The 72,089-nt window shown below is 47.1% G+C and overlaps 1 protein-coding gene across 6 annotated transcripts; it reads right to left on the bottom strand.

Moving 5' to 3' along the window:
- Positions 1-17,490: 17,490 nt before the first annotated feature.
- Positions 17,491-22,691, bottom strand: LOC125551386. Of its 6 annotated transcripts, none has more exons than XM_048714597.1 (7): positions 21,959-22,691; positions 21,815-21,867; positions 21,652-21,723; positions 21,058-21,203; positions 19,577-19,633; positions 18,429-18,624; positions 17,491-18,262 (listed from the first exon to the last, which is right to left on the bottom strand). In XM_048714597.1, exons 1-7 carry the CDS (start codon positions 22,068-22,070, stop codon positions 18,155-18,157), a joined length of 744 nt encoding a protein of 247 aa, XP_048570554.1. In that variant the 5' UTR covers positions 22,071-22,691; the 3' UTR covers positions 17,491-18,154. The 6 variants fall into 6 exon arrangements, with proteins under 6 accessions (XP_048570554.1, XP_048570556.1, XP_048570558.1 ...); XM_048714599.1 differs by having other exon boundaries at positions 17,491-17,776; positions 18,507-18,624; positions 21,959-22,690; XM_048714601.1 differs by lacking the exon at positions 19,577-19,633 and having other exon boundaries at positions 17,491-17,776; positions 18,507-18,624; positions 21,959-22,690.
- Between the last annotated feature and the right edge of the window lie 49,398 nt (positions 22,692-72,089).

Raw genomic sequence — 72,089 nt, forward strand, 5'->3', positions numbered from 1 at the left:
TCTGGGCCTTTTCCAAAATGCGACAGCTTCACAGGCATTCGCCTTCTTCACAGGCTCTGGGCCTTTTCCAAAACGCGACAGCTTCACAGGCATTCGCCTTCTTCACAGGCTCTGGGCCTTTTCCAAAACGCGACAGCTTCACAGGCTCTGGGCCTTTTTTTAGGGGTAGAACCTCCGGAGGTGCTGGATGTTCCATGCGTTCTGGACCGGCACCCCCTCCTGAGTCTCCAAGCGCGCGGAGCCGGGCCTGGAAACATGAAAAACTTTGAACGGGCCCTCCCACATGGGAGAGAGCTTGTGCAGCCCCTCCCTGGAGAGAACCCGCCTGAGCACGAGGTCTCCTACCTCGAGAGTTCTGGGCGGATGTTGCGGCAGTGATATCGCCGCAGTGCTTGTTGGTACCTCGCCGCTCGCAGCGCGGCTTCTCGGCGACGTTCCTTCCCTAGCACGAGGTCCATCCCCCGCATGGCGTCCTGCTGCGCCTTGTCGAACGCCAGGACCCGCACGGAGCGACGTCTAACCTCGTGAGGGAGGACCGCTTCGGCTCCGTAGACCAGGAAGAACGGGGTCTCTCCAGTCGGCTTGGTCGCGGTTGTGCGGATGGACCACAACATGGACTGAAGCTCGTCGTACCAACCTCTGCCGCAGGCCTCCAGCTTCTTCTTGAACGTCCTAGTCTTGAGGCCCCTCAGGACCTCTGCGTTGGCTCGCTCGGCCTGGCTGTTGCTTCGGGGGTGCGCCACCGAAGCGTAGCATATCTGCGTTCCAAGGTTAGCACAGTATGTTTTGAAGAGGTTACTGGTGAACGGCGAACCGTTGTCCATGATGATGCGGTTTGGCACCCCGAACCGGCTCACGATGCCCTTGATGAACTTGACCGCGGAACCCGCGGGAATGGTGCGGACAGCCTCTACTTCAGCCCACTTGGTGAACTTGTCCACGGCGATGTAGAGGTAGCGGTAGCCCCCTGGCGGCCGAGGAAATGGGCCCAAGATGTCCAGCCCCCAGACTGCGAATGGCCACGAAAGGGGTACAGTCCGCAGGCCTCCTGCTGGCTGATGGATCTGCTTGGCGTGGAACTGGCAGGCCTCACAAGCTTTCACTAGTTCGACGGCATCATTGAGAGCGGTGGGCCAATAAAACCCACCACGGAACGCCTTGCCGATGAGGGTCCATGATGATGAATGATGTCCACAGTCTCTGCCGTGTATATCTTCCAGCAGTTCCTTCCCTTGCTCCCTGGAGATGCAGCGCAGGGATACATCGTTTGGTCGCTTCCGGTAGAGCTCTCCATCCTTGATGCAGTATGCCGTGGCCTGGCGTGCCACTTGCTCCGCTTCCTCCTCCTTCTCCGGCAGGGTCCCTTGTGTTAAGTAACTCCGGAGCTCCGTGATCCAGCATCCCTCCTGAGGTTCCATCGTTAGAAGCAGGCATGCTCCTGAGGCCGGGCCACAGGCCGGAGCTCCTGAGGCAGGTGGCTGGGGGAGCTTCTCCCGAGGCTGAGCCGTGTTTGACAATGACGGCAGGGCTGAGGGCTTGAAGAGCCGCTCCTCGAAAACGCCAGGCTCCTGAGGTAACCGCCTGGACGCCCGTTTGGCGATGTCGTCAGCCTCCTGATTGGTGCCACGGAGCACATGATGCAACTCCAACCCCCAGGACTGCTTCTCCATCCTGCGGACCTCCGCAAGGTAGGCTTCCATGTGCTCATCTTTCGGCTCGTACACCTTGTTGGGGAAATTGACAAGAAGCTGCGAATCGCCCTTGATGGTGAGGCGTTTCACCCCCAGGGCAGCTGCGGCTTTCAAGCCCGCTATTAAACCTTCATACTCCGCTATGTTGTTGGAGACCTTTTCACCTTGCTGGAAACAGAGCTGCACAGCGTAGTAGAGCTTGTCCTGAGTGGGCGATATAAGCACCGCCCCAGCCCCAGCGCCATGCCTGGAGAACTCCCCATCGAAGTACATGACCCAGCCTTCTGGCGCCTCGCTTCCCGGGGAGAGGGACCGATCCTCGTCGGCCTTGAGGCCTGGTGCCTTCGTCCATTCTGCCACAAAATCCACCAACGCTGCTCCCTTGATGACTCTGGTCGTGCTGAATTCGAGCTGAAACGCTTGCAGTTCTATGTTCCACTCAGTGACCCTTCCAGCTGAGTTAGGGCTCCTGAGCACTCTCTCCAGGGGGTATGACGAGACGACCTTGATGGGGTGACCCTGAAAATAGTGCCACAGCTTGCGCGAGGCCACCAGTAGCGCGAGGAGGAGTTTCTGAGGCATGGGGTACTGTGCCCTCGCATCCCGCAACACCGTGCTGACGAAGTACACCGGGTGCTCGACGAGGTTGGGTGCATCAGTGCTGGCGGCTCCCTTCGAAGACCATGGCGCCTCTTGAGGCGATGAGGCCTCCTGGGGCTGGCCATCTGGGGGAGGGGCCTCTTCCGCCTCTGGTGCACTCCTCTGCGGCGGCTGATCCTCCTCATCCGCGGTGGCGGTTTCTGTGGGCCTTCCTTGTTCCTGTTTTGCCTTGTCCCGGGCTGCTGCTGCGGTTTTGATTCGACGCTCCTCTCTAACCGCCACCAGGGCTGCGCTGGAGGAGTACGGAGTGGCGGCGAGGTAAAGCACCAGGGGCTCTTGAGGGCGCGGAGCCACCATGACCGGCGGGCTGGTCAGGTATCTCTTGAGATCCTGGAATGCCTTGTCGGCCTCTTCAGTCCACTCAAAGGGCCCCTTTTTCTTCATTAGCTGGAAGAAGGGCAGCGCTCGTTCCCCCAACTTGGAGATGAAGTGCCCTAGCGTGGTCACGTGCCCGGTGAGCTTCTGCATTTCTCTGAGGGTCTTTGGCGGGCTCATGTCTTCCACCGCCTTGACCTTTTCCGGGTTAGCCTCGATGCCTCGGTGGGACACGAGGAAACCCAAGAGCTTGCCCGAGGGGACTCCGAACACATACTTCTCTGGGTTGAGCCGTAGGTTCACTGCATTGAGGCTCGCGAAGGTTTCCTCTAGGTCTTGTATCAGGGTCCTGGCCTCCCGAGACTTTACCACAATGTCATCGACGTAAGCTTCAACATTCTTCTCGAGCTACGGGCCCAAGGTGATGTGCATCAGCCGCTGAAAGGTCGCCCCTGCGTTACGCGGCCCGAATGGCATGCATGTGTAGCAGTACACCCCACACGGGGTTAGGAAGGCTGTCTTTTCGACGTCTTCTACCGCCATCTTGATCTGGTGATACCCAGAGAAGGCATCCATGAAGCATAGCAGGTCGCATTCCGCAGTGGAATCGACGATCTGGTCGATGCGTGCGAGCGGGAAGGGATCTTGCGGGCATGCTTTGTTGAGGTTGGTGAAGTCGACACACATGCGCTCCTTCCCTCCCTTCTTTGGCACAACGACAGGGTTGGTCAACCAATCTGGGTATCGGACCTCGCGAATGACCCCAGCGGCTTCTAATTTGCGGGTCTCTTGGACGATGAAGGCCTGCTTTTCTGTGGACTGCCGCCTGGCCTTCTGCTTCACAGGGCGCACGTTGGGGCACACGTTGAGGTGATGCTCGATTACTCTCCTAGGGATCCCTGCCAACTGGTCAGGCTCCCAAGCGAATACCTTCTTGTTTGCACGCAGGAACCCGACCAGGGCCTCCTCCTGCTCGGGTTCGAGGTTGGCGCCTATGGTGAAAGTGGCGTTGGTGGACCCGTCCTCATCGACGGGTATCTGCTTGGTTTCTGCCTTGTCTTGGGTGAACAGTTGTTTCTTCTTGGCGGGTGCAGCCCCCTTGGGCTCGGGGGTCTCCAAGTCGGCGGGTTGTGCCGACGCCGCCGTCTTGAAGGCGAGCTTGAGCACCCGCAGCGCGTCTCCGGTGTCCCCGTGCACGGTGAGGACACCACTGCTCCCGGGCATCTTCATGAGGTTGTACGCCGGGTGCGTCGCGGCCATGAACTGGGCCAGCGCTGGGTAGCCGAGGATGGCGTTGTAGGGGAGGCCGATGGGGGCGATGTTGAAGTCGACCAGCTCCGTGCGGAAGTTGTTGTAGGTGCCGAAGGTTACTGGGAGCCAGATCTGTCCCAAGGAGCTGGATGATCTGCCCCCAATGCCTAAGAAGGGCCGGCTGGGTGGCAGCCGTTCCAGGGGTATGCAGAGGAGGTTGAAGGCCTCGACCGAGAGCACGCTGAGGCCCGCACCGCCATCGATGAGAGTTCTGGTGACGGCCACCTGGCAGATGGTGGGGGTGCACAGCATGGGGAGCGCACCCGAGCAGGCCGAGTTGGAGGGGTGGTCCTCCGAGCTGAAGGTCAGGCCGGCCTTGGGCGCCGCCCGGTCCGGGAGAGCCCCCTGCCGCGTGGAAGCAGCGCTGACCCGGCGGATGAACGACTTGACGTGGTGACTTGTAGGCGGCGCCTGCGAGCCGCCTAGGAGGGTCGCAACGACCGGGGGTGTTGGTGTAGCGCGATGGGCGGGGAAGAGGCTACGGGGCTCTTCCCAAGAGGCCACGGAGGATGCCGGCAGGTGGAGCAGCCATGTGCGCGGAGCGCCGGTGAGGGCCATGGGGAGCCAGATGGCCATGACCCTATCGTCACCTCCAGCTTCGAGGAGGGCCTCCTCGCTCGCCAGCAAGAAGGCCAGCGGATCTGTCGCGCCGCCGTAGCGCGGCGGCGTCGTTGGCTTGAACTTGTCCGGCCACCGTACCCATTGCAGGGCTGGGGCCAGGGCTCGGAGCCCCCTGGCCCCCGTGCTGGCACCGGCGGCCGGAGCGGGCGACGCGCTACTCATCGCGAGGCAGGCCGTGGCGGTGGCGGAAGAGAAAACTCCGGTGCACCTCTACCTGGCGCGCCAAATGTCGGATTTCGGGTTCCGGTAGACCCTTGAGGTTCGAACACTGGGGTGCGCGCGGAGATTTCGCCTCCTACCTACTTGCACCCCTCCGCCTTGCTAAGATCTAAGCTATGGAAAGAACAACACGTGAGACACAGGGTTTATACTGGTTCGGGCCACCGTTGTGGTGTAATACCCTACTCCAGTGTGTGGCGTGGTGGATTGCCTCTTGGGCTAATGATGATGAACAATACAAGGAAGAACAGCCTCGTGAGGGTCTGCTCTTGGCTGGGGCGATGAACTGCTGGGAGGAGTTCAGTCACCCTTCTCTCTCTCTCTCTCTCTCTCTGATTGTTGATGCCCCTCTCCCCTGGGGGTGGCTAGTCCTATTTATAGAGGCCCTGGTCCTCTTCCCAAATATCGAGCGGGAAGGGAGCCAACAATGGCGGGCTAATTTGAAGGGGTCAGCTAGTACCAGCTATCCTGACAAAAGTAGTCTTCGCCTGCACAAAGCTCTGGTGGTGACGCCGTCTTGGGCTCCACAATGACCTCCGTCTTGCAGTCCTCCTGGTCCTGGTCTTGTTGCACCGAAATGGCAACCTTTGCCTGATGCCTCGGTACTCCGCGGTTGCGCTTGCCCCCTTTGCACAAAAGAGGAAAGGAGGACACTGCGCGGGCTGGCACCCGCCTGGCGCCCTTGGTCGTCATGGCTTGCGTCACGGGCACCTCGTGAGGTACCCCGCCTTGATCTCTCCGTCTCCTCGCGAGCCAGCCTGATGAGGCCGTGCCTGAGGAAGCCCCGCGTCGTCCGCCCCGCGAGGCCTGGCCCCTCGCGAGGGTCTTGGGTCTGTGTTGGTGAAGACGGGTTGTGCTGGGCCCCCCTTTGAGCCACGCCGCAGGCCGCAGGCAGGCAAGTCTGGGGACCTCGTTCCCAGAACGCCGACAAGGTGGACTATCGATGTGTAGTTTTGTAGCTTATTTGTAATAATTAAAGAGAACAATAGAGTTTTTTTCAATAATACCATGGTGCCACGTTGAAGGCGAGAAAGGACATGCGAGAGAGCGACGACCGAGCCAGAAGGGAATCAATTGGGGGAGGTGCGAGGGTTGCAACGGTGTTCGGAGTAGTTGTGGGCCGAGTGCTACGAAAATATAATCCAAACCCACCGGAATAAATGCCTACACAAATTAATCCATGGTTGGAGTCCCCCTCACAATGTAAATAGCTCCGGCTTTGCCAGAATGTGTGGAAGATACGGCGTGAGCGAGGTCAATAGAGAGACATATAGATAGAGAGACAAAGTGTGTGTGGTCCGACATTCATTGAAAAGATATATATGCTCTGGAGAGATATTGTCGGATTGAGCTTTTGGGAAGGGTGAGGGTTGTAAGATATATATTTTGTGTGTTGGAGGAAGCAAGGTCAATCGATTACATATATAAAGGGAGAGAGATTGAGCGAGGGTGGGTCATCGTGCGATCGAAAGAGTAAGACGGGTTAGAGAGAGTGACCTAGATAGACAATGTGCATGAGAGAGTATACAATATGAATTGTCGATTTGGGTTCAAACATGGAGATATATCATTTGTGTCTGAGAAAGAGCGAGGTCAACCGAGACATACAAAGAGAGAGAGAGGGAGGGAGAACGAGCGAGAGAGAGAGATTGAGCGAGCATAGCCCGCCATGAGGTCAAAAGAGTGGGGGCGGCTTGGATGGACTGACCTAGATAAACAATCTGTGTGACAGAGTATAGAGTGTGTCGATCGAGGCCCGAATAGGGAGATATATCATTTGTGTGTGAAAGAAAACAAGGTTAATCGAGACTCAGATAAAGACAGCGAGATTGAGCCAGTGTGGCACGCCGTGCGGAAGAAAGAGTGAGACAGTCTCGAGATAGTGACCTAGATAGAAAACGTGCATGCATGCGCACTAGAGGTTGGGGTGCTAGATAGGCAATGCATGTATCTAGCAAGTGAGGATGGGAGGGAGAGAGAGAGAGATAGGGAGAGCTCGGCATGGGGTGCAATGGCGGGTGTGTGAGGTAAATACATCTGGTAACAGAGTGGAAAAAAGGGGGTTGTGTAGTTGAGAGAGTTAGAGATCGAAACATGGAGAGAAAGAATGAACGTGTGTCAGAAACAGATAGCTTCCTAAGGTGGTTAGGAGAGGAAATTGACCTATACAGGAAGTATGTAGCATGTGTGCCGGGGGGGCTAAAAACAACATTTGAATGTAGATAGTACGAGACTTAATATCGATGTTTCAATTCCGTGTACATTGTAAGATTTGAACTAAGGACCATGCATATGGATAATTATTTCGAATTCGTGCCATTTTAGGTTTGGAAAAGTTGACATTGACTTGATTGTTGTGCTATTTTGTAGGTCATATGTTTGAATCCATCCAAAGTTTTTTCACTACCATGGTGTTCATCATATACATATGAATTTGTATTAAAAAAGTAGCATGGATATCGTGAAATGCAAAATCCTCGTTAGAATTGAAGATTGCTATGCGACACACACTCTAATTCAAATAACTAATTATGTGACACACACTCTAATCCACGTTAGCGTGGATACCATTTCGATTTTTTTTCAAATAACTCCTCATTAATTAATTTATAGTATGTCATTTCGAATGACTAACTATTTGCAAGGAAAACACGGGCATGGTAATACATACAAATTCGTTTGCAAATGAAAGAAGATTCGTTTGCATTCTCAAAAGTAGGCACACCAGGCAGACCAGGGTCGTATCGTGGTGGCCGTGTGTGTCGTACTGATGCTTAGCACCCAACCCCCCCCCCCCCCCCCCCCCCCCAAAATAACGACGACAAAATAAGTTCACGCTGCCACGTTTCGGATTGAAATATCTGGCGGCCCCAATTCCATCCCTGCAAAATCTCCCTTCTCCACCGTCCCCTTCCGTGCCCAGATTGCTCAAATCCCTAATTTGCCGCCAACCCAAGCAAAGTTTGAATCACCCCTCGTCTCGTCTCTTTCCCCACCTCTGTGCCGGACAACGATGACGATGACGACGACCGCGCTTCACCACCGCACCGGAGCTACCTCATCTACGCCCTTGTCCACCGCACTGGTTGATCCACTAACAACGTCGGCCGCCGCTACCGACGTGCCTCACAGACACCGAGTTCCACCACATCAGGTGCGCTTCACCGACGCCGTCTCCCACCTCACCGGGGATACTTCACCGAGCACATTGTCGCACCTCCGCCCCCCGAGGCCGTTGGGGCTTCACCAACGGTATCGTCCACCGCATCATAGTGCTCCCCTTCCACTCAAGATCTGCATCCATGTGCGACCAGCCAACGCCAGCGCATCACCCTCAACGGCTCTGAAGTGACCCGCACTCTAGCTAGGCGAGCGTGCCCAAACGCCGACCCGAACTAGGTATCCACACATCACTCCCTTATGCACTATTCCGACGATGTTTGGATATCCTTTCACTGCTCTCTTACCTTACACGCCTATGCAACTCTGACTTTAACTTTTGTTTCTTCTAGAGATATCATCTGAAACAAGAAAACCCATTTTTAGCGAAGCATGACGGTGCTACCGGATCTGGTACACATCCTGCACACCCGTATAACCTTGTAAGTATTTGTCCTCCGGTACAACAGCAAGGTCGATTCCTCTTATTTGATCAACCATTCGCTGTGTCAAAAATGTAGAGGGGGATGCAAGGAGCACAAGGCCTGCACATCCAAGCAAGTGGTAACATGGACTTGTACATGGAACATCCCAAGTGCAAGCAGAGCTATAGTGAGCCTGTACAACGAGCTAGCGTAAGTCCATGCATTTCATTTAATCCGTACTGGCCTACGTGTATTATTTGTGTGCAGTGGTGGATCCACGAATTCAAGTTACCAGGGGCGAACATTTAACATAAAAAATACGAAGGCACTTGCACTCCGGAAATCAACATAACTTGAGAAATGTGAAGCTACATGCACTTTGAAAACCAGCTAATGATCCAAAGTAGTTCAGATTATAAAACACTAAATGATGCAAGCACCAAAAACACAAAATTCAACATGGTGTACAAGGACTACTAACATGGTCTGTACCTACTTGAATTATTCGTTCTCTGGCTGAAAATATCGAAGTATAATTGCACCTATAACGAGTGCGCAAACTGCATATCAATATATCTATCCTGCACAAGTACGCCAATAGTTTCGAACAACAGATTAGAAAAGTATTTATGCTACGTTGTCATGATACGGGGCCTTTCTGGTAGATGGCCTCGACGTTTCCTGAAGCCATGAAAATGTACTATAATTTGCTTGTCATCAATGCCTACAAATCTCTATGTCTCTCTCAACATAGCAGATCATCATTAGACACTAAATCCTTCAATGGGAGCTTGCAAAATGCTTGCATTAGATCCCTCATTAGACACTATATGTTCATCACCAGGAGCATGCAAAATGTTGGCATCAAATCCTTCATTAGCAGTCTATTCATTAGACACTTCAAGCTCAAGAACAACATGAGCTTGTATGTTTGCACCGGAAACTTGATTAGATACATCAGATTCAATCAGTTCAGTATTGATTGGGGGAGTTATAAAATAAGTAGAAATTGGTTTGATTTTCTCATAGATTCAGCAGTTTCACAACACCGTCAGGTTTAACTATTGGCGAGAAATTGAATAGTTGAATTAGATATAATCAGGATGTGATGTACCTGCTCATTGCGCATGTTGCTCTTGAAAGCTGCGACTGTCCATTTGCGAAATCTCGGTGCCATGCCCGTGCTGTCGCCGTTGCCTCCCATGCAGGCTACACCGAGGGCTGGATCTTCATCTTCTTGTCCTTCCATTCGCTTGAAGCCCGGCGACCGCCCTCCAACGAGGGCGCGAGGAAGTGTCGTGCTGGTCTGTCCAGCGGCGACAAGGTTAGGAGCAAACCAGGCTGGAGGCTGGAGGGAACGAATTGGGATTTTTCCTGTTGTCGATCGATATGGGAGGCGCTCATTTGGGCCGCGAGCCTGCTATAGGGCCTGCCTTGCACTTACGTTATAGGCCCATCCAAATTGAAACATTTTTCTTCATTTTTACATTGCCTGCTCATGCGTTGGGACAAACATAACTCGCCTGGGCCAACCTAGACGACTCAAATTAGGTGCACACTTTCCAGCCACCCGAGGCGGCCACCCATACCAGCCCCTACGATGGCGTCGCCCCCTTTTGCATGTTTATTGGGGTAGTGAAAAATATTCAAGTGGCGCTTTTGATTTACCCACAAAATGGTTGAATTGCTTGTTTCTATGAACTGAGTTGGCCAATAATGTGAAGGATGCCAGTCTTTCCATCCTATTTTAGATTGCTTAGATCTCGATATGCAAAATGTAATCGCATGAAATATACAGTAAAAGCCGGTGTGATGTGTGTGGCTAAAACTAGTCTGACTACACGTCCTCATATAACATATCAAGGACGCACCATCTTACTAGATTAACCATTCGACTTACCAATGCAGTGTGGAAAGAAAGAAGTATTGGGACTGTGTATCCAAGCAATTGACGCCATGGACTCCTTCGTAGAAGCTTGTAAGCGAAAAAGAAGTTGCAATGTGCTTGTACAAAGAGCTAGCGTAAGTTCAGTTACTTGCTTCTCGGAATTTTAGTTAGCCACTTATTGCAAAATTGTTCAGTTACGTTGCTTGGCTTAATTTAGTTTGCTACTGACTACATAATGCCATAGCCTATTAATCCTATTATAGGCCGCACCTATCTATGTGTTTGATACTTACTGTTAAGAATTACCTGTTTGCCTGAACTTAAATAGCTACTTAAGCACGTAGATAGATGGTCATATGTACTGCTAGGGTGCAGCAGAATTCACGTGTAATTTACGTTCTGATACCCTGTTTATTTAATTTGCTGTTATCACTTGTAGCACTAGTAATGTTTGCATGTTCATAGATAGACAACGATCAGGTTTATATGAGGGACACCGTCTTTTTAACTTATATATGTGTTGGAATCATTTTTCTTACATCAAAGAAACTTACAGATGTCTATGTTGCTGGTAAACGATACCGACTTGTTACTCTAATACGTTGCCAAGAACTTGTCAGTTTTACTAGTTCATGTGTAATTAAATATGTTGCCAAAACTGGTTAGCTTTACTAGTTTGATGTTAGTTTCTTATGGCTCTTACAAAACTTTATTTATTGATTGCTAACATTCAAGTTTGCAGGATCCAACTGAAACTCAGTTGGCACAAGAGGTATGTTTTTAGAAACTTCCTTGTTTACCTGGTTTGCTGCTGTAACTTGTTGTTGTAATCATCTTACCAACTTCACGTTTTCAGAATCCAATTGGAAGTCCAATTGCACAGCAGGTACATTTTCAAAAATATATTTGTGTAACAGGTTTGCTGTTGTAACTTGTTGCTCTAATCAAGTTACTAACTACTCAAATTTTCAGGATCCAATAGAAACTCCATTGCCACAACAGGTTCCTTTTGCTAAACTTGTTTGTTTAACTGCTTTGCTGCTGCAACCGGTTGCTCTAATCACGTTACTGGCTACTCAACTTTTCAGGATCCAAGAGAAACTTCAATGCCACAACAGGTACATTTTGCAAAACTTGTTTGTTTAACTGCTTTGCTGCTACAACAACTGGTTACAATGATGTTAATAACTACTTTTCAACATCCAATTGAAACTCTTTATTTCCTTGTTTGTTTAACTGGTTTGTTGTTATAACTCCCAATTGAGATGTTTTGCTAACTTCTACTTTTTGGAATCCAATCGGAACTTTAATGGCAAAACAGGTTAGCCCATGATCAAAGAGCGAGGTCCCCATGGACGTTGTATCATCCCACAACAGTGGCACCGGCCCAATCGTGCATCATGAATTGCCAACTACTGATGCTCTATAGGGTAAACTAGTGGTAGAAAGAGATTCTGCTTCTGCACTTAGAGGGCTGCGACTGTCCATTTGCGAAAGCTCGGTGCCATGCCCGTGATGTCGCCGTTGCCTCCCATGCAGGCTACACCGAGGGCTGGATCTTCATCTTCTTGTCCTTCCATTCGCTTGAAGCCTGGCGACCGCCCTCCAACGAGGGCGCGAGGAAGTGTCGTGCCGGTCTGTCCAGCGGCGGCAAGGTTAGGAGCAAACCAGGCTGGAGGCTGGAGGGAACGAATTGGGATTTTTCCTGTTGTCGATCGATATGGGAGGCGCTCATTTGGGCCGCGAGCCTGCTATAGGGCCTGCCTTGCACTGACGTTATAGGCCCATCCAAATTGAAACATTTTTCTTCATTTTTACATTGCCTGCTCGTGCGTTGGGACAAACATAACTCGCCTGGGCCAACCTAGACGACTCAAATTAGGTGCACACTTTCCAGCCACCAGAGGCGGCCACCCATACCAGCCCCTATGATGGCGTCGCCCCTTTTTGCATGTTTATTGGGGTAGTGAAAAATATTCAAGTGGCGCTTTTGATTTACCCACAAAATGGTTGAATTGCTTGTTTCTACGAACTGAGTTGGCCAATAATGTGAAGAATGCCAGTCTTTTCATCCTATTTTAGATTGCTTAGATCTCGATATGCCAAATGTAATCGCATGAAATATACAGTAAAAGCCGGTGTGATGTGTGTGGCTAAAACTAGTCTGACTACACGTCCTCATATAACATATTAAGGACGCACCATCTTACCAGATTAACCATTCGACTTACCAATGCAGTGTGGAAAGAAAGAAGTATTGGGACTGCGTATCCAAGCAATTGATGCCATGGACTCCTTCGTAGAAGCTTGTAAGCGAAAAAGAAGTTGCAATGTGCTTGTACAAAGAGCTAGCGTAAGTTCAGTTACTTGCTTCTCGGAATTTTAGTTAGCCACTTATTGCAAAATTGTTGGCTTAATTTAGTTTGCTACTGATTACATGATGCCATAGCCTATTAATCCTATTATAGGCTGCACCTATCTATGTGTTTGATACTTACTGTTAAGAATTACCTGTTTTCCTGAACTTAAATAGCTACTTAAGCACGTAGATAGCTGGTCATATGTACTTCTAGGGTGCAGCAGAATTCACGTGTAATTTACGTTCTGATACCATGTTTATTTAATTTGTTGTTATCACTTGTAGCACTAGTAATGTTTGCATGTTCATAGATAGACAACGGTCAGGTTTATATGAGGGGCACCGTCTTTTTAACTTATATATGTGTTGGAATCATTTTTCTTACATCAAAGAAACTTACAGATGTCTATGTTGCTGGTAAACGATACCGACTTGTTACTTTAATACGTTGCCAAGAACTTGTTAGTTTTACTAGTTCATGTGTAATTAAATATGTTGCCAAAACTGGTTAGCTTTACTAGTTTGATGTTAGTTTCTTATGGCTGTTGCAAAACTTTATTTATTGATTGCTAACATTCAAGTTTGCAGGATCCAACTGAAACTCAGTTGGCACAAGAGGTATGTTTTCAGAAACTTCCTTGTTTACCTGGTTTGCTGCTGTAACTTGTTGTTGTAATCATCTTACCAACTTCACGTTTTCAGAATCCAATTGGAAGTCCAATTGCACAGCAGGTACATTTTCAAAAATATATTTATGTAACAGGTTTGCTGTTGTAACTTGTTGCTCTAATCAAGTTACTGACTACTCAAATTTTCAGGATCCAATAGAAACTCCATTGCCACAACAGGTTCCTTTTGCAAAACTTGTTTGTTTAACTGCTCTGCTGCTGCAACCGGTTGCTCTAATCACGTTACTGGCTACTCAACTTTTCAGGATCCAAGAGAAACTTCAATGCCACAACAGGTACATTTTGCAAAACTTGTTTATTTAACTGCTTTGTTGCTGCAACAACTGGTTACAATGATGTTAATAACTACTTTTCAACATCCAATTGAAACTCTTTATTTCCTTGTTTGTTCAACTGGTTTGTTGTTATAACTCCCAGTTGAGATGTTTTGCTAACTTCAACTTTTTGGAATCCAATCGGAACTTTAATGGCAAAACAGGTTAGCCCATGATCAAAGAGCGAGGTCCCCATGGACGTTGTATCATCCCACAATAGTGGCACCGGCCCAATCGTGCATCATGAATTGCCAACTACTGATGCTCTATAGGGTAAACTAGTGGTAGAAAGAGATTCTGCTTCTGCACTTAGAGATGAAGTTGACATGTTGAGGAAGAAAACAGCACAATCACAAGTAGTACTCAAGACAACCATTAAATATTTGGTGGATTTCAAAACGAAGCAAGCTGAGACTAACCGCATTGTTAAGGTCCTGAAGTAAAAAAAGGAAATTAAATTCCCACTTGGTAAATCATAGGTGAAATGTTCTTTCCATTGTTGAATAACCTTTGTGTTGTTTGTTCATGTAACCGATCAAACCATTTGTTTTAGAGATCATGTAATAATTGTTTTTTTGGTTTGTAATTTTATTTGAGCACAAGTCTGTATTAATTGATAAGACTCGGAAACATTTCATTTGATTGTTGTGCCAGACCTACAAATATGCCAATCGGGCTGAATGTGCATTCAACAATAATAGTAGTATCGATGGACCATATGTGGCACGCACCGGAAAGGGCCAAGATGTTGTACTAGCTGCGCTAAAAAGGATGCTCTTCTAGCAAAAAAAAAGTACAGCGGCCTGACCTATGTATGTTAGTTGATATTATTGATCCATATACTCTATAAGTGTTTATATGCCTGTTAGTTTTGTACATTACTGGTTGATTGACTCGGTATTTGAATCTTGATACATCGCTTGTGTACATATCTAAATGGGAGTACACATTATGCTGCGTGTGACATTTGAGTTGGACATAAAGTGTACCAAATATTCAAATTCACCTTAAACTAGATTCTAGCTTCTGAATTTGAGTATCAGCATTTGTAAATCATACTCATATATGACAGTGGAATACATCTTTGTCATGCTTTCTAAGGTATATAAAACACATAGAATGATTTATAAAGATTCATATAGGAATACAAAATGGATTCGGATTTAGTTGCCAGGGTAAAAATGGATTCTTATTGTCCCAAAATTCGAAAGAAGCGGCAAAATGTCCACTCCCACGTCGGTTGCCCAAAGCCAAGTGTTTGGGAGATGGAAATTACTATCTACCCCTTACACGGACAATCCATCGGCCCTATTTCCGCTGCTCTCAATACGGGTAGGTTAGTAACTTCAATTAGACGTGGCCCGACCATCTCTGAGCCCATTCCAACACGGTGGGCGCCAAACATGGGCGGAAAAACACATTTGATTCAAGCTCGTCCAAAAGACCTCTGTTTCTCCCTCCATTTCCCCATTCATACACGGTGGAGGGCAAAACAAACTTGACTCGGCCGAAATCGATGTAGGCAAATATTTTCAATAGGGGCAGGTTTGTAAGTTCACTCAGACGTGACACAACCGCCCTACCTGTCAGCCCTGTTCATACACCGTGGGCGCCAATCATGGGCGCCAAAACACCCTCTCCTCGCCTGAAATTGCTCTGGGCAAATATTTGCGAGATGCGAGATTACCCTCCTATCCCCAACCGACGAAACGTCCAAATTTTAAACGGGGGCTAAGTTCGTAACTTTCCCATATTTTAGACAGGCACATCCCAAAAACATGGCTCCCCGTACCTCTCAATCCATTTTCCCATTCAAACACCGTCCGCGCTAGACCACCATCCCCACACCAGGCTCCTCCGTCCGCCACCCCATCCATCGTCGCCGTCCTCCACCCCATCCATCGCCACCGTCCTCCACCCCATCCATTGCCACCGTCCTCCACCATGTCGGAGCGCCTACCATGACTGCGTTGTCCCTTGCTAGAGATGGATGTTTCTCATCCACAGCGACGGACCAAGAGCCTTGCATCGCGTCCTCACGCTTCATCGGCGCCGTCGTCCTCTTTGCCGAGGGTGCTCACACAACCTTCTCTTCCACCGCAATGGGACTTATCCCCCGATGCACCCATCTACCGTCGTAGAACTACTACAACGCCACCGACAACATCGCACCCTCGATGCCTACACAGCGCCGAAAGAGAGGTGGTACTTCAAATCTCCACAACTTTTTGATCTCAACCAGAAAATAGATCGTAACTTGGTTAATGTACTTTCTTTTTCAGCTCTTAGAATTTAGTTATTAGTTCGAAGCAAACAATGGATGCTAAATAGCATTTCCCCGGTTTCCAGCTTTAAATCTGCCATCGCACAGTCATAATAGGGTTTAATTGATCATGCTTAGGGTTTAATTGATCATGTTGGTTCCGTGGTGGTTTCTTTAATAGAAATCGGAGGGGAAACCCTCTTTTACTCAAAAAAATGCTTAGAGCTTCCCCCTTTTATGATCACTATACGATCAGCATACGTGCTTCGTGTCATAATAGCACTGCTCCACCCATCAAGCTAAACAAGCTTGGTTGTTCGAATATGAATCTAATATTATTAAAAAAGAGTCGTTTAATTGGTCAGCTAAATGTTCCTAATTTAGTTTTGAAAATGCATATTCGCCGCTCGGGTGTGTATCTCTACAAGGTGCCCACAGTGGGCCGCGGCCCACCCTGGGATTTTGGGTCGGCCCAGGCCCCGATTCCCCTCTGTTTTGCTGCGCGCTTCCGATCTCTACTCGCCCCCAGCCGCCTGCCTCGACGGCGACTTGCCATCCCCGGACGGCATGACTCTAGGAGGTCAGGATCCGCTCGCCCAACAGCGTCACCGCTGCCCGGGCGCGCTATCGTGCCTACCTTCCCAGTCCGTTCAGGGCTCACACATGCAGCACCCACTAAGCCAACCCGATTTATCCTGAGATACATCCTCAACACTCAGCAGCCACTCCTCATCACCCATTTTTTAATTGATTCATTACTCATTAGGCAGGACTGTCATTAGGGTTTGTTGTGTGCTGAGTGCTACCTACACTTAATTGTTCAGATGTATTTCAGTAATCTTTAGTACCTGTAAAGTTCACAGGGTTTCAAAATTCTGTCCCTAGGAATAGACACTAGTCATTTTGGATTGTTGGTCGTAGTTACATTGACCCAGATTAGTACTGCCGGCCAGGTTTGTTCACAATTTTACTTGTCTTTCTTACTCATTTGATATGATATCCAATTATTCATGTCGATTAGTTGCAAACAATAAGTGCTAGACAAACTTCTAGATTCAGATTTTGGACGGTCTCTTACTGCAGTTACACTACAAGAAATATGTCAACTTGTGACCTTACTATTGGTCACTCAAAGGTCATTGTTTCTCATTTGTGACCTTTTTGTGACAAAAAACAGAAGGTCAAAAGCTGGCGGTCATAAACTGAAATTAACGACCTTCTCTGTGAGAAGGTCGTAGACGTTTACGACCAAACAAAAGATCGTTGAACTCATAACCTTTTGTTTTGGTCACTGGTTGTCCGCCCAGGCCATGTCGGATCTGATGTGGCAAAATTGCGTCCAATTGAAAAGGTCATTAACAAGATTCAGCCTGGTCTGATTAGGTGTTTTACATGGGCAAGCCCAACAATTCAGCCCATTTATATACAAAAATTCTACCAATTTTTTAGCTACCTGGGCCTGGACCAACAATTCAACCTTTTTTTCTAGGTCGTGGCCTTTAACATTGTTTGGGCCATTATATTTTGGAGCTGATCCCACTTGTCATCATCTCACACATTGGGCCCACTTGACAAAGATTTCAAAACTGCTCAGATTATTTTCATAAGTGGGTCCCACAAGTCATGTTTCCATTCCACACATTTTCAAATCACATACATAATCAATATTTCAGACAGAATAGTACAAATGTAGTTCATCAAATAACACTAAGTCTACTACAATATGTACATAGTCTATTACATCCCCAATATGCCTATTGTTACAATATTACAATATTTACAATCTATTACAGTCAAACATAAGAGACAACTCTTCGCTGAGTATACGGCTTCAAACTTCAAATTTCGTAGACCTGGAGCTCCTGTAAAAGAGTGAACACATAGGTACTAGCATTAGAGTCGCTATTATTCCTGGACTATCAAAAAAATATTGAAAGAGATCTCATAGAAATGTAGATTTATGGACCAAATATATGATAAAGCAACAGATTCAGCCAACTTCAAAGACCTGGATGTTTGTGATGCATCTTCACAGAACCACAAGAACACTAGATATAGTATAATATAATTCCAGGAGATCAAAAGAGCATCAATCAGTAGCAGGTATATAGCTAGCAAACTACTACTAGACATCATCGACACTTGAACCATAGCATGTCCAGCTAGGAAACAAAAAATGGGACAAGTACTAATTCTGGATAACATGTCCACGAAGGCCATCCAATGGTTTCAGCCACATCCTAATAAACCAACGGCACTCTAATACTACTAATTACCAACAGCAAATCAAATTGCCAAATGAAGCACCAGCACTTGATCATCAACGCAACAGTCGGCAAGGACTCAACCACGGCAAAAAAAAATCGAACATGTCCAGGAAGGCCATCCAATGGTTTCAGCCACATCCTAATAAACCAACGGCACTCTAATACTACTAATTACCAGCAGCAAATCAAATTGCCAAATGAAGCACCAGCACTTGATCATCAACGCAACAGTCGGCAAGGACTCAACCACGGCAAAAAAAAATCGAAATCCTAACTGACACATGAAACAGAGCATGGTTGTAGCATAGCAAAGGGAGGAGATCACAATGGTGGTTTGTGTAGACGATGTCGAACAGCCTCCGTTCGTCGCTTGCGAGCACCATGCGCCTTGTTTGGCCATGAAGCCCTTGTCCTCTGCTGCATGAATGAAATCCAAAGCATCACTGTTGCACACGGATAGGAGGAGTCAGAAATTTTGAGGTCAAATCGAAAAGGGAATAACATATATTTTGCAAGTGCATGAGGAAGGAAAACAATGCAAAAGCATCACTTCGACGTGTAGAATCCTAACCACAAGAGCATCAATCAGTAGCAGGCATATATATAGCTAGCAATAATACCATGCACTCTCTTGTAAAGAAATATAAGAGAATTTAGATCACTAAAGTAGTGATCTAAACGGTCTTATATTTCTTTACGGCGGGAGTAGTAAACAGCAGCATCAGCACTTGATGCATGACATGTCCAGCAAGGAAACAAAAAATGGGAAAAATAATTTATTCTAGACTAGATACCAACTAAACCAGCCAAAGGCCATCCAATGGATTAAGCAACGTTCATACTAAACCTACAAATTCTTATTACCTGCAACAAATCAGTAGCATAGGCAGACTATGCCGACTGAAAATCAAACTCTAGCCACATTGCTGTGTTCCTACACTAAACTGGAAACCACAGAAATCAAATGAGCTAAACAGCGAGTCGGAGCCCTCTTTCTAGAGTAGAGACTCCACTCTTACCTCCACATCACACTCCCAATTCTACTGATGCAAAACTACTCTTAATGGACTGCTACAACTATACTGCAAGAAGTTACAGCTATACTCCATGTACTGCTCTCCAGGAGTACTCCAATTCATCTTTTAAAAAATGTTCAAGCACTGACTAAACAAGGAATGCAAAAAGAGATGCAGTACCCAGCTGTACTCCAGTGGAGAGCATCAGCCCAAAAGAAAACAAAGATAACGGCTGAAAAATTTACTCTAGTTTATACTCCTCTTTTAGTAGTACAGATTATAGCTAATGCAATATCATGGGAGCTGATGTATAGATCCAGCGAAGGGTTTCTTCCACTCATTGGCCAAGTAGCTCTTCTTGTATGCCTTGTCAGCCCACCTCTGGTTCCTGCGGTGGGTCTTGAGCTTGCGCCCAGCTCCCATACCACGTGTCTTACTGTAATAAGAATTCATCCATACTTACATTAATTAAAAAGATCTCAAAAGTTAAAGCAGGTGCATTACTACCAACTTCACAAGCAACAAGAAAATCTTGAGCAAAAATCAGAACATGTCACTGAACCGAAGTGGTGCATACTGCATACACATCCATTTGGTACAATCATTTCTCTTTGCGTTCTAAACTGGCAAGTGGTTTACATATCAATATGTATTGCAATCATGACAACAAGGAGCTGGACATATTCTAAAAATGAGCAAACTGAAACCAAACTAGAGGATATAAAGAAACTCGTATTGTATGCTACCATGCACAACTTCCAGGGCCCAATCATCTGAGCAAAGGAATACAGATAACATGGTGGCAACAAATTTATGTTGCTTATGAATATGTTTAGCACTGAAGTTGTATCTGATCAGCACTGGACCGTCAATAAACTCAGTTTCATCACAATGGAACGACAATCTCATCCTCTGATCCCAGCACAAACCAGCCTAAATGACATGGTTCTACTTGGCACTTGCTAGTCCAGGAACATAGCACAAGAACATCTACATATCAACTGAACATGTGCATATGTTGCAGCGAACTACAGATATGTAGATGTGTACACATTAACATATCAACTGAACTTGTCCATGCATTGCAACAAACTACGGATGTGTACACATCCCAAGGCAAATCCTGGAATAAAGAGCATGTCACTGAGCTGAGCTGATGCATACTGCATGTATACACAGATGTTCCAAGCATTTCACCTCGAATTCTAAATTAGCAACTACTTAACATACTATAATCATGTTATTGCAATCACAACAAGGAGGTGGATATATTCTAAACATGGCAACCATACAGAGCATCATGAAAACCGAGGTAGATATTATCTAGCTACCTACACTAAGAACAGGCAAACTACGCCAGCCTAGAGGCTAAGAAGGAAGACGTCTTTTATGCTACCATGCATAACTTCCATGGCCCAATCATCTGAACAATGGAATACAGATACCACGGTAGCAACGAATTCATGTCGCTCCACACATCCTAGTACTGAATTTCCTCACACTTGATAGTGCTACAAGCAAGCAAGCAAACATGCAAATACAAGTAGTAGTATTAGTTGTCTAATGAATGGGATACAGGATTCTCATCAAATCAAATAGACCAGGTTTTTCTTCTTCTTTTTTCTAGTTAATGACAAGTAATCATCAATCAAGCAAGCAACATCACATTGGTACAGCAGCTAGCATCGTTCAGCATATAATACCTACTAATTATATTTTATTTGTTTGCATCGAGTCAGCACCTACTAGATGGGATGGAAATGCATCTTCTGTATTAGTTGTGGAGCATGCGTGTATTATTAGCAACAAAAGCAAGGGTCGACACTAGTGAAAGAGCAGACACGAATATTTGCTTGCAACCTGACGACGTCGCTTGTGCGAGGCGAGGCGAGGCGAAGAGCAGCTCCTCGCTGCGTGCACGAGAGCTTGATGATCCTCCTGCCCCACATCCACTTCAGCAAGATCTTCATGTGGATCTTGCTATTCAGGCCATCGGTCGCAACATCCTATCGCCATGGTCAGATATTTTTCATCAGCATAAAGCATATAAGCATTGGATAAAACAGAACATGAATATTCTCAAGTGCCATGAATTGAGCAAGTAGGTAGTCAGAAGGACGAGGCATGTTAGCTACCAAAACAGATTCAGACTAACTGCATGTCCAGAAGGACGGGCCATTCCCAAGCAATTCAAGACACTAGTAGAGGTCAGTAGACAACAAACTTGGATGCTATTTATCCATACTAGTATAGAATGATACGAGGCCAGTAGAAACTGTTTGCTACCGACGAGCTTGCCAAGGTGCACAATTGTTCAGAAAGGAAGCACATTTGACTAAAGTACCAGATTTCAGAGTTTGTAATAGCATCATGAACAGCAGCTGTAAATTACTAAATGTTACCATACTGAATGCTATCTAGAAAGATAGATACGATGCAGGCGGTGTCCATTACCGATGATCTTGCCGAGGAGCATGGAGATGGAGTTGAGCCGGGCCTTGTTCTTGTAGAGCTCCTTGGCAGCGCCTTCAGGAACAAGCATCACCAGCAGAGGAAACCAAATCCGTAAATCAGCCCAAATCGATCCATGGCGCAGAGTATATATGTAGGTAGGTACCTTGGCGGCGTCTCGGATGGCCTTCTCCACCTTCTTCTCCTCCTTCTGCACGTCTGTGCACCGGCCCCAAAACCAACAATCAGCAACCAGTTGAAGGCCTAGAGCCCTAGATTGGATCGAATTGGGGACGGAGGGGAGGGGAACCTCGGATCTGGTGCTCGATGTTGCGGCCCTCGTTGCGGAGGTGGCGCTGCCACTCGTGCAGCTGCTGCCGTGGTGTCGGCTTCGGCTTCAGGAGGCTCTTCACCACCTCCATCGGCGCTCTGCTCCGGTCCGCGCGGCGGCGTCGGCGGGTGGTGGTGCTCTGGTGGGATCGATCGGAGGCGGAAGCATTGGGGAAGGATGAGGAGTTGCTGCTGTGTGCGGAATTGGAAGTGGAAGCCCCTGGCCTAGTTGAGGAGGCTATGTGTGGAGGCGTGGTGGACCCCGGCACGGAGGAAGTTGGAGAGGAGCGCGGGCGGGTGGAGCAGGTCGAGGAGGACGATGAGGAGCCCGATGTGAGCGTGAGCGGGATCTGGCTGTTGAGGGAAACGAGGTCACTGCCGGGGTTGGGGGATAGCGAGAAGGAGAGGCGACGCTTGAGGGAAAGCGGGGATCATGATGGGGAGGGTGCCGCCACCGAGGGGCTGAGCGGTGAGAGTGTGAGGGGAACGCCGGTGGACAACGTGGGAGGGAGTGGGTTGGGGGCGGCGGCGCGTCGAGATCCAGAGGGAGGGAGTGGGGTTGGGCGGCGGCGCATCGAGATCCTGAAGGAGGAAGTGCGGGGCTGAGAGGGTGAGAGCGCTAGGGTTCACTGCGCGGGGAGGGAGAGGAGTGGCGTGTGGTGGGTTTCTTTTTCGGGGTAGCTCGCGGTGGGTGGGTGAGAGGGTGAGGTGCGGGCCGTTGGATCCAGTACCATCCGACCGTGATTTATGCACGATCCGCGTGACAGGCTCCTGGATCAATCAGAACGCAGTATACATATATGATATTTTGACCATTTAAATTGATTATAATCGACTAAAATTAAGGTGTTAAATCATGTTAGCTATTTTATTATGACCTGAAAAAATTCAAAACAAAACTTCTCATTGTGTCAGCAAATTTGACTATAGTTTTTAGGAATAATCACGAATTGAAATAAGACAAATATTTTTTAAAGAGTTATGAGAAATGAGTTCCTTTAAATCATTTTTTAATTTTTTGAGTGTCCAAAATGAGTTCTTTTGTGAAGGACCTACCATATACTTGTTACAATTTTGGACCAAATTAATTTTTTAAAATATTAGGACATATTTAATTCACAATTGACCAAATGGTTGGGTGTCAAAAGATTCAATCCATCTTTGGTGAAAAAGACAAATTTCCGCTGATTCAGTAGGAAGCGGGTCAAATTTGAACTGCAGCTGCCTCATAGTTGCTCTTTATTTTTTCCAAAAATCATTTCTAGGAATATAAGTCTATTTAATCATAGAAACATCAAAAGTTTTCTAGGATTCAACCACTAGCTAGGAACGGCCAACCCCGCCGTTTTGACCACATTTTGAAACGGACATAAAAAATTCAAAAAAAATCAATAAATTGGAAAACTTTCGCATTGTGTCATTATATGTGACCAAGTTTCCAGAAAAAATAATAAACTTGTAATACGACAATTATTTTAAAAAGTGTTCTCAGAAATGAGCTGTCATGCGTGAAGATTCATGGCTTTCAAGCCAAATGATCAATCTTATGGCCACATTCATGGCATAGTTTATTCAAATGATCTCATATTGTGCACAAGGATGCATCCTGGAATTTCAAACAATGTTGCCTAAGGGAGTTTTCATTTTCTTTTCATGAAAAATACATTTTCCATTTTCTGAGTGCCCGAAATGAGTTTTTTTGTGAAGGACCTACCATATATTTGTTGCAAAATTGGACCTAATCAACTTTATAAAATACTATGCCATATTTAACGCACAATTGACAAAATGGTTGGGTGTCAAAAGTTTTGATCCACCTTTGATGAAAAAGACAAATTCCCGCCGATTTAGTAGGAAGCGGGTCAAATTTGAACTGCAGCTGCCTCATAGTTTGCTCTTTATTTTTTCCAAAAATCATTTCTAGGTGCATAAGTATCTATTTAATTAGAGAAACATCAAAAAAATTCCAAGATTCAACCACAAGCTAGGAACGGTCAAGCCCGCTGTTTTGACCGCATTTTAAAACGGGCATAAAAAATTAAAAAAAAATTAAAAATTGGAAAACCTTCGCATTGTGTCATATATGTGACCAAGTTTCTAGGAAAAATACTAAACTTGTAATATGGCAATTATTTTAAAAAAGTGTTCTCAGAAATGAGCTATCATGCGTGAAGATTCATGGCTTTCAAGCCAAATGATCAATCTTATGGCCACACTCATGGCATAGTTTGTTCAAATGATCTCATATTGTGCACAAGGGTGCATCTTGGAATTCCAAACAATGTTTCCTAAGGGAGTTTTCATTTTCTTTTCACGAAAAATACATTTTCCATTTTCCGAGTGCCTGAAATGAGTTTTTTTGTGAAGGACCTACCATATATTTGTTGCAAAATTGGACCTAATCAATTTTATAAAATACTAGGCCATATTTAATGCACAATGGACAAAATGGTTGAGTGTCAAAAGTTTTGAGCCACCTCCGGTGAAAAAGACAAATTCCCGTCGATTTAGTAGGAAGCGGGTCAAATTTGAACTGCAGCTGCCTCATAGTTTGCTCTTTATTTTTTCCAAAAATCATTTTTAGGTACATAAGTATCTATTTAATCAGAAATACATGGTTTGGTGGCGAGACATCGAGGTTTGGATGGTGGCTGAGGGCCCCAACTCTAGAGCGCGTAAGCTCGCATGTCCGCCGCATGGTCACCGCGTGACCGTGGCATTGTCATGCGTTCTGGGCGGCCTAGGCATATCTAGTGGGTTGGGCACTCCCCAGGTAGGTGCTAGGAAGAAAATTACAACATAAGATTCTCATGAGGAGACCGAACTATGCTAAAAGATGAATTAGCAGCCAAGTGTTTGATTAGTGGTACGGGAAATGCATATGGCCAATGGGTGTGAGTTTTGGCTGAGGATTATCATCTACTAAGAAGAATGTCTTCACAAATTTTCAGCTCAAAAGGAGGATCCTAGGTGGTACTTCCTTCACAATGCTTCTAGGTGGACAAAAACTTTGGAAATTCACCGAGGAATATTTACTGGGTAAATGGAGCTTAATTTTGTCATGAGGCAATGATTTGGATAGGAAATAGTGCCCAAAAATTTTGAGGGCAATCAAGAATATATAAATAGCACTTCCTTCACAAAGTGTTTTTCTGAACAAAATAGGAAAATGAATATTGTTGAATTATTTTTGAACTAGGAAAGGAAGGTTTTGTACATATTTGACAAAGATATGACCCAAAGAATTTATGAGATTTTTTTGGAAATTTTGGGAATGACAGAAATATAGGTTGCTTCACAACCTAGGGCAAAAACTGACACATAGGCAAAACTGATGAGGTGGCGCCTAGTCATAGCAACCCACCACAATTTACAAGGTTATGACCATCTATATTGGTCATGATCAGCTAGAAATAAGGCAGCGGACCAGTGTTATATGCTTTATGACCATTTCTTGTAAGGAAATTACGACCTTTCTGACCAAAATGGTCGTTATAGTTTAGGGTTTGGAGCCCCCCGAATAGCTTTTGACCAATTGGTCTCAAATGGTCATAGATCTATGACCAACTCTTCCAGGGTCACTGACAGAAGGTCACTAGTTGACATATTTCTTGTAGTGTTACAATTCTGCATACGTGTCCTAGTAAGCTCACAAGTAAATGATTGATTCATTACATCTATGCTTGCCTTGTCATATTTGTTGTCAATATTCTTTTAGGGTGGACCACCCTGTTTCAAAATACTGGAACCATAGACATGAGTGAATAGTATTTCTCTGTGTGATCTCTTCCATCATGTGTGGGCAACGACCATTGCATTGTATAGAAAGAAAGTGTCATTTCCAGCTTTTACATAGACTACGATCTTTTACATGGAATACAATCTACCTACTTGCTTTGTGTCGCACTACCAGTACTCCACCCTTGAAGCTAAACATTATGCCACTGATAATTCCTTAGTTTATTTGTTCAAATACGAATTTGATATGAATCTAATGTTCCTACTTCAGTTTTGAAATGTGTGTCTGCCTATTATAGAGATATAAGAGGTTTGTATTTCTGTGTTTGGTCTGGTCAGCACGGTTGGGGGTCAACTTTGCATATGCAGGGGTTTATAGGGAGACACTCTTCGAGTTTAATCCGCAATGCATTCCATAGATAATCTGACTACTTTTTATGTTTTCATGAATCTTAGATTCTGAACAGCATCATAATGATTATGAGCTTGCGCGCATGAAAAGAATAAAGCAGAACAATGACATGGCTGTCAAACTTAGCATTAAGGGACTGAAATCAAGTCTAGATGCAATGCAATGCAAATGCTCTCCACCTACAGATCATGCTCAGAATATGATCCTAACAGTGATTCTGAGCTAGAGGGAGACCTAAGTCAATGTAGGTCCCTAGTGGAGGAGTCAGAGGCAGATGCCCTATCTTATTCACCCATCAAGGTGCTTGCTCTAGCTTTCCAAGGTTATATTGGTCGCACATATCTTGCAACTGATGTTTTGCATTGCTTCTACTTTGTTGCACTGCCATTAGCTTAGTTTACACATCGTGTATGTGAATACGCCCTGCCTATCCATTTTCAATACGTATTCCATCTATCATCATACCATATTTATCCATTCAGATGTTGTTCTTGTGTATCATACGTTCAAAAGGAAGAGGGCGATTGATGATCGCGGAGGAGCACAAGCAAAGTATTTGGAAAAGGTAGTGACACCTGATAAATCAAATTGCCCATTAGGTGTAGTTACAATATCACCTGACCCACAAAACACCCCAACTCTAGCAGACTCTAGCCCTACTACACTGGTCATTTCTGATGCCCCAACTCAGCAGACCCCAACTGCAACAAACAGTATGATGATGCCAGTTGACATAGCACCAGCTCTACGATGCAAAACCCCCATTCCAGCAAAGAGTACACCAAAACCAGTTGCCAAATCCATTTTCGAACCAGAGAGAGGCCCAATTGCAGCAAATAGGACCCCTGTTCCATTTCTTCCCAGTTTAGAAGATGAAGCTTATATTGTTGTGAGGAACTTTGTGCGCATCTTTCCTTCATGGAAAGATTATAACACAGACACAGAACAATTTCCAGTCTTCCTCCGCAACTTACGCGTAAGTAATGTACTAATGTTATTCATGGTAATTGCTGCATGTGTTTCTACTGACAGAAGACACAATATTTCATTCTTTTAAATAGACGAGGACCAAACTGGATTGTCAAGATGAGCAAGGGTTGGTTGCGCTTTTCAAGCACTCGTTGATGAAGTATCATTCCTACCTGAGGCAAGCGCACTTTGATAGCAAGCCTCTAAACAAAAATTCTGTAAAGTCTCCGGTGCTACATTTATCAGACAGTGACTGGAATAATCTTGTTACACATTCGTCTCATCTGCAGCGTAAGGTACTGTCTATGATATCACATCACAATTTGTACTACATTTCTGCATTTGCCTTAACATCTCACTTGTATGAAAACTGTTAGCAGAATCACACAACTATACTGCACACTGCATTGCTCTTGTGAGTACCTCCTGCCCTGTATGACCATACTTACTTTCATAGCTGTTTGATTATGTAGCATTGTTGCACATGTTAGCCTCGTTGTCGTCCATTTGGTGGACATTATAAGATCCGTATGGACTCTTACATAAATTTAGAATCAACCCAATGCTTTTGAAGAGGTTTAGCTCTGCAGTCCTCTTGTAAGGATTGGACGTCGTCTATCACTGTGCTTACATTAACAGCTACTCCCTCCGTCGCATAATATAAGAACGTTTTGTACAGTACACCAGTGTTCAAAACACTCTTGTATTATGGGAAGACGGATTGGTTCATTGTGTAGCATTTTGCATCCTATCTCCCTCGTCCACCATTTACTAAAAAATATCAGATCTATATTTAATCTTACCAAAAAGTTGAATACACAGATAATACCATTGCAGAAGTGTAGCCCATTGCTCTTGTCAGTACATTTTGTCCTATAACACTTGTACTTCCAGGGATTGGTAGTTGATTATGTAGCATCAATCTACATCTTATCTTCATTATCCTCTATCCCTTCCAGTATTATCATATCTATAATTACTCTCTACAAAATGTAGAGTACAGGCAATACTTATGAAGAAGATTTTGTGCTGAAATTCTTGAGTTATCCTTCCCTTGACATGGAGAACAGCATTATAAAGCCGGTATTAACTGTTAATGTAAGTCAGTCCTTCTAAAGCCTTTATGCTCAACTGCTGTTTAATTTGCTCATACTCCCTATCGTTTACTGCTGTTTAGTTTGCTTTTTCTATCAAAATGCATGTTCACAACAACCATAAGTTCCAAGTTTTACTTGTAAAACCAAATTCCTTATTCATACCATGCACAATACTCAATACTCCCTATATGTATGCTTGTTTTTGTCGATCTATAAGCTAGTGTGTGGTGAAGCAGCCCACGTTTACACCTTGTCATCTCCTATTTTATCTTACTGATGTGGCTGATGATATGAACAACATGCCATGCACATTAACCAAAATAGATACAATGATTGTCTTTGCCCTTCATCTATGCTTGTTATGTTTATATGGTAATCCAGTAGTGTGGTGAAGCTCCTCGCATTATGAACAATGCCAAATTATGCTATTGATATTTTGAACTTGCTCTTTATTTTCTAATTTGAAATTGGATGGAATTGACAACACAGTTATAATCTTTGTTTATACATGTGCGAAACTTGTCATCTCTCTGCCTATTTCAGGGTGATATGCCTGATGGCATGCACAAGTCTATTGAAGGATGTGACACAAACCCAACATATATTGCAACAAAGAAGGAAAAACATCTTGAAGATAGCGAGACAACCCCAAAGTCTTGTCTTGATGTAGTGTTCAAGTTACTTGAGACTAGAAGTCAGACAAGCTCACCGAATTCGCTGTCTGAATCAGTTTGACTTCTTCAGTCCCAAGTTCTAGCAGAAAGGCATTCTGCAACTCAACTTCAAATTGAAGTCCTATCTCTAAGAAATATTGCGGAGAACACCAATGAGAACCTCATTGCTAAACAGCTACACCTAGAAGCTATGACCAACATGCTAGGCCGGTCTCATAGCCTTGCTCAACAGCTTGTGTAGCAGTTCTCGTGCAAGGCTAACCTTTCTTGAACTGTCTTGGAAGTGGTCTTGGTTTAGTATTATTTTGTTACGCTGTAATGGTGCCCAGTTTTCGTAATCTACTTCTTTGTTGCACTTTATGATCACTGGTGGCGAACTTCGATGCCCAGTGGATGTAATATACCATAAATCCTTTATTGAATAGTGTAGGTTTATTATAAGTTACTATGCCGTAATTTCTTTATTGTATAGAGTAGGTTTGTTCTTAATTCCTACTAGTTATTGCCATCATTCGCTATCTGGAAAAAATCAGATGTAGTCGACCGGGCCGAAACATTCGCCTCTAACGAGCCTGGTTTTTAGTGGGCCACAATTAGGCCGTCCTGCATCTTTCTTGGGCCCGAATGGCCATTGGGGCCTTAACACTTCGCGCCAGGCCCACAACTTACTCCGGCCTATATTCGGCCCAAATTTTAGTTGGGCCTTTTTTGGACACAGCGCTTAGTTTGGCCCATGTAGCGTTGGGCCATTAACAGGCCGAAATTCATGAGCCTTTACTAGGCCGAAATCCATGTAGCGTTATGGCCCAGAAGAAACCATGAGTCTTTACTAGGCCGAAATTCATGTTGGGCCTTAATTTTCACTAGTCATCGACGGGCCTTCAGCAGGCTGAAAGGTAGACTGGGCCTTTTTTGGCCCAGTTATATGACGGGCCATTACCATGCCGAAACATATTTCGGGCCTTAGTTGGCCCACTGATATCATGGGCCTTTAAGAGGCCGAAAGCTTAGTACATGCATCAATAGGCCGAATTATACGACAGGCCTTTAACAGGTCCAATGTCACGTTGGGCTGAACTGTTGCCACCTTTATCATGGGCCGTTAGTGGGCCGGATGTCACGTCGTACTATATATGGCCCATGGGCAGCATGGGCCATTTCCAGGCCGAAAGACACACCGGGTTGAAATTGGCACATGTTTACATCAGGCCTCTAATAGGCCAAAAGTCATTGGGTCGTAATTGGGCCAAAATATTCAGCAAACAATTAACGGGCCAGATCTGGCTTCGGGCCATAAATGGGCCTTATTAAACATGTCGTTATTGGGCTGGCCCACTAGTACCTGAGTAAGTACTACGGGCCTTTGACTGGGCCGCCCTTTTTAACATATATGGGCCTTTGTTGGGCTGTGCCACATGTTGACGTATCATAGGCGCCTCCTGTCCAATGAATGGATGACATCTGTCCCAACGGTGAGTCAACACGTGTTTCCTCCGGCCAATGACAATTTTACACGTGGAAAATCCTCATTGGTCCGTGCTGTTAACGGGTTATCGGATCCAAAACCAGACCCGATAGCTTAACAGCGACCCGTTACGGTGGATGCCACGTGTCGGTCACCCTTGAGGAAAGCACTTCTATGACGCGCGATTTATCGTCATGGAAGTGGACACTTCCGTGATGATATTTTTGGCAATGTCATGGAACACTTCTATGACATCACATGTATGACTATCTTGATTCTGTCATAAAATTATCATGGATGTACATGCATGATAGAAAACATGACCTACTATGACAAACACGTATCATCACGGAAGTGTCTTCCTTTTGTAGTGATAATGGGCCATGGCTGCGCCTAGGGGGGTGCTCCGAGGAGAGCACAACCCACCAGGGCGTGCCAGGAGGCCCAGGCGCGCCCTGGTGGGTTGTGCCCACCTCGGGTGCCCACCTCGGGTGCCCCCCGAACCGCCTCTTTGCTCTATAAATACCCCAACATTCCCAAAACTGTAGGGGAGTCGATGAAATATTCATCCAGCTGCCGCAGAGTCCAGAACCACCAGATCCAATCTAGACACCATCTCGGATGGGGTTCACCACCTCCATTGGTGCCTCTCTGATGATGCGTGAGTAATTCTTTGTAGACCTTCGAGGCCATAGTTAGTAGCTAGATGGTTTCCTCTCTCTCTCTTGATTCTCAATACAATGGTCTCTTGGAGATCCATATGATGTAACTCTTTTGCGTTGTGTTTGTTGGGATCCGATGAACATTGAGTTTATGATCAGATCTATCTCTTTTTATATCCATGGAAGTATTTGAGTTTCTTTGATCTCTTTTATGCATGATTTCTTATAGCCTCCTATTTCTTCTCCGATATGTTGGTTTTTTTGGACAACATGATCTATTTATCTTGCAATGGGATGTGGTGCTTTGTAGTGGGTTAGATCTTACGGTGCTTGATCCCAGTGACAGAAGGGGAACCGACACGTATGTATCGTTGCTACTAAGGATAAAATGGGTCTATCTCTACATAGATAGATCTTCTCTACATCATGTCATCGTCCTTATTGCATTACTTCGTTTCTCCATGAACTTAATACACTAGATGCATGCTGGATAGCGGTCGATGTGTGGAGTAATAGTAGTAGATGCAGGTAGGAGTCGGTCTACTAATCTTGGACGTGATGCATATGTAATGATCATTGCCTGGATATCGTCATGAGTATTTGAAGTTCTATCAATTGCCCAACCGTAATTTGTTCACCCACCGTTTGCTATTTTTATCAAGAGAAGCCACTAGCGAAACCTACTGCCCCCGGGTCTCTTTCTCGTACATTTGCCTTTGTGATCTACTTTTCCTTTGCTTTTATTTTCAAATCTATTAAACCAAAAATACAAAAATACCTTGCTGCAATTTATTCTTATTTATTTTATTTGGCGTTCGATCTATCAATCTACTACAATTTTATCTCACATCCGTCTGCCTATCTTGAGGCGTTGTACCCGGAAGGGATTGACAACCCCTTTAACATGTCGCGTTGCGAGGATTTGTTATCTGTATGCAGGGGCTGTTTACGTTGTGTTGCTTGGTTCTCCTACTGGTTTGATAACCTTGGTTTCATATATGAGGGAAATACCTACCGCCGCTATGCTGCATCATCCCTTCCTCTTTGGGGAAATACCGACATAGCTTCAAGCGACATCAACATCCCACACAGCGTTGCACAAGGGCCTGTGTGTCGGCTCGGGCCGTTGGCCAAAAGAAACCTGCACGGAAGGCCTTGCTTACGAGGGCCCGAGCTACGGCGTGATGGCCGCCTAGACCAGCGTGTATTTCAGCCAGGAGTTGCTGTCCCTCCTCTTCCGAGATGCACCGTTGGAGTTCTCCAGTAGCGCTTTTCTTGTATAGTTCACCTTCATGAACTTTATAGGCTTTAGAATGCCGAACTATTTGACGAGCTCCATTTTGATCATCAGGAAGTTCCTGCATATTGAGGTAGGCCAGGAAGGGTTCGGTCCATGGAGCAATAACAGCCATGATTACATGGGCGGAGGGTGTTATTTCAGTGCCCGAGCCCCTGATAATATCTAAATTGTGTTCAGATGCTGAGGGTATGATCGGTTCCGTACTAGTATTTCTGCTCTCGTCCTGCCATACCACAGATGGCTTAAAAAGCCTTTCCACAAAGGTGTTAGGTGGGACGGGATCGCGTTTAGCACCCATTCAAGCAAGGATGCCCGCTGCCTGATTATTGTCTTGAGCAATGTGATGGAAATCGAGCCCCTCGAACCGAGCCGATATTTTGAGTATGGCGTTTCGGTATGCCGCCATTTTTGGGTCTTTTGCATTGAATTCTCCATTTATTTGGGATATTGCGAGGTTTGAATCCCCACGCACCTCTAGGCGTTGTATGCCCATGGAGACAGCCATTCGGAGACCGTGTAGAAGTGCCTCATATTCGGCTGCATTATTGGAGTGTGTATACATGATTTGTAACACATAGCGGACTATGTCCCTAGTAGGGGATGTCAAAATGACACCAGCCCCTAGTTCGGCTAACATTTTAGAGCCGTGAAAGTACATGATCCAGTTGGAGTATGTGTTGTACTCTTTAAGGAGCTCGTCTTTCGTCCACTCGGCGATAAAGTCGGCCAGCACCTGAGATTTAATAGCTCGGCGTGGCTTGTATGTTATTTCAAATGGTAGGAGCTCGATGGCCCATTTGGCTATGCGGCTGGTGGCATCCCGATTATTTATGATGTCATTGAGTGGTACTTTGGATGCCACCGCGATTGAACATTCTTGAAAGTAGTGCCGCACCTTTCGGGATGCCATAAAGACCACATAAGCAATCTTCTGATAGTGAGGGTATCAAGATTTGCATGGTGTAAGGACCGCTGATAAATAGTACACTGGTTTATGGATAGGGAATTTGTGTCCCTCTTTCTCGAGTTCAACGACGAGTATGGCGCTCAATACCTGGTGAGTCACGAATATATAGAGCAACATAGGCTCGCCAACACTTGGTGCAGCTAGGATTGGGTTGCCTGCTAACAAAGTTTTTATTTCTTCCAATCCTGTTGTATTTGCGTCCGTCCATTCGAAGTGGTCGGTTCGTTGGAGCAGTCGATAAAGTGGTAGTGCCTTTTCTCCTAATCTGGAGATGAAGCGGCTCAAGGCTACCATGCACCCAGCTAGCTTTTGGACCTGCTTCAAGTCTGTTGGCATGGCCAATTGTGACAGGGCTCGGATTTTGGCTGGGTTCGCTTTGATTCCTCTGTTGGAGACAACGAACCCGAGCAGTTTTCCGGCTGGAACACCGAAAACACATTTTTCCTAATTAAGCCGTATGTCATATGTTTGGAGGTTGTAAAATGTGAGGCGGAGATCGTCCACCAATGATTCGACGCATTTGGTCTTGATGACCACATCGTCCACATATGCTTGCAATTATTGCCAATTTGTTTTTACAAACATGTTTGAATCATGCGTTGGTAAGTGGCACCAGCGTTTTTAAGCCCTAAGAGCATAGTGTTGAAACAAAAAGCCCCGTACGGGGTAATAAATGTCGTTGCGGCCTGGTCGGACTCCTTCATCTCAATTTGATGGTATCCAGAGTAAGCATCGAGGAAAAACAATGACTCGTGTCCCGCGGTTGTGTCAATAATTTGGTCAATGTGGGGCAGCGGGAAGGGGTCCTTAGGGCAAGCCTTATTGAGGTCTTTGAAATCGACACAAAGGCGCCAGGATTTATCCTTCTTCGGCACCATGATCAGGTTGGCTAGCCAGTACGGGTGCGTGATTTCTCTAATGAACCCGGCCTCGAGTAGTTTGGCTGGCTCCAGCTTGTCATTTGGGTTTGGAAAATCGTCGCAGCGTTTGCTTGACTGGTTTGAACCCCTCTATTATATTGGGCTATGTTCGGCCAATCTGCGTGGGATCCAGGGCATGTCCAAAGGGTGCCAAGCAAAGATCTCCCAATTTTCACGCAGGAACGCTCGTAAGGCGGCATTGACCGTCGGATCCACCTATGCTCCAATGGATGTTGTTTTATTAGGATTCGTCGGGTGCACTTGAAATTTGACTATTTCGTCTGCTGGTTTGAAAGTGGTGGATTTGGGCCTCTTGTCGAGGATCACATCGTCTTTGTCCACTGTGGAATGCAGGGTGGTTAGCTCTTCGGCCGCGAGGGCTTCGGATAGTGCCTCGAGGGCCAAGGATGCGGTTTTGTTTTCGGCACGGAGTGCTATATCCGGATCACCGATGATAGAGATCACTCCGTTGGCCCTTGGCATTTTAGGCTTCGTGTACCCGTAATGGGGTATGGCTTGGAAGTGTGCGAAGGCGTCCCACCGCAAGAGGGCGTGATATCCGCTGTTGAAAGGGGCCACGTGGAAGAGCAACTCTTCGGACCAGTAGTTCTCATGCGTGCGGAATACTACATCAAGTTTGATTTTCCCCGAGCATCGTGCTTCTTGACTGGGGATGATGCCTCAAAAGGTGGTACTGCTTAGCTCGATGCTGCTTTTGTCAATTTGCATTTTGTCAAGCGTATCCTCATAGATGAGGTTAAGTCCGCTGCCGCCGTCCATGAGCACTTTGGTGAGTCGAAAGCCATCCACAATTGGGTTTAAGACCAAGGCGGCTGGTGCTCGGACTGATCGGGCCCTTGGTTCGTCATCCGCGGTAAAAGTTATGGTCGCGTCGTTCCAAGGGCTTATTGCGGTTACTTGGTTGATTTCGGCGAGGTCGCCAAGCGCCCTTTTACGCCGATTATTTGAGGAGAAGGTTTGAAGACCGTAAAGACATTAAGATCGTTGTTCTCTAAAGAATGTCACTCTGGAGTAGTACTGGTGAGGATAGCCTCACCGCTTTTAGCCACTTGCCGGAGTACCCAACATGCCCGAAGGTTGTGCATTGGTTCATTGCTCGGTGTTGGATGTATCTGACAGGGCTTATCGAGTATTTCGTCAAAGACGGTTCTGTATCCCATGAAGGGTTTGTTCTTCTTGTCAATGGGCTTGTGATCGGATGCCTCGCAAGGGTGCATCCATTTTTCCTGTACGGTGGGCTGCTTAAAGGCAGGGAGTTACCACTGGGCTGTCTGGGCCTTCCATGCTCTTGCCATCGAGCAGTACTTCTATACTATGTGTGCCAATTCTGTAAAGTGCTGTCTGTGGTGGCGGTTGAGGGTGTTAAGAATTCTCTTGTCCATGCAATTACGACAAAAAATAGAAACCGCGTCGTCGTCGCAGCAATCTTTAATCTTGTTTTTAACAAGGAGAAATCTGGCCCAAAAGTGATGGACCATTTCCTGAGGTTGTTTCCGTACATACATTAGGTCACATATGTCTGGAGGGCCTAAATTACTTGGGGGATATTGATTGTGGTGGGTGGGTGGGCTAAAACCCGAATCCTGAGCCAAGATTGAAGCCGGAGCTTGAAGAATCTCTGAGGTCGCCAGTTCAGGACCAGGAAGGTCTAGGTGACTTCCGGGCTCAATGCCTGATCCCGAGTTCGGAGGACATAAAGTCTCTTACCAAGAATGGGTGTCCGGATCGAAGGGCTTGAAAATCTAAACATAGCTAATTTTTAACTTAGGGGAAGAAGCGTTCTCGGCTCGTTCCTCAATGACCGCTACTAGATGGGTGATTGGTGGGGACTTGATTTCCCTCTGAGCAGGTTTAAGCCCGATCTGATCATAGTCTGTTGCAAGCCCCAGGGCGGCGATGCAATCTAGCAGCTCATTCAAGGACGAGATATCTATCGCATCCATTTTTTCGGAGTGTTCGAGGCCGATGTGGAGATGATGATTGGCGATTGTGGGAGCCTCCGTTGGCTTAATTGCCGAGCGAGCGCCCATGGTAAAATCGCCAAGCTGGAGGACCTTTCCTGGAGTTAGGGCCCTTCTAGAAGTGATATCATCATTGATAGCAAGGCGAGCCATCGATCCTTCTATTGACAACACAGTGGAACTCTTAATGAAAGCACCAATGTCGGTGTCAAAACTGGCTGATCTCTGGTAGGGGGTCCCGAACTGTGTGTCTGAGGATCAAGGGTAACAAGGGACAAGGGGGGCACGGTGTTTACCCAGGTTCGGGCCCTCTTAATGGAGGTAAAATCCTATGTCCTGCTTGATTGTATTTGATGAGTATAGGGGTTACAAGAGTTGAACTACCTTGAGATCGTAATGGCTAAACCCTAGTTGTCTAGCCTATGAGAATTCTGATCGCCTCTACGGACAAAACCCTCCAGTTTATATACACACCGGAGGGGCCTAGGGTTGTACAAAGTCGGTTTGTAGAGGAAGGAAATTGCATATCCGGACACCAATCTTGTCATCCACGCATAGTAGAGTCCTACCCGGACACGGGAGGAAAGCCTTCTGCTTTGTGTCTTCACGACCCATCAGTCCGGCCCATATCAAATAGCCTGAACACGCGAGGACCCCCTAATCCAGGACTCCCTCAGAGGGGTATATATAGCCTCCACACAAAATCCAACCGTTAGACACATTCGACTCATCTCGGCGAGACCGAATGGTTAAACTCGGTGGCACTGATCAGTTAAAAAATGTGAACGTTAGGAATATCGATGGGACCGACTGGAACTACTTGGTGGGACCGATGTGCTAGGGCTTAGGGCCAACATCATCTCGGTGGCTCCGATTGCATCAACTCGGTGAGACCGAAGTGAAGTACTAAGCAACAGAGAATCTATCAAGCCAACTTGGTGAGAATGATTGAATAACTCAGTGAGACCAAAGTTAATGCAACAAGTCACAAAGCGCTGGCAAGGCCATCTCGGTGAGACCGAGATCTGTATTAGTGAGACTGAACTGTAAGGGTTTCTGGCGGTGGCTATGTCGCGGGAAACCACGGCCACCTATGGGACCAAGAGGCCCTTTCTGGTTCGGCAGGGGGATGGCACGTTGCACAAAGAGTGGAAGGATGCGGAGCAGCACGACAGAGATCACGCGGGCAATCTTTGCCTAGGTTCGGGCCGCCATGAAGCGTAAAACCCTACTTTGGTGGACTGGTGGATTGATGGTGGCAAAATGGTGGTGAGCGCAGCACACTTGCGGGGTAGAGTTGCCTCGGGGCGAGAGTGGCTACGCGCGTATGAGTGTGAGGAGGTCCGAATCCTCCCTGCGGTTACCATGGGCCTCCTTTTATAGATAAAGGGGTCACCATAGTAGCAAATTAGTCATTATGCACTGATTAGATAGCAAACAGTGATATCATACCTAACTCTGCAGGCTGACAGAGCGCATTAAATGCGTCACTCAACATCACATCACAACTCGCCCGACAGGCACTACCGGGCTGTTTTGACAGCGTCACGCCTGCTTGCTTGACACGTCGCGGGACAGGTGTCACTTGTAGACATTTCTTGTAGAAAGTGTCTGCTAAGTGGCAAATAACAGCCACTTAGTCACCTTGGAGCTTGACACCGCACTGATTGATGACTTGGGTCATAATGAGGTGGTGCGGTGGGGTGGTTCTTCCTTCGTAAGTCCCGGCAGGCCTGCCGGGACAACCCAAATACTTGCTTTCGGGGGTAACCCCGTCCTCGCCAGGCTTGCCTTCCCGGCAAGGGAAGCCATTTCGCTTAGCAGTGTCTTGCTTTTTTGGCTCTTCTTGGTCTCCTTCATCCTCATGTTGGATCCTTAGAAGGGATGGTTCCTTGTGCTCCAATATGATCTTGGAGTTGTGGTCTTGTTCTCATGCATGTGCATAGTATGGGCAACAGACCCAGGGTTTGTTGCACCGACAGGCTATGTCAAGTAACCTCGATGGATCCGAATAGAAAGAATTGGCGGGGTGAGTTGGAGTTTAGGTTTTGGACTTATTTGGATGGAGAAAGTCACTGAGGGTTTTGGAGCAGTATCACTAAGCATTTGGGCAAGTAGACCATTAAGCAACACCTCATCCCCTTTTAATAGTATTGTCTTTCCTATGGACTCAACGTGATCTTGGATCACTAAAATAAAGACGAAGAGTCTTGAGCTTTTGCCAATCTTTGTCCTTAGCATTTTGAAGGGGTTCCCCATCCTCTTGTCTTTGCCACGCCATTGTTTAACTTGTATAAAATACACTAGATAGAACTATTAGTCCAACATGAAATATGTTGACATTAATTACCAAAATCACCCAGGGAGCACTTGTGCTTTCAATCTCCCCCTTTTTGGTAATTGATGACAACATACATCAAAGCTTTAAGTAAATGATATGAAGAGTATGTTAATGCTGCATTGCATGACAAAGTGGGTAATGAGTTACGTGTATCTTGGCTATATGCACCAGAGCAAACAATATGGTTAAAAGATGTATCTTCATGTTTATGAATCCCTCTTGCAAACCATATGTGCAGAAGCAAGGAATCATCATGCACATGAACCTTGTGGTTCTTGGGCTGACTTTTGAAGGAGTAAACTTGAGAAAACAGGGTTAGATAACACAAGAACACTCGAAACAAAATAATTTCAAAATCCACAAGATTACCAAGACTGGGATGACATGTAATAGGCGAGTACTACAAAGTGAGTACTCTCCTATTACATGTCCCCAAAGATTTAAATATTCTGAATAAGTTCGAAGGATTTTTCTCCCCTTAAGCATAGACTCTTTCTCCCCCTGAATCTAACATTAGATAATGGGAGAAGGTAGGGTGAGATAAAATCAAAGAAAAGATAAATCAATAGAGCGAAAAAAGAATCAATTATACTGATATGTCTTTCCCCTCTTAAAGACATGCAACTTATCTCCTCTTGTTAACATCCATCTTTAGAAGAGCTCAGATGTGCTCTTTCTACGAGTAAGTTTGACTTGATAAGCTTTAATGTGCTCTCTCCCCCCCTTTGACATTAATTTCCAAGAAGGGAAACTTCAGGAACATGATTCAGGTAGATGTGGTCCTTGAGAGACACTACAAAGCATCATGTAGCTTAAGATGCTGGTAGAGGAAAAGAATCATTGAGTAGAGCTGAAGAAGATAGGAAATATAAAAAATGGCAAAATGTTTTCTCAGCAGTGAAATCGGTGACGCCGATCTACTTCCATCGGTGACTCCAAAATAGCAGAGCCACTGAAGGTGCTCATCGGTGTGTCTGAGTTAGTCTGTGTCGGTTGTACAGATGAACTGTGTACAAGGAAACCTTGTGTTTCAGTTTAGCCGATGGGCTTGGATCGGTGAGATCGAGTTCAATGCGGAGGAAATTTTTGTCTACTCAGCTCACTTGGAAAATGGAATCTCACAAAGATTTCCAAGGAATTATCATAAGGATTTGCAATGAATTAACTTTAGGTAAAGAGACAACTGAAAGAGAAAAACAGAAGAGATCTAGAAGAAGTTTTTTTGTTTTTAAGATTAGAAGGGAAACATTCTAGTAAGAAACCATGCAAATGAAATCCAAAATACAAAAGAACACTAGAGAACTTCATCTAGAGATGGTCGGCGACAAAGTCACCTATGTTAGAGTATATTGACTTAGGAGTCAAGTGAGATCACTTGATCGTAGGTCATACTCATCATTTAAGCTCAAAATGGGGTTGCCATTTTTCCTTTATGCATTTTGATGTATTCACATCTTTTTGAGTTGCTTTATCTCATGACTTGGAGCAAAGCTTCTGTAAGATGGAAAGACATACCTTGGGTTGTGGTGTTGATTTTGATCATGTAGTTGAACTTATATTGGAGGCTCAAGGTTGATGTAGTTGGGAGCACCCATTGAAGTTCATCTTCCTACATGGGTTAGTATTGCAAGGAATATCACTTGTGTATCCAAATTGACAATCATGAAATTTGATATATTGAAATAGTCAAAGGATATGTTGAGTGAGTTCATGCTTCCTTGAATTCAACCAGCAAACCCTAGACACTTGGTGATGTAGAAATTGCTCAAGATGTGAGTGAATTCCAATCTCCTAGATCATGGCTTATCCAAGTACCTACATGGGTTAGATAACATGCAAGGGTGCAATTATATATCCAAGACAAATGATCACCATCATAAGGGAAATATCAAGGATTAGTCACAAAGCCTCATGCCTTGCATGTATCCAAATGGAATCTATATTCCAAATTTGAGGCATCAATGATATTCAATTCTCCTCTCAAACGGCAAAATACCTTTTCATCAATTAGTTTGGTGAATATATCCGCCAAATGCTTATCGATACGAACATGCTTAATATTGATCTCTCCTTTAGCAACATGACCACGAATGAAATGATGATGAACTTCAAGAATGTTGCATGAGATTGTGAGCAATCTTAGTAGCACTCTCGTTGTCACAAAGCAATGGAACATGTTTCACATGTATCCCATAATCTTTAAGAGTTTGGGTCATCCAAAGTAATTGAGCACAACATGATCCGGCGGCAATGTATTCCGCTTCGGCGGTGGATAAGGATACCGAGTTTTGTTTCTTGGAGGACCAAGAGTGTCGCAGGAAACCACGACCACCTATGGGACCAGGAGGTTCCTTGCTGGTTCGGTAGGGGGTCGTCGTGTTGCACAAAGAGCAGACGAGCGTGGGTTAGCACGACAGAGATCACGCGGATAGTTTTACCCAGGTTCAGGCTGCCATGAGGCGTAAAACCCTACTCTTCCTTTGGTGGATTGATGGTGGAAAGGTGGTGGTGGAGCGTAGTGCACTTGCCCGGCAAGGGTTGCCTCAAGGCAGCAGCGACGACGCGCGTATGGGGGTTTGAGTTATCCAACTTTCTAACCCTTTCTACGGTTGCCATGGGCCTCCTTTTATAGATCAAGGGGTTACCACAATGGCAAAGTAGTCATTATGCACTAATAAGATAGCAAACAGTTCTATCATACCTAACTCTACAGGCTAACAGGGCGCATTAAATGCACTGCTCAACGTCACATCGTTGGTTGCCCGGCAACGCTTGCCAGGCCGTCTCGCCAGCCTCACGCCCACTCGCTTGACACGTCGCGGGATGGGTGTCATCTGTGGGTTTTTCCTATAGGGAGTGGCTGCCATGTGGCGAATGGCTGCCACTTAGTCACTATGCGGCTTGACACCGCACTAATCGACGACGTGGGTCTTGGTGGAGTGGTTGGTGATGTGGTTTGCCTCCGTGATCCCCGGCAGGCCCTGCCGGGATGCTTTGGCTGTCCGCTTCTAAGTGTGGCCTCGCCCCTGGTCGGGCTTGCCCGCTCGGCAAGGGAGGCTTTTCCTCCGATGGTGTCTTGCTTCTTTGGCTTGATCCTGGTCCCTCTGATATGCATGTTGGTCCTTTGAATCTCTTGGTCTCTTGTACTCTGACTTAGGTTGGTGCTTCAATCTCGTTCCCATGCCTGTGCACAGTCTAGGAAACAGACCCAGGGGTTTGTTGCACCGATAGAAGCCCCCGGGCCTACCCCGCACGTGCTAGCGAGCATCTTCTGGGTAGGGCCTAATAATTGCACCGGCGGGGTTGCTGAAGAGGCTGGTCTCTTGAGGACTTCTTTGCTTCTTCATTAGTCTTGATTCTGGGCCAGTTTCCGGTTTCCCCGCGCGTCGTGCGCAAAGCTGTGGAAGAACTTCGATCGTGGCTTGCAGATTTTTCTCGCCCCACGATCACGGGACGGAAACTGCCATCCCACTCGCCTCCCGTTTTGCACATACCTGCCACGTGCTCCGCATGCATTGGGTGTGGTAGGTGGTGGATGCGGAGGGCACGGGGAGGTGTGCCATGGCTGAAAACCGGGTGTCGATGGTTGGGGTAGAGGGCCGGCCTTGATTCTCAGGGCCACAGAAGGCGCAGAGAGGCCGTATTGGAGGAGCGGGGCGGACATTTCCTGTATGAGGAGCCAAACCCCCGGCCTCACCCCTCTATAAAAAGGGGCAAGGTTGGTGCCTCTCCGCACACAGTTCTTCTCCTTCTTGTTCTCTGCAACCCTTCCCTTCCAATCATGGTGAAAGGGCGAGGGCGCGGTGGTGTCCTGACGGCAGCGGCGAGGGCTTCTGCTCGACAGCACGTCCATCCTCCTCTGGATCCTGCGGTGGCAGAACCTGCCGTGAGGGGAGGAGGAAGGGGACGAGGTCGAGGTTGTTGTGGTGCTCGAGGAGGAGGAGGGCGGGGCGGTGCCTTGGAAACGCCCCTACCAGCGGCTCCTCCCCCAATGGAAGGCCACGTCGGGGACCAACCTCGGGAGTTCATCATTAGGCTGTACAAGCCCTTGTGCGGTCATCTTCTCCTTCCAACTCCCTTTGCCCATGAGATGGATCTTGAACAACTACTGGCTCTGAGGTTGCACATGAGGGGTTGTGGGAACGGAGGTATGAGGGTTGATGCCGACTTCCCTGCCCCTCATGTAATGTACCTCCGCCGCGGCTGGAAGACCTTCGCCCGTGCTCACGGCTTCTCAGAGGGGCACGTTCTCTAGTTCAAATTAATGGAGAACGGCCTACTCTCTGTCAGGATCTTCGAGCGCTCGGGAGGTCGCTTAGGGTGCTGCGCGGAGAGCTCGACCGACAACGAATCCTCCTCCTCGAGCGAAAGTGACAAGGAGGACAGTGACGGTGATGACGACGGCAGCGGACTGGGGAGCGACGACTCTGACTCCGGCTGATCACCGCCCACACCATCTTCATCAGGCAGCAGCACCATCCTCTGCATCCTCATCTCTTCCCTGACAATGCGATTTGCCAGGGAGTTGGATGCACAAGCGTGTATGGTGCTCCCGGGCTCCTCCAGCAGTCCTCCAGCTAGACCCCGGCAGGCTTCCTCTTGGGCTGCAGCTCTGTTAGCCCTGCCGAGTCCTGCTGGCCCTGGTGGTGGTGGTCGATGGGGTCGCCTTCCGCCGTGCTGTCCATCAAGGCATTCCCTCGTGCTTCCGTTCCCGTTGGGCTACCTCTCTTGGAGCCCATGGGGGCGGTCTGGGCTCCTGCCCAGGCGCTCCTTTTGCCCTCCTCACCTTCGATGGTCGTGCCTAGGAGGAGAGGGACAAGAAAGGGCATCACGGGGCAATTACCTTTTTTCAATCTTAAATCTGTAGGCACTTGCCAAATTTTAATTCAAAGAATGTAATCTCTCGAGTCCATGTTTGTGTTCTGTAATGCTTGTACTTGTACCAACATATTAATGAAAAAGATGAGCCTTGCCGGGAACCCATGCATGTATGTCCATGAAGAGGCGAGATGCCTCTTTAGTGTAAATAAACGAGTTTTCCCCGGCAGGCTATCCTGTCGGCACCCCTTTTTGTCTGTTGGATAGCTGTGTCTATCGGGTAACAGACAAAGGGACCAACCCCCCGCCAACTTCTTTTTACCAAAGGCCACTGCGACCATCCTGACCGAAGCAACATTCGAGTCATGGATGGGAGCACCTAAGTCTCAAAAGAGTGGCGAAGCTTTCTTATGCACAAGTTATAGTTTTACAGAACGCTAATGGACTGGAGGTAAAACTTATCTATCTGGCTTGCTGGGGATCACAGTGCCGGGCAATCTTCTCAACTCCTTGTCGAAGCCAAATTCACGGCAGGAACAGGCAGCTTCATGCAGATGAGAGTGAATGCAGGATGCAATCCTATCTATATGCATATGCAAATGCTCATGAAATGCTTATGCAGTGATCTTGGAATGCTTATGCATGCATGTAATCTGGATGCCCCCCCACAGCGCTTCTTTATTTTCCCTTCCACAGGGTCATTGCCCTGGCTTTGTACAAGGGGTTACATGTAGCTGAGGCAAGGCCTATCAAAAGAGTGGCTGCCGGGCAGGGCCTGACAGCCGCGCACTACGGGTAGAACTTGCGAAGATGCTCAATATTCCATGAGTTTTGCAACTAAGTGCCATCTCCGGTCTCCAGACGGTCTGCGCCAGGTCTGGTGACCCGTACTACCCAGTAAGGGCCTTCCCACTTTGGTGACAACTTGTTTGTACCCTTGGCGGGCTGAACGCGCCTAAGGACAAGGTCACCTTCCTCAAAACACCGGGCGTGAACCCAGCAGCTATGATAGCGACGCAGGTCTTGCTGGTAGCGTGTAGCACGCGTAGTAGCCCGGAGACGGTTCTCCTCGAGTAGCATAGCATCGTCACGCCGGTGCTAATCTTGCGCTACTTCATCGTAGGCAAGCACTCGAGGCGACCCATAAATGAGTTATGCGGGGATAACTGCTTCTTCCCTGTAGACCAAGGAGAAGGGTGTCTGCCTGTTTGGTGTCGTTCTGAGGGACCAGAGAACTACCGGCAGCTCCTCGATCCACCGCCTATCGTGCTTCTACAGCGTACCAAAGGTTCTTGTCTTGAGTCCACGCAGCACTTCAGTGTTCGCCCTCTCAGCTTGTCCATTACTCCGGGGGGGTGCCACAGAGGCGAATGAGATCTTGCATTCGAGGGCATGAACATATTGCATGAAGGCGCAACTCGTGAACTGGGTGTCGTTGTCGGTAATGATCCTTGTCGGAACTCCAAAACAACACACCAGATCTTTCAAGAACTTGATAGCTGACTGAGCAGTCACCTTTCTCACGGCAGTCACTTTCGTCCACTTTGTAAAGTAGTCGATAGCAACGAACAAGAATTCAAAGCCCCCAATTGCTGGGGGGAAGGGCCCGAGGATATCGAGCCCCCACACCAAAAATGGCCATGATAGGTTTTTTTTGAAGAGCTTGGGCAGGCAGGTGGGGTTTCTTGGACTGGAACTGGCAGGCTTCACATTTCGTGACTAGCTCAACCGCATCTTGGAGGGCTGTGGGCCAATAGAATCCTTGCCGGAATGCTATCCCAACTAATGCCCTTGATCCAATGTGGGAGCCGCACATTCCTCTGTGAATCTCAGCCAACAGTTCCTTTCCTTCTTCCCGGTAGACACACTTCAATTTCACACCGTTGGGCCTCCTTCTGTACAGAGTGTCATCGACAAACTAGTACATACTGGCCCTCTGGGCTACTCTTTCAGCTTCATCTTGGTCGCCGGGAAGCTTTCTGGTTTGGAGGAAGTGGACAATGTGCGCTACCCAAGTTGGAGCCTGGGGCTCATTAACGAGGACTAGCGGCACCTCCTCTGCTGCGGGAGCACCTGCCTCGTTTGCGGGGCCCATGGGCCCGGCTGGAGGGGGTGATCCGGCAGGCTGTGAGGAGTTGTTTTCGGCAGGGTCTCTGCCAGGAGCGGACGGCTCAACTAGGAAAGGCTTATCAGTGTCCAACTTTCTCCTTTTCTGGGCCATTGTTGCTGGGATACGGAGTGCTGAGTGAGATGGAGAACAAAAGTCCCAGGTTCCACATGAAGATTCTGCGCATCACACTTTAAAATCCGTCAAAGCGCTCCTCCAATCTCCTCACTTCCTCGACGTATGCCTCCATCGATGGACTTTGGTAATCGTTGTTGACTTGTCTCACCACAAGCTGTGAATCTCCTCGAATGATCAGTTTCTTAATTCCCAATTTAGCTGCAATCCTGAGCCCGGCAAGGAGCCCTTCATACTCAGCTGTATTGTTGGTGGCTTCTTCCCGGGCAAAATGCATTTGGACGACGTACTTCAAGTGCTCCCCGAAGGGGGCAACAAGAAGCACGCCAGCTCCTACACCTTGTAGGGAAAAAGCACCATCAAAATACATAATCCATTCTTGGGGCGATTCCTTGCCGGGAATAACTATCTCTGTCACTTCCTCGTGAGGGGTTGGCATCCATTCTGCAATAAACTCTGCCAATGCCTTGCTATGAATAGTTTATGTACTCTCGAACTTCGAACCAAAACTTTGATAACTCCAAAGCCCACTCCACTATTTTTTCGGTAGCCTCAGGGTTTCGGAGTATCCTTTGCAATGGGAATCGAGTGACAACTGTGATCTTATGGGCTTGGAAGTAGTGGTGTAGTTTCCTTGAGGCCATGATGAGATCAAAGATCAATTTTTGCACGCCAGAGTACCTTGATCTCCTTGGACATGAAGATCTGGTGAAACCCAGAATATGCATCCAGAAAGGAGAGAAAATCACAACCTGAAGTGGAATCCACAATCTGATCAATGCACGGCAAGGCAAACGGATCCTTCGGGCAAGCTTTGTTGAGATATGTGAAATCTATGCAAAGCCTCAACTTCCCGTTAGCCTTCCGGACTACCACTGGATTTGCCAACCATGTGGGATGCAGCACTCCTTTGACTAAACCAACTGCCTCAAGTTTCTTGATCTCTTCCATAATGAACTGCTGCCTCTTCAAGGTCTGCTTCTGAACCTTCGGCTTGACAGGTCAAGAGTGTGGGCAGCCAACAAGCTGGTGCTCGATTACCTCCTTGGGAACACCAGGATATCAGATGGTTGCCAGGAAAATACATCGACATTCGCCCACAGGAAGGCAACGAGCACGCCTTCCTATTTGTCATTGAGGGTGTCGTTGATAGTGAATGTACCATCAACGTGGGCCAGCCCTGCTGGAACCTTCTTTACTTGGGGTGTAGCGACCTTGGATCTCTAGCTGTTGGAACACTCCGGCACGTCGTTAACGGGTGTCGTGCACTCAGTGGGGGCATGCTTCCCGGAATCCTTGCCGGGGTCCCTAAAGTCTTTCTTTTTCCTTTGTTTTCCTTGGTGGGAACTGCTGCTGCCGCTGCCTCAGCCGCGACCGCATCCCGGTACATCTTGTCCACACAAATGATTGCATCCTTCTCATCTGATGGGATGGTGATGACTCCCAGTGGCCCAGGCATCTTCAAGGTGTTGTAGGCATTGTGGGATACCGCCATGAACTTAGCTAGGGTCAGGAGTCCAAGAATCCCATTGTACGGTAGGGGGAGATCGACCACATCAAACACAATCCTCTCAGTCCGGTAGTTCAGTTCTCCCCCAAATGTTACCGGCAATGTGATATTTCCCTTAGGATGGCTCCTGCCGGGATTAACTCCTTGAAATGTGCGGGTAACCTCTAGCTCTTCCTCTTCTATCTAAAGCTTGCTGATAACTGCTAGGGAAATCAGATTCAACCCGGCCCCACCGTCCACCAGCATCTTTGTGACCTTGAGGTTGCGGATCATTGGGGAGACCAACAATGGAAAACACCCTACCGCAGTGGTACGTCTTGGGTGATCCTCTTCATCAAAGATGATGGGCGTACGGGACCACTTGAGTAGCTTCCGGGCTTCTGGCACTGGTTCCATGGCATTGACTTCTCGCGCCCACCGCTTGAGTTGGCGGTGAGAGGTGTGCAGAGATGCACCCTCGTCAATGCACAGGGCTTCAGTGGCCTTCTGAAACTCCTGCTCATTGGTTTCTTCTTCATCCCCTCCATCACTCTCATCATCACAGACTTCCTTCTCTCTACCCCTGGCGGGCTTTCCTTGGTTCCGAAAGGATCTGCTGGGGCGAGTTACTTCACCACCTCGGCCCTTACAGCTAGCAATAGTCTGACCCTTTTCCTTGTCACGCTTCTCATACTTTGCTATCTATCTCTTAACAAGCTACTCAACCTGATAGCACTCTTGAAGGTCGTGGCCCTTGGTCCGATGAATTTTGCAGTATGGACCATCACCTTTCCCGGCTTTCTTGGCAGCAGCGGCTTCCTGGCAGTCAGTGCACACAACAGCTTCCTTGCCGGGGCCTCAGCTTTGGCCTTCTTGCCGGTACTAGGCGTACCCGATCCTTCAATTGCCATCACTACCTTATCTCTCCACTTCTTACCGCGCTTCTTGCTCTTCTTCAGACTGGTTGATTCATCATCATCCTCTGAATCAACATTGGTGCAATCTTCCTCTCCAGGCAACTTCCTTCCCTCCACCTTCTGAGCACACTAATCCACCAACGTGTAAAGCTCCTTCACAGTCTTGGGCAACCGCACGTTCATCTTGGAACGGATCTAGCAGTTGCGCACATTTGAGTAGAAGGCTGCTATCACAGATGTGGGATGGATATTTGGGATATTTCTATGAACTTTGTTGAATCTCTGTAAATACTTACGAAGGGTCTCTCCTTCCTTCTGTTGGAGAAGCGGCAAGCTGCTGGGCTTGTAGGGTTCTTGATGACTGCCAGTGAAGGCTCCAATGAACTCGTGGCACAGGTCAGCCCACGACGAAATGGAGTTCTCCGGTAGGTGCATCAGCCAAGACCTCACATTGGACTTGAGGGCCAAAGGGAAGTAGTTGACGAAGACCTTGTCATCTCTTCCCCCGACAACCTGAACAGCGATGGTGTCGATGCTCAGGAACTCTGCCGGGTTCAGCCTCCCATCGTACTTCTCAGGCATCTTTGGCTTGAACATACGAACGGACGACCAACAGACTTGCCGCAGCTCTCGAGTAAAGGTAGGGTAGCCAACCTTGAAGGGTAGGCCCCCGCCAATACCGAGCGCGGGCTCGTCGACGTCGAGGCCATCGCACCCGTCAGTACGGCGGAGGTTGTCGCAGCGCTGCTCGACGACGACGCGCGTGTCTCCTCTCCGCCTATCCCCTGGGGCTCGTCGTTGGCATGGACGTGCTCGAGGGTCAGAAGAGGCCATCGATACGTTGTCGCGGTCTTGATTCTATCGTGCTCGTGCTGGCTGTCGTGGTGGGGACTGCACCATTGGGATGGCCCCATCTGTACGGTCAGCAGCAGGAGTTGTTGCTGTCGCTTGAGGAGGCCGCGGGAGGACATCTTGCCGCGAGCCCCCAGCTTTGGCAAAACGAGTAGGCTTTGGATGGTGGCACGCCATTCGTCCATTTGCTCGGCCGCTGGCGGAAACCTCAGCAGTAGCTGAGCCCGCGCCATGGCCTCTGAAGCTGTACTTGGCGCAGAAGAAGAAGAAGATATAAGGGAATTCAATGTACTACACAAAACATGAACAAGTTTATGTTGGAGGGAAGGCAATAACGTTGTCGATGGTAACACAAACCATCGGGAGGCAAGGATGGTATTCCTCATCAAGAATTCGATAGATATCTTGGAAGAGCTCAGAATGTTGATGATGATCACGACTCATTTGTTGAGAGAGTTCATGAAGATGTAATCGATCGGCGATGACATCAAGTCAAATGAATAATGAAGCAAAAGGTTATCAGAACCAAGGGCATGACACAAACTCAAACTCAAGCTTGCCGTTCAAGTTGAATGATATGACAAGGAATATCGACGTAAGCTTAGCTCATCCTCGAAAGCTGTGCTCCGGGAATAAGGACCAAGAAGTATAGTTAAAATCATCATGATAATGATATAGCCAAACAGGCAAGGAATGGCGTGATCGGGTTCAAACCCGTAAGTAAAGAAGATTACTAAGAGTTGTTGAATTGTAGTACGGAAACGATTCAGTTATCGGTGTCCCTGAGTGTTTAACCACTCAGAACCCGTGGAAAATCTAGATTCGATGAGAAGTAATACTAGATGAAAACTCATAGGAAGCAACATAGTTCTTTGATATTCTTGAGATACTAGAGGGTAATACTCGAAGGAGGGCCGAAATAGGGGTTGCAGAGATGTATTGATCTACAAAAGCCAAGTGCTTTGACTTGTCTGAGAAATGGAATCAAAGGAGAACAAAATGGTCGAAACCACATATGTAAATTATCAAACCAAGGATACAAGACGAACCTATAACAAGGGGGTATTTATATTTTTACGATAAGCTTCCGTGATAAGATCTGCATTGTGTCCATGGGCATGAACACAAAGTTCAAGATCGACTCCCACTTCTCCAATGCATGACCTTTCATTCACTTCTCGCATTTCAAAAAATGAAATTTAGTTGTTGAAAGTTTTACCTGGTGCAATGCAAGATAAGTATGACCCGTGAAATCTTATGGGTTTAGTCAGATTAGGAAGGCATTGGTTCAACCCATCGGGCCATCTTATGAACATATACCACAAACTTGAGGAGTAATTAGCACAAGCTCGAAAGTAGATCCTGGTTGAAAAAGCAAGGGTACAATTTTACCAAAGGCAATATATACCCATGGAAAGGCTCACAAGGTTATTGAATATGAAGGTCACACTCGGATAATAATCCAACAAGGGGTCTTATGGTCTATAATGGAGCTGATGCGAGTATCGGTACACCATCAGAGGAAGAAGGAATGAAAGGGCATCGGATTATAGAAATAACTAACTAATTCAAAGCTCAAATGCAAAGGAATTATCATTTCCAAATCAAGGGATCAGAAGCCAACGGTCTGATTAAGAATGGATAAGTTGAATAGACTTAGGAGTACAATCGATGGCAATTTGATTGGTCGATAACCAGCTCATGTTCAAAATGACATCTGAGTCGGAAAGATAATTTAAAAGGATCGACTGATGATTGCGTGCATTCGCACTCATGTTGAATCAATAGGATCAAAATGTCGGTGTCAAAGGAGACTAATGAATATTGCCATACATATGGGAAGCATCCCTAATGCAAGCAGGCAAGTATTTGCAGAGCAATAAGCTGCTAAGGATTTTCGGAGGATAGAATAGTATATCAAAGAATTTTGTGAAACACATGATCAACTAGGGATGAACAAATCCTCGATAAGTGTGAGGAATTATTTGCAGGTGTATTGATGATGAAAAGAGATAACAATAGGCACAAAGGATTCTTGAGATATTGGAAAATATTCCATGGTATCTACTAATAACAAGAGCATCGTGGACTGATGGTATGGACGGAGAGTGTATGTATTTATCCGTAGGGATATATCGGTGGTTGGAAATTGCAAAAGTGGTGTGCACAAGTCTCAAGAGAATATTGGAGAGTATCTCCGGAATCTTCTGGTGGAGTAGGCAGTGATCTATAATAAGGGGCTCTCCGCGAGAAAGTAGTTACGAGAACCTAGAGTCAGATTTAGTAAAATCTTTTAACTCGAATAGAAGAGAGATCAGAGTCCAAGAATATAGACGAGGAGTAAAAGATCCTAATACCGCCCAATGGCGACGTGGGGCCGTAAGCCACACAGCCATGCTAGTAAAAGTTTTTCAAAGACTAGACTCAACTTAGGCCAAGGAGTTTGGAAGGGGGATTCCTACAGGCAGTCGGCTCTGATACCTACTTGTGACGCCCTTGATTTGACCGTACATTAATCATACACGCAAATGTGTACGATCAAGATCAGGGACTCACGAGAAGATATCACAACACAACTCTAGACACAAATTAAAATAATACAAGCTTTATATTCAAGCCATGGGCCTCGAGGGACCAAATACATCAACTCGAATACAGAAGAGTTAGCGGAAGCAACAATATCTGAGTACAGACATAAGTTAAACAAGTCCGCCTTAAGAAGGCTAGCACAAAAGTAGCAATGATCGAAAATGCGAGGCCTCCTGCCTGGGACCTCCTAACTACTCCTCAAAGCCTAACTCCATGTAGAATCATCCTCGGGATCCTCTGGCTCTTGGACTCCATCATATGATCGCAATAACCTGCAGGGAAAAAAAAGAAGTAGCAAAGCAACCGTGAGTACTCATCCAAAGTACTCGCAAGCAAGGTGTCGGTGCAAAAACCGGCGGATCTCGGGTAGGGGGTCTCGAACTGTGCGTCTAGGATCGATGGTAACAGGAGACGGGGGACACGATGTTTACCCAGGTTCAGGCCCACTCTATGGAGGTAATACCCTACGTCCTGCTTGATTGATCTTGATGAATATGAGTGTTACAAGAGTTGATCTACCACGAGATCATAATGGCTAAACCCTAGAAGCCTAGCTTGTATGACTATGGTAATGAGTATATCCTTTCCGGACTACCCCCTCCGGTTTATATAGACACCGGGGAGGGAACCTATGGTTACATAGAGTCTATTACATAAGAAGGAATCTTCATAGTCGGTTCGCCAAACTTGCCTTCCACGCCAAGGAGAGTCCAATCCGGACACAGGTACAGTCTTCGGCCTTCATGTCTTCACAGCCCATCAGTTCGGCCCATGGATAATAGGCCGGACGCCCGAGGACCCCTTAGTCCAGGACTCCCTCAGTAGCCCCCGAACTAGTCTTCAATAGCGAGGTGTTCGGGACACAAATTGTCTTCGGCATTGCAAGGCGGGTTCCTCCTTTAATGATCTCCAAGTGATGTATTCGGCCATCAGTTCAATGTCGTGCCCCTCGGCTTCTGCACGTTAAATAACTTCGCCTTCCATGTGTCAAGCGAAGGTGGAAGGTCAGGGTATTTTGCAGATAACACCCCGTCCATGCAAGGAAGAGCACCTTTTAAAGAGATTGGATCCTAGATCCGTTCGGTGCCACACAGAGGAAATCGTCGGAAACTGCTTAGGAGAAACCATTCCAGCATGGCTAGTGCCCCCAGCTCCTCCACCCTTTCTGGCCCAGAGAAAGGCTAGTGGGAGAGGTGTACAGTGTCCCACAGTTAATTGACGAAGCTGGAGACACAGGGATTTCTTCCCCCCGCAGATCAAGTTTCTATTCGAGCGGGGCTAGATTCCTTTGACGGTGAGATTCAGGCAGAGGACTTCCCCAATCCATCCGGGGGAGAGCGAGTATGTTTCGTCCCCTACCTGCTAAGGGGCGTTGGATTTCCCATTCATCCATTCCTCCGAGGGCTTTTGGAATACTATGGCCTCCAGCTGCACAACTTCACCCCTGCCTCCATTCTGCACATTGCGGGTTATGTCTCTTTATGCGAACTATTCCTGGGTATCGAGGCTCATTTCGAGTCGTGGATGAAGTTGTTCTGTCTTGTCCCGCGTAATCACGAGGGGTCAATATTTGAAGTGGGTGGAGCCGAAGTATGGCGTATCGCTGATACTAGATATCTGTCCGGCACACCAAGGAAGGCTTCCGAAGAATGGTCTTCCGAATGGTTCTATATTGAGGACGTCGCGCTTCCTGACCCAGTTCAAAAGGGTCTTCCTGAATTTGCGAGTGTTCCGCTGAAGAAACGCCATTGTTGGTGTCCCCGGAGTCTTGAAGAGGATGACATCGCAGACGTTTGCCAGCTTATGAGCAAGATAAAGACGTTCGCTCAGTCCGGACTCAAAATAATCGGAGTAATGGCGACCTCCATAGTGCGAGGGGTTCAGCCACTACAGTACAGAGGGTTGCCCATGTGGCACTACAATGGAGAGGATGACGGCTCCCTCTATGGCTGGAAGGGTACGGATACCCACGCCGCTCTGGCCAAAATATTGGCCGAGCTGTTTAAAGGGGAGGAAGAGGAGTTTCTTCGCATTAAGCGCAGACATGGGTATTCTATGTATGATCCTCCCAGTTGGGTAAGATTCGACCCCTCTATTCCACTCATTCCCCTTCTGGATTACTTTTGATAAATTTCAAGTCTGTCTGTTATGACAGCACTGGCGGAAGGTCACCAAGGACTTCATAGTCCTGCCCCATAGCCGGAGATCCACAACCGGGAGCTAGATCCTGGGTTTGAAGAGGATCCGGATATATTCGTGGTGCTTGCGGGGGGAGTGTTTTACCAGACAAGCTATGACGACACAGAAGTGGCCATCATCGCCGACTACCCTGGCCTTCTTCCTGCTTCACATGTAAATAATTAAGAAACACCTTCTCTAAAAGAGTGCTCTTATTCTGCCTCACCCACCGCACTGTATCGTGCTTCACAGGGGAGACGTTTGGCGATTTCGAAGAGATCGACTCCCGCGCCGGGCAAGCCTTCGAAGAGGAAGGCGGGTGAAGACACAGCCAGGACTTCATCGAGGAAGTACGGATAAACATGCTTTTCAGCAGTCGCATCCGACTATGACTCATGTGTTTGTTTGGTTACAGGAAGAAGGTTCGCCAGAGTGTGTCCGGGGATCCGGTCGATGGTGTTCCCAACAACCGGGATTTAGATCCAATCGGGGAGACTAGGGCTGGTGCAAGAACAGCGCCGGACTGCCCTTCGGCCGGGGGTTCGGAAAATATGTTCATCACCAACTCAGAGGTAGAGAGTGCCATGAACCATCGGTGCTGCAGGGCTGTCTTGCGAAACCCCAAGTTCTTGGAGGAGGCTTTTAATGCCTTTAGCTCGGGCGACGCATACATCCGAGCTGCTCGAGATGGGCTTAGAAGAGCCACGAAGCAATATCTGACAGATGTGCAGGTAAGTTTTCTTTGTCAAAAAAGGATAACCATATGCCCGTAGCCCCCGAGACTGAAAGCAGTTGGCACAACTGATTTAAGGATCGTTGTATGACCAGGTCCTTACAAAGAAGAATTGCTTGCTAGCCCAGGAGGTGGAGCAGTGCCGGGCGCAGCTAAATGCTGCTACTGCCGAACTGGAAAATGTTAAGAAGTCGTCTTCTGGTAGTGTTCCCCTCTACCGAAGAACAATAATTATATACCAACTGTACTAATTCTGCTGTTGATCGCATAATAGGGTTGTCTGATCAACTTGAAGAGAACTTGAAGATCGCCCAAGAGGGGGGAAAAGAGGCGAAAAGGCAACATGCCGCAGGCGAGCATGTGCTGACCCGCGTCAGAGACGAGAAAAACAAGCTACAGGATTCCAACACTTCATTGGGTGAAGAATTGAAAGATGTTCGAGCCCAGCTAGCCGATTCAGTGAAGGAGAGCAAGAAGCTGTGGGGCGGCATATTCAGTATGTGCCCGAACTATTTTTAAAGTAGTTCAGAGATAAATGGGACTGATATAGTCATGTTTGCAGGTATATTGACAGGCCGTCCTGAAGAGAAGGTGTCCGGATCATCGAGTGATCTGCTGCAAAGACTGTCACAAGTGCATGAACATGCTCGGCTGGCCATGCGGAGCGTTGCCAAGGCCTTATGGCCCTCCGCCTCCCCTCCAGGAAGTATGGAGGAGCTTGTAGAGCTGTTCAAGGGAGCGCGGCAGCCTATCCGACTATGGAACATATCTTCCTGGCAAGAGGGCGCGCGAGAGGCCTGAGCCATGGTGAAAACGCGATATACCAAGCTGGATCCAAATCACATGGCTCAGGTTGGACCGTTAGGGTCAAATGGGGAAGAAATTCCCGTTAGTTTAGTATATGACCAAGTAGAGGTGGCCGCCAAATATTCCCAACAGGATTGTAAGTTAGACCGCCTGTTGGAAGGTGTAGAGGAGGAAGTGTTCGAGTCCAAGTGACTGTGCACTTTCCTCATTATGTGGAACTCTAGCTGAATTGTATATCATTTGTCGTGGCATACCTTTTCGCTTCAACCTCCGGACCCGAAGGTGCGGAGTGTTTCTGAATACCGTCGCGACTGAATAGGCCGGGGTATGCCTGGAAAACTAGGCGTAGCGGTCATAGTTTCTTGAACAGACAAGTTGTATCCGGCTAGCTATGTTATATTACATTGGTATCATAAGAAACATCTTCGAGAGAGAATAGTTCCATTAAGGGTTCCTTTCCCTGGGTGTGCATGCATTTAATGTACATGTCCGAATTGTGATGCGAGCACCACAGTTTGTATAACTTCTGGGGGTGCACAATGGAGTGAGTTTAGAAAACATCTTTAATTCACCGACCGAATATTCCCTTAAGAGCGCTAGCTTTCGGCTTCACCCAGTCTGAGGTACACATCCGGATGACCCAGCAGTAACAATCGCAGAGGTGCTCCCTGTATGCCCTGGCCAAACTAACTGGAACGTAGGGCATAACCACAGGAGCCAGGCAACCCAGCTTGGTCAAAACTTAAGTCATATCGATGCATATAGTGGCAAAGAAAAGGTACATATGGAAAAACTCATATGTGAGGAGCTTAATGGTCAAGGAATGACAAGAACCTTTGTCCTAGAAGCCCCCAGGTACAAGTGACGTACATATTCAGAGATGTATGTGTCAATGGTGTGCGGTCTAGCCGTACCAAAGCGTTAAAGCGAGAAAGAAAAAGTAATCAGAAAAGAGAGAAAAAATAATGGAAACTACAGGGGAGGAGGAGACGAACAAGGGGTTTGGCGCTAGGCATAGAATCTTCGGAGTCTGGCCGCGTTCCAGGGGTTCGGCTCGAGGCGATTGTCTAATGCATCGCAAAGACGGTATGCTCCTCCGGTGAGAACTTCGTCAATTATGAAGGGACCCTCCCATTTGGGCTTGAGTGTGTCCTTTTTCTTCTACGGCAGGTGCAAAATGAGTTCGCCAGTGTTGTAAGTCTTGGCCCATACTTCTCTGCTTTGATATCTTCGAGCCTGTTGTTGGTAAAATGCTGAACGGGCTTTTGTGACATCGCGTTCCTCCTCCAGGGCATCTAGGTTGTCTTGCCGATCAAGCTCGGCTTCTCTCTCTTTGTACATACACACTCGAGGTGAGTCGTGGATAATATCACAGGGCAATACGGCCTCTGCGTCATACACCATGAAGAATGGTGTGTATCCGGTAGTACGGTTGGGCGTGGTCCACAACCCCCAGAGTACGGAGTCGAGCTCCTCAACCCAGTGCTTGTCTGATTCTTTCAAAGACCGCACTAGTCTGGGCTTAATGCCGCTCATAATATGACTGCTGGCTCATTCGACTTGACTGTTGGTTTGTGGGTGGTAGACGGAGGCGTAATCGAGTTTATACCCAGATTAATACACCAGGTTTTTACCTCGTCGGCTGTGAAATTAGAGTCGTTGTCGGTGATGATGTTGTGTGGGACACCATAACGGTGCACAACACCGGATATGAAGTCTATCACCGGGCCGGACTCAGCCGTTTTGCCGGTTTAGCCTCTATCCACTTAGTGAATTTGTCCACCATAACCAGTAGATTTTTTCTTATGGCTTCCGCCTTTAAGGGGTCCAACCATATCCAGTCCCCAGACCGTGAAAGGCCAAGTGATCGGGATAGTCTGTAAGGAAGTTGGGGGCATGTGGCTTTGCTTGGCGAAGAGTTGGCATCCGACGCAGCATGGACGAGGTCCTGTGCGTCTGCTCAGGCTGTCAGCCAATAAAACCTAGTATGGAAGGCCTTGCTAACAAGAGCCCGAGCTGCGGCATGGTGTCCACCGAGACCGGTGTGAATTTCCGCTAGAAGCTGCCGCCCCTCTTCTTCGGAGATACATCTTTGAAGTACTCCAGTGGTACTTTTCTTGTAGAGCTCTCCGTCGTGAACCTTGTAGGCCTTCGAGCGTAGGACAATGCGGCGAGCCTCATTCTGGTGTTCGGGGAGCTCCTTCCTATTAATTTAGGCCAAGAAAGGTTCGGTCCATGGAGCAATTCCTACCATAATGAGATGGGCCGACGGTGTTACCTCGGTGTTACTTTCTCGGGCGACGTGATGAAATTCGAGCCCCTTGAAGCGAGCCGACATTTTTAATACGGAATTACGATAAGCTGCCGTCTTTGGATCTTTGGCTTCAAAGTCGCCGTTTATTTGAGATATGGCAAGGTTCGAGTCCCCGCGCACCTCCAGGCGTTGTATGCCCATGGATACGGCCATCCGAAGACCATGCAGTAGGGCCTTGTATTCGGCTGCGTTGTTAGAGTCTGTGTATAATATCTGGAGTACATACTGGACGATGTCTCCAGTGGGGGATGTTAACATGACTCCCGCTCCCAGCCCTGCCAACATTTTGGAGCCGTCAAAATACATAACCCAATTGGAATATGTGCCATACTCTTTAGGGAGTTCGGCCTCTGTCCATTCGGCGATGAAGTCGGCCAGTACTTGGGATTGATGGCTCATCATGGCTTGTATGTTATGTCAAATTGAAGTAGCTCTATGGCCCATTTGGCGATCCATCCCATGGCATCGCGGTTGTTTATTATGTCATTGAGTGGGACCTCAGAAGCCACCGTGATTGAACACTCCTGGAAGTAGTGTCGTAGCTTGCGGGATGCCATGAAGACCGCGTATGCTATCTTTTGGTAGCGGGGGTACCGGGATTTGCATGGTGTGAGGACAGTTGATACGTAGTATACTGGTTTTTGGAGCGAAAATTTGTGTCCGTCTTGTTCTCATTCGATGATGATCACAGCGCTCATCACCTGATGTGTTGCTGATATGTATAACAACATGGGCTCGCCAGTGTTTGGTGCGGCCAGGATTGGGTTGCTTGCTAGGAGGGCCTTTATTTCCTCCAGTACGGCAGTCGTCGCGTCTGTCCATTGGAAGTTATTAGTGCACCATAAGAGGTGATAGAGTGGTAGTGCCTTTTCTCCTAATTTGTAGATAAAGCGGCTTAGCGCCGCTACACATCCAGCTAGCTTTTGGACCTGTTTGAGGTCTGTTGGCGTAGCCAACTGTGACAGAGCTTGGATTTTAGCTAGATTTGCTTGGATTCCTCTATTGGAAACGATGAAGCCCAGTAGTTTTCCAGCGGGGACGCCGAAGACACACTTTTCCGGGTTGAGCTTACTGTCATACGCCCGGAGGTTGTCGAATATAAGACGTAAGTCGTCTATTAGTGTTTCGATGTGCCTAGTTTTGATGATGACGTCATCGATGTAAGCTGCTACCGTTTTGCCGATCTGTTTCTCAAGGCATGTTTGAATCATGTGTTGGTATGTGGCGCCGGCGTTCTTGAGCCCAAAGGGCATGGTATTGAAGCGGAATGGCCCATATGGGGTGATAAATGCTGTTGCGGCTTGATCGGACTCCTTCATTTTGATTTGATGGTATCTGGAATATGCATCAAGGAAACACAGTGAGTCGTGTCCTGCGGTGGCATCGATGATTTGATCAATGCGGGGAGGGGGAAGGGATCCTTAGGGCAAGCATTGTTGAGGTCTTTGAAATCGACACACAGGCGCCAGGATTTGTCCTTCTTTGGTACCATCACCAGGTTTGCCAGCCAGTCTGGATGTTTGATTTCTCTAAAGAATCCGGCCTCGATGAGTTTGGCCAGCTCCTCCCCCATGGCTTGTCGCTTGGGTTCGGAAAAGCGCGGCAGTGTTTGCTTAACCGGTTTAAATCCCTTTAATATATTGAGGCTATGTTCGGCCAGCCCGCGTGGGATCCCTGGCATATTTGAAGGGTGCCAGGCGAATATGTCCCAGTTTTCGCGCAGGAATTGTCGTAGTGCGGTGTCAACTATTGGGTTCAGTTGAGCTCCGATAGATGATGTCTTCTTGGGGTCTATTGGGTGGACCTGGAATTTGACTATTTCTTCTGCTGGTTTGAAGGATGTGGATTTAGGGCGTTTGTCGAGGATCACATCGTCCATGTCCACCGTGGAGCATAGTGCGGTTAATTCTTCAGCCGCGAGGGCTTCGGATAGCGCCTCCAGGGCCAGGGATGCGGTTTTGTTTTCAGCGCGGAGTGCTATCTCCGGATCACTAACGAGCGTGATTATACCGTTTGGTCTGGGCATTTTGAGCTTCATATACCCATAATGGGGTATGGCATGAAAGCGTGTAAAAGCATCCCGCCCCAACAGGGCGTGATATCCGCTGCTGAAAGGGGCCACTTGGAAAGTTATTTCTTCAGACCAATAGTTCTTCGGCGTGCCGAATACTACATCAAGTGTGATTTTGCCCGCGCACCTCGCCTCCTGACTGGGAATAATTCCTCGGAAGGTTGTGTTACTTTGCTTGATGCGGCTCCTGTCTATTTCCATTTTATGGAGTGTGTCCTCATAAATGAGGTTTAGTCCACTGTCGCCGTCCATGAGGACCTTGGTAAGTCGAAACCCGTCCACGATGGGACTGAGGACTAACGCGGATGGCGATCGTACTGTTCTGTACTTTGGTTCGTCACCGGCGTTGAATGTTATACTTGTGTCGTTCCAGGGGTTTATTTCAGCAATTTGGCAGACCTCGGTGAGCTCGCGAAGCGTCCTTTTGCGCTTGTTGTTTGAAGCAAATGTCTCAAAGACCGTCAATACTCTTGAGTTATCGTCCTCTGGGGGATGTCGTTCTAGGTCATCCTTGATAAGGATGTCCTCGCCGCTCTTGGCTACCTGTCGTAGTATCCAACATGCTCTAAGGCTGTGGGTTGCCACGGTATCTGGTGTTGTATGTATTTTGCATGGGCCATCGAGCCACCCCATCAGAACGGTGACGTGCCACATAGCAGTTTTGTGTTTCTTGACTGTTGGACTGGGCGTGCCACGAGGGTGCACCCTTTTCGCATGTAGGGAGAGTTGAGTTGGGACTGACGGTTCCCAGCAAGTTGCCTGAGTTTTCCAGGCGCTCTCCATCGCGCTGTACTTTTGTACGATGGTTGCTAAGTCAGCGAATTTCAGTATGCGGCGGCGATTGATGGCGTTGAGGATTCCTTCGTCCGCGCAATTGTTGCAGAACGCTGATATTGCGTCCTCGTCATGGAAATCTTTTACCTTGTCTTTGACAAGGAGGAATCTGGCCCAGAAGTGGTGGACCGTTTCCTGAGGCTGTTGTTTTATGCTCATGAGAGCGTCTATGTCCGGGTGGGTGGGTGGAATTAAATCCGTACCCCGACCTGACCGATTATTCGGAGTCTAACGACCTTCCGGGCTTAACAGTCCGGGTTCTGGAATATCTTCTGATTGTTTCGGACCGCCGTCCGATGCTATGTTCAGAGGGCTGGTCGCATCCTTTCGCATGTGAGTATCCGGCTCTTCCTGATCGGCGATTCGAACATAGTCCATCTTCGGTATAGAAGAAGACTCGCTGTCCTGCTCCACGACTACCGCAATCTGATGGGTGACCGGTAGGGTCTTGATTTCTCCTTGATCGGTTTTATGCCCGATCTGATCGTAGTTTGTGGCTATTCCCAAACCGGCGATGCGATCTAGGAGTTCTTTCAAAGACGAAAACTCCGTCGGATCCATCTGCTCGGAGTGCTCGGAGTTGATGCGAAGGGTTTTTTTGATGGCCCGAGAGGTCACCATCAGCTCAACGGCCGAACGGGCGATCATGGTAAAGCCGCCCAGCAGGAGGGTTTGGCCTGGGGCCAGAGCTCCCCCGGAGGTGATGTTGTCTTTAAGGACAAGGCGAGCCATCGAGCCTTTAGCCGACGGCACAGTGGAACTCTCAATGAAAGCACAAAGGTCGGTGTCAAAACCGGCGGATCTCAGGTAGGGGGTCCCGAACTATGCGTCTAGGATCGATGGTAACAGGAGACGGGGGACACGATGTTTACCCAGGTTCGGGCCCTCTCTATGGAGGTAATACCCTACGTCCTTCTTGATTGATCTTGATGAATATGAGTATTACAAGAGTTGATCTACCATGAGATCGTAATGGCTAAACCCTAGAAGCCTAGCTTGTATGACTATGGTAATGCGTATATCCTTTCTGGACTACCCCCTCCGATTTATATAGACATCGGGGAGGGAATCTAGGGTTACATAGATTCGGTTACATAAGAAGGAATCTTCATAGTCGGTTCACCAAACTTGCCTTCCACGCCAAGGAGAGTCCAATCCAGACACATGTACAATCTTCGGCCTTCATGTCTTCACAGCCCATCAATCCGGCCCATGGATAGCAGGCCAGATGCCCGAGGACCCCTTAGTCCAGGACTCCCTCACAAGGATCTACACTACAAATGCATTGGTATCAATGAAATGGGTAGTATCTGTGGACTGAACTGTAGAATGCCAGAATAAGAGGGGGATAGCTAGTCCTATCGAAGACTACGCTTCTGGCAGCCTCCGTCTTGAAGCAGTAGAAGAGAGTAGCTGGTAAGTTAACCAAGTATCATCGCATAGCATAATCCTACCCGGCGATCCTCCCCTCGTCGCCCTGTGACAGAGCGATCACCGTGTTGTATCTAGCAGTTGGAAGGGTGTATTTTATTAAGTATCCGGTTTTAGTTGTCATAAGGTCAAGGTACAACTCCGGGTCATCCTTTTACCGAGGGACACGACTATTCGAACAGATAAACTTCCCAGTAGGGGTGCACCATGTTTCCCAACACACTCGATCCCCTTTGGCCGGACACACTTTCCTGGGTCATGCCCGGCCTCGAAAGATCAACACATCGCCGCCCCACCTAGGCACAACAGAGAGGTCAACACGCCAGTCTAAATCCTATAAGCGCAAGGGTCTGGGCCTATCGCCCATTGCACACCTGCACATTGCGTACGCGGCCGGTGAGCAGACCTAGCAACCTCCATTACAAATGAAGTTGCGTTACATGGTCCAACTCAACGCGTGCCACTTAGTCGCTGAAGTCAAGAAGGCTTCGGCTGATACCACAACGTCGAGTGCCCATAACTGTTCCCGCGTAGTTGGTTAGTGCATATAGGCTAGTGGATAGACTCAGATAAAATACCAAGATCTCGTTAAGCGTGTTAATTGATATAACCGCGAATGCCGACCAGGGCCAGGCCCACCTCTCACCTAGGTGGTCACAACCTGGCCTGTCGCTCTGCCACAAAGTAACAGTCTGGGCCGTTGGGAACCTAGGCCCACCACTACCTGGATGGAACCACCTACCTCTTCAGCCCACACATCTGAATCACTTGTGGGTACTCTACGAGCCGACCCGACTTTAGTCACCACATGTATCACATATTATGTATATAAGTACAAACCCGTGATCACCTCCCAAGTGATCACGACCCGATAGTATAGCATGGCAGACGAACAAGAATGTAGGGCCACTGATGGAATAACTAGCATCCTATACTAAGCATTTAGGATTGCAGGTAAAGGTAACAACAGTAGTAGCAAAGACAGGCTATGCATTAGAATAGGATTATCGGAAAGCAGTAACATGCTACTCTACTCTAATGCAGGCAGTAGAGAGAAGAATAGGCGATATTGGGTTGATCAGGGGGGGGGGGAGCTTGCGTGGTTGCCCTGGCAAGGAGGGGTCATCGTTGATGTAGTCGATGACGGGGGTATCGGTAGCGGTCTTTGTGTCTGCCGAAAAGAAGTAACGGAGGGGGAACACAATAAATAACAGAGCAATCAAAGCATCATAAAGCATAACATGGCATACATGGTGCTAGGGGTGACCTAACGCAGTACTAGATGCTACCGGCGAAGGGGGGAAACATCCGGGAAAGTATTCCTGATGTTTCGCGTTTTCGGACAGACTGACCGGAGGGGAAAAGTTGCATGTTCGTTATGCTAGGGACGTGTGGCGAACGAACGGACTGCGTATTCGGATTCGTCTCGTCGTTTTGAGCAACTCTCATGTACAAGGTATTTTTATCTAACATACGATTTATTTTATATTATTTTATAAAGAATTAATCATTTTATGGATTATTATTATTTAGTTGATTTAAAAAAGAATTAATGCGTCATCATGATGTCAGCATGACATCAGCGGTCAAAGTTGATCGTTGACCAGTCAAACTGACGCGTGGGTCCCATTCGTCATAGGCTCAGAGTAATTAAGCAAGGTTAATTGGTTTTAACTAAAAGATTAGATTAACTAATTTTAATTAGTTTAGTTAAATAGAAATAATTAAGTTAATTAATTATTTGATTGATTTTTCATTATATATTTATTTATTTCTTTTTTTTCTTTTTTTAATAAAAACTCTCTGGGGCTGGGCCTCATGTGTCCTTGTCACTGGGCCAAAGCGGGTTAACGGGCACGGGTGTAGTGGACGTGGGCGTGGGCGCCCGTCGGGGCTGGACCCAGGTGAAGTGGACGGAGGCCTGGGGCGCCGGCGGGCCGGGGCCGCTGCTAGCGGCGGCAGCGATGAGCGGAGCGTGAGGCCGACGGCGGCGCTGGGAGGAGGAGCCGAGTAGGCACAGGCGGAGGCGAGCGCTGTTGGCGGAGCAGCAGCAGCAGGAGGAGCAGGAGCTAGATAGCAGGTGCGGCAGCGATGGTGGGCTCGCCGGAGCGCCGGCGCACGTGGCAGAGGCCAGCGGCGGCGGAGCGAAGGCGGGCCGTGATATGCGAGGAGGGGGCGTGCGGGCAGGGGCGGCCGCGTGGAGGAGCAGCGGCGCTGGGGAAGCAGGGCGTGAGCAGGCGAGCTCGGTGCGGGAGCCGTGGTTGACGGCGGGCGCGAGCGCTGGTGGCTCAGGCACGACCCGATGCGAGTGAGCGCGCGTGGGTGCGCGGGCAGCAGGAGGAGGAGACGCACGGCGGGCGTGCCGTGTGGGCAAGCGCCGGCCGGAGGCAACGCCAAGCAGGGGGCGACGCGGACATAGCGCATCGGAAGCGGGGCGAGGCGAGGCGCTGTCGGGGGCGCAGGGGCGGGTGTTACGAACAAGCCCGCGGTGCAGGTGGCTGCGGCGAGGGCATGCACGAGCGCGCACGAGGCGCGGCGAGCACATCTACGGGGAGGACGACGAGCGTGGTGACCTGCGGGGAAAGAGGAGGGGAGGTAGTGATTCACCCCCGTTGCAGGGGTTTGGTTCGGCGAGGCGCGATGAAGCTACGTGAGGAGGAGGACAGGGACGAGCGAGGTCAAGGTGGCAGTGCTCTGGGGATGTGGATGTTGGTGCTCTAGCGGTCGATGGAGTCATGGTGGTGGTGATGGTCGATGAGGGTGACGGGGTCGAGCGGCGGGCGTCTGCGGTTTGTTTCCATCCCGATCCAGATCGGGATCGAGAGAGGAGGGAGACGAGGGAGTGAGAGGGGAGACCAGTGGGGGAAGTGTGGGTTACGGCTAGGGTTCGGTCGGGGGTATGTGTAGGCCGGGATGGGCCAGTGGGCCGAAACCCAGTGAGAGGGGGGGCTATTACTATCCTTTTGTTTTTGTTTTGATTTTCCTCTTTTATTTATTTTTCCTTCAATGTTTCTTTCAAATTTTAACTTAGTTCAATTTTTAAAATTTCAAAACAGCACCTAAATTTAGTATGTCAAATATACCACCGCCACATTAATTTGCTACCCAAGCTAAAATAGTTTCGTAATTATTTAATATTTAAAATTATTTAAATAATAGTTTTCGCTACAGTTTTGTTCAGTTTATAGTATTTTAAACATTTTATAAAGGTGTGGCTTCCCCACCATAATTACCTATGCAATATTTGGTTCACTCCGAACATTTTAGTTTTAATATTTGAAATTTTTTATTGTTTGCTTGAATTTGAATTTGAATCACTTTCGAACTAACACGAGATTAGCAACAGTAATCGAAGTGACGTGGCATCATTAGCAGAGAATTACTGTAGCTTAATTATCTGGGCCTCACAGTTCTCCTCCACTACAAGAAATCTCGTCCCGAGATTTAAGAGGTGGAAAACAGGGGAAAGGTCTGGTTACGAAATTCTAACGAATCTTCTCGGTCTTGGTTGCTCTTCTCGAAGAGGTCGATCCATAGCGTTGATGTCTCCATTCCTATGCATCAATGCATCATGATGAAGTTGTCGTCCTTCCTTCAGGATCTTCATCGTACTTACGAAAGGATAAGAGGGGGAAATCTCTATAAGGACGGATTCTATCAAATTGAGCATCGGACGGTTTACTCAGGGTAAGAAGCATAAGTATCTCTCGAATTGTAACTTAAAAAGACATCGCGAGCAAAGTAAGAAGGTACCATGAGAAGTTTCAAACGGATAGGAAATTGGTCGATGTCTGAAACAAAGTGTGATAGTGTCGGCGTTCTGGGAATGGGGGTCCCCATACTTGCCTGCCTGTGGCCCACAGCGTGGCTTTGCTGGCAGGCCTATACGGCCCATCTTCATCAACAAGGAATCAAGACCCTCGCGAGGGGCTAAGTCTCGCGAGGCGGACTACACAGGACCTCCTCAGGAGCAGCCTCATCAGGCCGGCCCGTGAGGGGCTGAGAGTTCAAAGTCGGGCAAACCTCATGAGGTTTCTCGTGACGTAAGCCATGACAATCGAGGCTAGGCGGGCGCCAGCGCGCGTAGCGTCCTTGTTTCCTCTTTAGTGCTAAGTGGGCAAGCGCAAGCGCGGAGTACCGAGGCATCAAGCAAAGGTTTCCATATTGGTGCAACGAGACCAAGACCAGAAGGGCGGTAAGACGGAGGTCACCATGGAGCCCAAGACGGCGTCACAACCAGAACCTTTGGCAGGTGAAGACCACCTTTTGTCAGGATAGCTTGTACTAGCTGTCCCCTTTCAAATTGGCCGTTGTTGGCTCCCTTCCCGCCCAATATTTGGGGAGAGGACCAGGGCCGATATAAATAGAGCTAGCCACCACCGTAGCTAGAGAGAGAGGGACGGGTCAAGAACAGAACCCTAGACCGCATCCTCACACACAAGAACACCTCAACCTCGGGAGGCTGTTCTTCCCCTTGTACTATTCATCCTCAGCCCAAGAGGCAATCCACCACCACCACACTGGAGTAGGGTATTACAACACAACGGTGGCCCGAACCAGTATAAATCTTGTGTCCTTTGTGTTGCGAGTTCGTCGAGTTAGTTCGTGATAAGTAGGCTAAGTTAGGACGCGGATCGATAGGGGGGGAGTTCTTCACGCGCACCCTAGTGTTCGAACCTTAAGGGTTTTGTCGGAACCCGTGATCCGACATTTGGCGCGCCAGGTAAGGGTGCACCGGAGCTTCTTCCCCACCAGATGATCCGCCGATGCTCCATGGTTCCAATGTCTGGTGACCCGAGGGCTGACGACGACCGATGGGCAGCCTGGCCCGCCCGGGCGGCGCCGCCTGCCCAGGAAGACCTCAACCCCGCGTCTCAGGCGGCTGATACGTCTCCAATGTATCTATAATTTTTGATTGCTTCATGCTATTATATTATCTATTTTGGATGTTAATGGGCTTTATTTTACACTTTTATATAATTTTTGGGACTAACCTACTAACCGGAGGCCCCGCCCAAATTGCTGTTTTTTGCCTATTTTAGGGTTTCAAAGAAAAGGAATATCAAATGGAGTCCAAACGGAATGAAACCTTCGGGAACGTGATTTTCTCAACAAACGCGATCCAGGAGACTTGGAGTGGCCGTCAAGAAACAAGGGAGGAAGGCACGAGGCAGGGGGGCGCGCCTACCTCCCTGGGCGCGCCCTCGACCCTCGTGGGCCCTCCGTTGCTCCACCGACATACTTCTTCCTCCTATATATATATATCCACGTACCCCCAAACATCCAGGAGCACCATGAAAACCTAATTCCACCACCGCAACCTTCTGTACTCGAGAGATCCCATCTCGGGGCCTTTTCCGGAGCTCCAACGAAGCGGGCATTGATCACAGAGGGCCTCTACATCAACTCCATGGCCTCTCCGGTGATGTGTGAGTTGTTTACTTCAGACCTACGGGTCCATAGTCTTTAGCTAGATGGCTTCTTCTCTCTCTTTGATCTCAATACAAAGTTCTCCCTGATTCTCTTGGAGATGTATTCGATGTAATCTTCTTTTGCGGTGTGTTTGTCGAGATCCGATGAATTGTGGGTTTATGATCCAGATTATCTATGAACAATATTTGATTCTCCTCCGAATTCTTTTATGTATGATTGGTTTATCTTTGAAAGTCTCTTCGAATTATCAGTTTGGTTTGTCCTACTAGATTGATCTTTCTTGCAAAGGGAGAAGTGCTTAGCTTTGTGCTCGATTCCAGTGACAGAAAGGGAACTGACACGTATTGTATTGTTGCCATCGAGGATAAAAAGATGGGTTTTATATCATATTGCATGAGTTTATCCCTCTACATCATGTCATCTTCCTTAAAGCATTACTCTGTTCTTATGAACTTAATACTCTAGATGCATGCTGGATAGCGGTCGATGTGTGGAGTAATAGTAGTAGATGTAGAATCGTTTCGGTCTACTTATCTCAGACGTGATGCCTATATACATGATCATACCTAGATATTCTCATAACTATGCTCAATTCTATCAATTGCTCGATAGTAATTCGTTCACCCACCGTAATACTTATGCTCTTGAGAGAAGCCACTAGTGAAACCTATGGCCCTCGGGTCTATCTTCCATCATATTAATCTTCCAATACTTAGTTATTTCCTTTGCCTTTTATTTTACTTTGCATCTTTATCATAAAAATACCAAAAATATTATCTTATCATATCTATCAGATCTCACTCTCGTAAGTGACCATGAAGGGCTTGATAACCCCTTTATCACGTTGGTTGCGAGGTCCTTATTTGTTTGTGTAGGTGTGTGGGACTTGAGCGTGATCTCCTACTGGATTGATACCTTGGTTCTCAAAAAATGAGGGAAATACTTACGCTACTTTGCTACATCACCCTTTCCTCTTCAAGGGAAAACCAACGCAGTGGTCAAGAGGTAGCAAGAAGGATTTCTGGCGCCGTTGCCGGGGAGATTCGTGCCAAGTCAAGTCAAGATTTGACTCCAACAACGAGTCATTTTTGGCGCCATTACCAAGTACCCATCACAAACTCTTATCCCTCGCATTACGTTATTTGCCATTTGCCTCTCGTTTTCCTCTCCCGCACTTCACCGTTGCCGTTTTATTCGCCCTCTCTCCCTCTCTCCCTCTCTCTCTGTTCCCCTTCTCTTTTTCTATTTGCCTTTTTGCCCGTTTCTTGTTTGCTTGTGTGTTGGATTGCTTGCTTGTCATGATGGCTCAAGATAATAATAAATTGTGTGACTTTACCATACCAACAACAATGATTTTCTTATATCATGATAAATGTTTATTATTCATGCTAGAATTGTATTAACCGGAAACATAATACATGTGTGAATACATAGACAAACAGAGTGTCACTAGTATGCCTCTACTTGACTAGCTCATTAATCAAAGATGGTTATGTTTCCTAACCATAGACAAAGTAATTGTTATTTGATTAATGGGATCACATCATTGGTTGAATGATCTGATTGACATGACCCATTCCATTAGCTTAGCACCCGATCGTTTAGTATGTTGTTATTGCTTTCTTCATGACTTATACATGTTCCTATGACTATGAGATTATGCAACTCCCGTTTACCGGAGGAACACTTTGGGTGCTACCAAACGTCACAACGTAACTGGGTGATTATAAAGGAGCATTACAGGTGTCTCCAAAGGTAGATGTTGGGTTGGCGTATTTCGAGATTAGGATTTGTCACTCCGATTGTCGGAGAGGTATCTCTGGGCCCTCTCGGTAATACACATCACATAAGCCTTGCAAGCATTACAACTAATATGTTAGTTGTGAGATGATGTATTACGGAACGAGTAAAGAGACTTGCCGGTAATGAGATTGAACTAGGTATTGGATACTGACGATCGAATCTTGGGCAAGTAACATACCGATGACAAAGGGAACAACGTATGTTGTTATGCGGTCTGACCGATAAAGATCTTCGTAGAATATGTAGGAGCCAATGTGGGCATCCAGGTCCCGCTATTGGTTATTGACCGGAGACGTGTCTCGGTCATGTCTACATTGTTCTCGAACCGTAGGGTCCGCACGCTTAAAGTTACGATGACAGTTATTATGAGTTTATGCATTTTGATGTACCGAAGTTAGTTCGGAGTCCCGGATGTGATCACGGACATGACGAGGAGTCTCGGAATGGTCGAGACATAAAGATTGATATATTGGATGACTATATTCGGACACCGGAAGGGTTCCGGAGAAGTTCCGGATAAAACCGGAGTACCGGAGGGGTTACCGGAACCCCCCGGGGGCTTAATGGGCCTTATGGGCCTAATGTGGAGAAGAGGAAGGGGCTGCCAGGGCAGGCCGCGCGCCCCCTCTCCCCCTAGTCCGAATTGGACAAGGAGGGAGGGGTGGCGCCCCCCCTTTCCTATTCTCCCTCCACCTCTCCTAGTTGGACAAGGAGCGGGGAGGGGAGTCCTACTCCCGGTAGGAGTAGGACTCCTCCTGCGCCCTCCTCTAGGCCGGCGCACCACCCCCCCTTGGATCCTTTATATACGGAGGCAAGGGGGCACCCTAGAACACACAAGTTGATCCTCGTGATCGTTCCTTAGCCGTGTGCGGTGCCCCCTGCCACCATATTCCACCTCGGTCATATCGTTGTAGTGCTTAGGCGAAGCCCTGCGTCGGTAGAATATCATCATCGTCACCACGCCGTTGTGCTGACGGAACTCATCCCCGAAGCTTTGCTGGATCGGAGCCCGGGGAGCGTCATCGAGCTGTACGTGTGCTAAGAACTCGGAGGTGCCGAAGTAACGGTGCTTGGATCGGTCGGATCGGGAAGAAGACGTACGACTACTTCCTCTACGTTGTGTCAACACTTCCGTTGCGATCTACAAGGGTACGTAGATCATACTCTCCCCTCTCGTTGCTATGCATCACCATGATCTTGCGTGTGCGTAGGAAATTTTTTGAAATTACTGCGTTCCCCAACAGATGCCGCTACCCATCTGAATAGCTTAGTTGATTTGTGTGATATGCAAAAGAAGAAAGATGTGGATAATGATATTGTTAAATTGAAGCTACTTCCGTTTTCGCCTTTGCCTAAAAATAGTATTGATTCATGGAATAAGTGCAAAGATGCTTTTATCTCTAAGTATTTTCCTCCCACTAAGATCATCTCTCTTAGAAATATTATGAATTTTAAGCAACTTGATCATGAACATGTTGCACAATCTTGGGAGAGGATGAAATTAATGATACGTAATTGCCCTACACATGGTTTGAATCTTTGGATGATTATACAAAACTTTTATGCCGGATAGAACTTTGCTTCTAGAAATATTTTAGATTCAGCCGCGGGAGGCACTTTTATGGAAATCACTTTAGGAGAAGCTACTAAACTCCTAGATAATATTTTGGTTAATTATTCTCAATGGCACACCGAAAGATCTACTAATAAAAAAGTGCGTGCAATTGAAGAGATTAATGTTTTGAGTGGAAAGATGGATGAACTTATGAAATTGTTTGCTAATAAGAGTGCTCCTACTGATCCTAATGATATGCCTTTGTCCACTTTTATTGAGAATAATAATGAATCTATGGATATGAATTTTGTTGGTAGGAACAATTTTGGTAATAACGTGTATAGAGGTAATTTTAATCCTAGGCCGTTTCCTAGTAATTCCTCTAATAATTATGGTAATTCCTACAACAATTCTTATGGAAATTATAATAATATGCCCTCTGATTTTGAATCTAATATTAAATAATTTATTACTTTGCAAAAGAGTTTCAATGCTTTGATTGAAGAAAAATTCCTTAAGATTGATGAGTTGGCTAGTAACGTTGATAGAATTTCTCTTGATGTTGATTCTTTGAAACTTAGATCTATTCCACCTAAGCATGATATCAATGTGTCTCTCAAATCCATGAGAATTTCCATTGATGAGTGCAAAGAAAGAACCGCTAGGATGCGTGCTAAGAAAGATTGTTTTGTGAAAGCGTGTTCTTCTAGTTTTCATGATAATAAGGATGAAGATCTAAAAGTTATTGATGTGCCTCCTATTAAATCTTTGTTTTGCAATATGAATCTTGATAATTATGGGGCTGAATATGAGCCACCTTTACCTAGAAGGCGTTCCAAAAATTCGGAGTCTTTAGATCTTGATGCTAAAATTGTTAATAGTGGGATTGAAGAGGTTAAAACTTTAGATATCAATGAACCCACTATTTTGGATTTCAAGGAATTTAATTATGATAATTGATCTTTGATAGATTGTATTTCCTTGTTGCAATCCGTGCTAAATTCTCCTCATGCTTATAGTCAAAATAAAGCTTTTACTGAACATATCGTTGATGCTTTGATGCAATCTTATGAAGAAAAACTTGAGTTGGAATTTTCTATCCCTAGAAATCTTTATGATGAGTGGGAACCTACAATAAAAATTAAAATTAAAGATCATTTGTGCTATGCCTTGTGTGATTTGGGTGCTAGTGTTTCCACGATTCCAAAAACTATGTGTGATTTGCTTGGTTTCTGTGATTTTGATGATTGTTCTTTAAACTTGCACCTTGCGGATTACACTATTAAGAAACCTATGGGAAGAATTAATGATGTTCTTATTGTTGCAAAGAGGAACTATGTGCCCGTAGATTTCATTGTTCTTGATATAGATTGCAATCCTTCATGTCCTATTATTCTTGGTAGACCTTTCCTTAGAATGACTGGTGCAATTATTGATATGAAGGAAGGGAATATCAAATTCCAATTTCCATTAAATAAAGGCATGGAACACTTTCCTAGAAAGAAAATTAAATTACCA

Source organism: Triticum urartu, chromosome 4 (assembly GCF_003073215.2).
Source record: "Triticum urartu cultivar G1812 chromosome 4, Tu2.1, whole genome shotgun sequence".
Classification (NCBI taxonomy): Eukaryota; Viridiplantae; Streptophyta; class Magnoliopsida; order Poales; family Poaceae; genus Triticum; species Triticum urartu.

What these genes read in the sequence shown, in the direction of transcription:
- LOC125551386 (XM_048714597.1), bottom strand. Translation starts at nt 22,070, where the DNA reads ATGGAGGTGGTGAAGAGCCTCCTGAAGCCGAAGCCGACACCACGGCAG. An exon ending in CCATCCGAGACGCCGCCAAG is followed by an intron (nt 21,724 to 21,814) that starts GTACCTACCTAC and finishes TTGTTCCTGAAG; the next exon opens with GCGCTGCCAAGGAGCTCTAC. An exon ending in ACCCACCGCAGGAACCAGAG is followed by an intron (nt 18,625 to 19,576) that starts GTGGGCTGACAA and finishes CGTGTGCAACAG; the next exon opens with TGATGCTTTGGATTTCATTC.